The 61,962-nt window shown below is 37.1% G+C and overlaps 2 protein-coding genes across 5 annotated transcripts; one reads left to right on the top strand and one right to left on the bottom strand.

Annotated features, from left to right (window-relative positions):
- The first annotated feature begins 1,293 nt into the window (after window positions 1-1,293).
- Window positions 1,294-22,182, top strand: LOC104112149 (protein LATE ELONGATED HYPOCOTYL). Of its 2 annotated transcripts, none has more exons than XM_018776294.3 (8): window positions 1,294-1,605; window positions 1,752-1,777; window positions 2,022-2,229; window positions 2,514-2,625; window positions 3,129-3,190; window positions 19,695-19,919; window positions 19,998-21,446; window positions 21,527-22,182. In XM_018776294.3, exons 3-8 carry the CDS (start codon window positions 2,191-2,193, stop codon window positions 21,938-21,940), a joined length of 2,301 nt encoding a protein of 766 aa, XP_018631810.1. In that variant the 5' UTR covers window positions 1,294-1,605; window positions 1,752-1,777; window positions 2,022-2,190; the 3' UTR covers window positions 21,941-22,182. The 2 variants fall into 2 exon arrangements, with proteins under 2 accessions (XP_018631810.1, XP_018631811.1); XM_018776295.3 differs by having other exon boundaries at window positions 1,752-1,905.
- Window positions 22,183-24,476: 2,294 nt separating this feature from the next.
- Window positions 24,477-44,301, bottom strand: LOC104112147 (putative pentatricopeptide repeat-containing protein At5g08490). 3 transcript variants are annotated; one of them, XM_070182146.1, is made up of 9 exons: window positions 44,146-44,301; window positions 39,350-42,183; window positions 39,113-39,233; window positions 38,833-39,022; window positions 37,069-38,741; window positions 36,904-36,990; window positions 27,201-27,320; window positions 26,876-26,954; window positions 24,477-25,453 (listed from the first exon to the last, which is right to left on the bottom strand). In XM_070182146.1, the coding sequence occupies exon 2, from the start codon at window positions 42,004-42,006 to the stop codon at window positions 39,448-39,450; it is 2,559 nt and encodes an 852-aa protein (XP_070038247.1). In that variant the 5' UTR covers window positions 42,007-42,183; window positions 44,146-44,301; the 3' UTR covers window positions 24,477-25,453; window positions 26,876-26,954; window positions 27,201-27,320; window positions 36,904-36,990; window positions 37,069-38,741; window positions 38,833-39,022; window positions 39,113-39,233; window positions 39,350-39,447. The 3 variants fall into 3 exon arrangements, with proteins under 3 accessions (XP_070038247.1, XP_070038246.1, XP_070038248.1); XM_070182145.1 differs by having other exon boundaries at window positions 24,477-25,133; window positions 36,904-38,741; XM_070182147.1 differs by having other exon boundaries at window positions 36,904-38,741; window positions 38,833-38,910.
- Between the last annotated feature and the right edge of the window lie 17,661 nt (window positions 44,302-61,962).

Genomic DNA, 61,962 nt, shown 5'->3' with positions numbered 1-61,962 from the left:
CGTTCTCGATTGTTTGTACTGTCTATATTCGACTCCTAAGGTTATAAAAGATTGTGTACACACTGAGTGTTACACTACTCACTATGACAACTATTTTTGATTTGCCATTGAAATTGAAGTCAAACTTTATTGAAGAAAATGGCTTAATTTTGGTAGAAGCTTTATGCGGAGAATGGAAGATTATATCATCTGCATAACTGGGTAATCTAAAGAGATAAAAGTAGATTCAAGACATGTAAAATTAAAAGATCGTAAGTTGTATCTGTATCATTAAACAAAATAAATTCATGATTTTATCGATAATATTCATAGGAAATTTAAGAGGATGACTTTGGAAAGAATAAACAAAAAAGAAGAGAAAGAAAAATAAAAAAGGAGATACAAAAAAGGTAGTTAATTAAAACATGTCCAAAATGGAGAGAAGATTTTTCTGAGTTATTTTTATAGCTTCTAAGTTTCATAGAACGTGGATTAAGATAAATTTGTAGTCAATGCTTGTGAGAGAGAGTACTAAAGCTGATGTATTAATCTAATAAAAAATGTTTTCTTTAGTCATTTTCAAAAAGTTTTTACTTTTCTTTTCTCTACATATTGTGGCTTTGTGTGTGCTTTAAAAAAGTCACTTTGTATATTTCACTTATTATCTTGTGTGCAATACAAAGCATACTGTATATTTTAAAAAATAGTTGAATTTTAGATTTATTTGTTACCAAGAAAAGAAATAGTTGAAAATATAAAATTTAATTTTTTTTTGTTACCAAAATTTGTTGGAAAATTAACATGACAAAATGATGAAAATTGAATTGTGAAGGGATAAAGGAGTGTAATGTAAATTTTGTCGACTATTGCGTTTGAATTTCTTTTTAAAGAGATAAAAATATAAACACCTCCCAAAATCAGTTGCCAAGTGGCATCCTCACAACCACGTACTCAAATGCCAATTTTGACCTTACGAATTTCTGGAGCAGTATCGAACACGCGCTCTTCAAAAATGCCACGCCACATAGCGGGTCCCACAATGATTAGGTGGAGGCACTTTTGCTGCTTTTTTCACGACTCGGCGAGTTAACTCACTCACTCAATCCCGAGTTCAGTCTACCGAGTTTGTGGTTGAGATTACAATTTGTACCTTGATCTCGAAAAAGTGCAAGGTGGGAGCCGTGAGGGATTCTGTACTAACCTCCAACCACTAATATTCTAACACGTGTAATCTCTTTCTCTCTTATTCAGCCATTAGCTCATTCTAGCCTCAAATATATATCCTCTATTTTTTCCATTTTCTAAAAAATAAGTCCAGTAGCAAAAATACTAGTGGCTGAGAATTTTCCTTTGATTTATGAAAAATCAAAAACTTCCTTTGGCTTAAACCTCCTTTCTTCTACAGTTTCTTCAACTTTTCTTCTTCCTACTCTCCACTCTGTTTTTTGCTCCTTTTTTGGGCTAATTCACCAGTTGATTTTACTTTATATTCTTGTTTTCTCGGATCCACCATTGTTATAGATAAACTATGTGTTTTTCATCAACAAATGGTGGATGAGTTTTCACTTTATGCATGACCGGAAAAACATCTAGACTCTTCTTTCAACAACATGGCTTTCTTCGAAGGTACTTCTCAAATCTCTAGGGTTTTTGGATTTGATTCGGCTTTAAAGTTAATTTTGTTGTTTAATTGCTTAGTTAATTTGGTAAGTAGCTAATTGAGTTCACTCTTTTTTCATGTGTTTATTTGTTTTTTATTTGACTTGTTAAAGGTTTAGGCAACATGCGGTTCGTTTTGGTGAGCAATTCTGGATAAGGAATTTTCGTCTATCCTGGTGGACTCTGATTTAATTTGAAGAATTATTTTAGAAAAAATAAAAAATTAATTAGCAGTTATTACTTGCATCTTTTAGAATCTGGAAGAAGGTTTGAGATATTTATGAATTTCGATTAAAGTTATGCTTATAATTGATATGGGGAAACACAGCAGGTGGATTATTATCCAATGTCTTTTTGTTACTGGTTCTACCTCTCTTTTGCAGTAGTGTTACAGTATCAGGTTCTTTTGTACTACACCACCACGGCTAAACTATATTTGCTAGTAACTACTGATGTTGTGGGGAGAATTGGAAGAAGAAGATTTGTTCTGTATCCCCTGTTTGTCCGTGAAGATTTGAAGCAGCGCTAGCTAACTGCGGTCCTCCTATTTTGATGGACTCTTATTCCTCTGGAGAGGAACTTGTTGTTAAGGTCCCTATATTTTGTATATTACTCTACTTTAGTTGATTAGAAGGGGAGCCTTGGAGCAACGGTAAAGTTGTCTCTATGTGTGACCTATAGGTTACTGGTTGGAGCCGTGGAATCAGCCATCGACGCTTACGTCATGTTAGGCTACCTACAACACACTCCCTTGGGGTGCGGACCTTCCCCGGATCCTAATTGAACGCAAGATGCTTCTTGCACTAGGGCTTCCCTTTTAATCTACTTTGGTTGATAGGCTATTTATACAAGTCTGATGGCTTTTTTTATGGCAGACAAGGAAACCTTATACCATCACTAAGCAACGAGAGCGATGGACAGAGGAGGAACACAATAGATTCCTAGAAGCCTTGAAACTCTATGGGCGTGCTTGGCAGCGCATAGAAGGTTAGATATATGTTACTCTTTCATTTTATTAGTTGAATCAAACTGTTAGGCTAAGTATTGATAAGGACTTAAGATATATACACTGACAATGTAATGAATTAACCTATGATAGCAGGTTACTTACAATCTCTGGCTGATTACCCATTAATTCTTATCAAGAGATTACCTGTAATTACTTATTAAGTACCTGATCGTTTAAGTAACTTTTACACCATCCGGACATAGAATTTATACTCTTCTGATAGATATTGTTGTGACAACTACCTATGTAGGTAACTGATTAGTCCATGTATTTGTGAAAAAATGTCTTTGTCTATGCTCCAAGTCAACTTAATCCAGTAACTCATATGATGTTGTTCTTTTATCAACTTACAGCTGAATCCACTGACTATCTCGTTTCAGAAATCGGGGTCAACATTCTATCTGTTATGCATTTATGTATTCTCTTACCTTGAGGCCTTTTTGTGGTTGTTTAGTTATTTTATACTTTTGCTATTGTGCAGAACACATAGGAACAAAAACTGCCGTGCAGATCAGAAGTCATGCGCAAAAATTCTTTACAAAGGTCATTAGCTCCTTTTCACCTTATGCTTATTTTTCTTGATGGTTCCAGGATTTAATTTATTGTGCCTAAAACTTACTTTATAGGCTTAGTTATCACTGTTTTCTGCCAGCTAGTATGTTTTCTTAATAAATAGATATCTTTCTCTGTGAGTCGTGAGTCATATAAATAACATATTTAATTTAATGAATTCCACCCCCCCCCCCCCCCCCCACAACCCCACCCCACCCCTTAATGTGCTTGCTTCATGATTCCAATCATCTCTTTAGGGAGTGACTTGGTTAGTATGTCAGTTAACTGTTTATAAGTTGTGCAACACCTGAGTTAAACTAAACCATTTTGAGAAACTTCTCTGATGAAATGATATTTTATGATTATGTGCTTACTTCTGTCACTGTCACTTGGTTTTCACTCATGACTATGGCAGATTTGTTCTCACCATGGATCACACTTCCTTCGTCCATTTTATACCCAGTATCTTTACGCAACCCTTGAACCAAATAACTCATGGAGTTTTTGATACAGCAGTATATTCTGCTTCAGAGAATGATTGAGCAACAACCTTTTGCTTTTATTGGGGATAGCCAAAAAAATATTCCTCATCCAAGTGCAAATAAAAATTTAAAAGTGTTTTTCATGTTCTTCGGAAACAACCTCTCCACCCTTCCAGGGGTGGTAGGGGTAAGGCTGCGTACATCTTACCCAGACCCCACTTGTGGGAAACTAGTGGGTTTGTTGTTGTTGTTGTTGTTATTGTTGTTGCTTTTCATGTTCTCCTGACTTCCAGCCCATTCTTTGTCTGCATAAACAATCAGGTTCACATCATCCACACTTTAATAAATATTCCATAGTATCCATGAATTTTTGATTGGTTCTTGCATGAATTTGGACAGCAAATTTGCTGCAAATGTTAGGTAAGTTTTTGTAGTATTAGATATAACAACTTGTCTGTCAGTCTTCTACGCTGACGTAACCACATTCTTTTCACATTATTCTTTTATTCCCGTGAGATCTCAGCTGTGTTCCACTTCTCCATCTTGAAATCATAAGGATATTGCTTCATATTTCTATTGGCGAAATCAATATCCTCTCTTTTCTTTGGGACACTTCAATTCCTTGGAAATATAATGAATGAGTCATGTATCTGCCATCTCGTAAGTACTCGTTGTGTCACTTCTACATTCATTCATGAGGCTTGAAATTATTCTGAAACCAATCATCTACATTGATGCAGAGAATAACCACCAAAACCCATTGATAAAGACACAAAAATTGCATTCAGATTTACTTTACTGAAAGCTTTGGTGAGATAATGATTAATCTCATCATATCAAGCTCTAGGAGCTTCTTTTGACCCGTGATTTCCCTTTTCAACTTATAAACTCTATTTTCTTTTGTAGTAAAAAAATTCTCTACTCTTATTCTCTCGTAAAAACCTTGTGGTTGGTCAACATAATCTTTTTAAAAAAAATTCAATATAATTAATTTCTCAAAAACATAGATCTTTTAGGAGATCTAAGATCAAGTTGAAAAGTCTACCATTTCTTTTGAGTAGCAAGAAATCAACAATCGAATAGCTTCCTGCTGCAATAGGTGTAAATGCCAAAGTACCTTGTTTTTCTGTGAATTCTCGTGCTACCAACCTTTTGCTTTATAATCTGCACAGGGTCATTTTAGAGCCTGTTTGGCTTAGCTTAGCTGATCCAAAGTAACTGATATCCCGTGGAATTAGTCGAGGTGTACGCAAGCTGGCCCGGACACCATCGTTATCAAAAAAAAAAAAAAAAAATTCCTATTGTTCTTGACAATGGCGGACGACATTACTACGTAGTGAGAAAAAAATTCTGAAAATGATGACTAAGTGAAGTTAAAAAAAGATTAGGCCTTTTGTTTCAATAAAGGTATTTCATATAAATAACATTAGGGATAAAATAGTAAAAGTCTTGATCAAATTAAAAGTGGTTATAAGCTGAAAAACGGTAAGTTGGGGATGACCAACTTAGGGCTTTTAGTTTTGGTTTTTAGGCACTTGACTTATAAGCACTTTAGGTGTTTATCAAACGCGTATATAAGCCAAAAGGTACTTATAAGCCAGTTTGACTTGCTTATAAGCTTAGCCAAACATCCTTTTAGTCTAACTATATTTTGTAGATCCATTACAACACACTCAATATCTCTTTGTTGAGGTAGATAAATAGCCTCATGTTTTGATTTGGTCAATCATGTGTATCCCCTTGTATCGCCTTTAGTAAGTAATCTTCTTTCACTACTTGTGCCACGTTTCTAGTTTAATTGTTATAAATTTTCAAGACTTATATACTTTACTCTGGCTCTTTTGTTTATCTTGGAGGAAAAGTTAAATTTGTAGTTGGGTTTTCTTCAACTTGGTTGATATTTGAAGTTGAAGGCAATAATGATATTACTTCAACTTTTGCTTCATTGGTTGTATATGGCATGATCTGCACTTTACATCCAATTCCAATTATCATCTTCATGAAAAATGATGTCTTGGTTAAATACATGATTTTTAGTGTCAGCATTAAGCAAGGAATATCTTTAGTTTCATAAAACTATAGTTAACATGAAGGCTGCTTCTTTTTTCATCAAATTTGCTCCTTTTTTATAAGCATAACATAATGCTGTCAACAATTCTAAGATGACGTATTGATGTTGAGAAGAAACGGACCTTGAGCCAAATTTAACCCCAAAAGCTAGCTCAATAGGTGAGAATTACCCAAGATCATATAAGGAGATAACAACCCCTTTTCTCTATCGATGTGGGACACTTAACACCCTCACGCCTAGAATTAGACATTTGGAACATGAACAATATAATATGTGGGCCCAACATTGGGTAAACCAAGAACATAAATGGAACTTGCTCTGATACCATGAGAAGAAATGGACCTTGGGCAATGCAATCCAAAAAGCTAACTTAAGAGGTGATGATTACTTCGAAACCATATAAGAAGACAACAATGAATTTCCTTCATGAATGTGAGGCGCTTAACATAAAGTTTCACGAGGCTAACTAACCGCTGCAGTAAGTTATGTAGCGATTATTTTTCTTATACGACCAACCTAAAATTGTTTGCTAAATTTTATACGGTGATTATTTTTCTCAATGCGGCAAACTAAACGACCCTTATAAACTACTTATACATCTAACAATTCTAATTACTTACATTACTATTTGACATCATTCCCCAAGTGGGTGCATGGATATCATATTTACTTAGCTTGCAACATATATAATTGCGTTCGAGATTAGCAATGGACTAGAGAATTTGAACGAAGGCACAAAGCGTCCTTCATAGCCATCATATCAAAAAGGAAGGAGCAACAAACATCAAAGACTACATGCCTAAAAATATAGTGGGAATCGTATATAGATAATATCCAAGGTGTTTTCTAGTAGAATAAAGAAGGTATTGGACGATTAAGTGTCTAGTTCTCAAAATGCATTTGTTGAAGAAGACAATTTTAGACGAGGCTTTGATGGCAAACAGAATGGTCCTTGAGAAGGCCTATGATCATGTGAACAGGGGGAGTTCATATACTTCATAATGTTGAAGATGTGATTTAGGGATAGGTGATGGAAGTGGATCAAGTTTTATATATAAATGGTCAAAGGTCAAATTTTCGACCCTAGTGAATGGCAACCCATGTGGCTTCTTTGGCAGCCCGAAAGGTTTGTGGCAAGAGGATCCATTATCTCTCATGATATTCATCGAATAATCGAAGCATTGAGTAGAATGATAGGCTGTGATAGGTGGTTATCTAGAGGTTTCTCTGCAGCGGAGGTATTTGATAGTGAAGGTTCCACACCTCTTTTTTGCAGATTAACCAACTAAATTAATGGAGATTCGAGGAAATGTCGTGCCTCGAGATCAATTTTAGGAAGTACGAGATTATTTTGATGGATGAAGCGGACAATATTGATTATATAGTACAGGTGCTTCCAACAAGATCCAAACAACATGAAGTCCGTTGGTTGGTAGAGTTCAAAAAAGGCTAGCATGATTGCAAAAGAGGTGTCAACCGAAGGGGGTTAAGAAGTACTAATAACTAAGAGTAGTCGGTTGAGCATCCCTACTTCATGTCATTGCTTCACGCATTCACAAATAAATCAGAAAGGCTCCAAAAGAATTTCCTTCGGGATTCCAAAAATTGGGGTTTGGAAGTTCCACTTCACCTGTTAGGACATTAGGTTTCCAAAAACATGGGAGATCTTGGGGTGAAAGATCTCTAGATTTTCAATAAGGTTGTATTAGGGAAATGGTTATAGAGATTCAAAATTAAGAAGCACGTTTTATGTGCGGAAGCAACAAAATATGTCGTAGGTGATGTAGAGTGGAGATGTTGGGACTCGTACTCCCGATCAATTACAACATCTCAAGTCTGAAGGAGAAAACAGTCTGACAAACCTAGAGGTTTCAAGAGGGGGAATTCATTGGGATATAAGAGTGAAGAGGAACCTTCTAGACCGGGAAGTATCTGAATTTTAAGGCTTGGTTTAGTGTTCTTAAAAGTCATTGTTTCATAGTAAGAGAATTCCGTTGAAATTTCTGATTAACTTCCGGTGAAAAAAGAGGGGGAATTCATTGGGATATAAGAGTTAAGAGGAACCTTCTAGACTGGGAAGTATCTGAATTCTAAGGCTTGGTTTAGTGTTCTTAAAAGTCATTGTTTCATAGTAAGAGAATTCTGTTGAAATTTCTGATTAACTTCCTGTGAAAAAAGCAAGGCCGAAAAGTTTGATACATGAAGTGATTGCAGCATGCAAATAAGAATTACAATCCGCTTTACAAGTATTTTTCGCTCGCCCTCCATCTCAATTTACCAGAAAGAATATTATACTTCCTTATTTAGAAACAATTTAACTTTAAACTTCACATTTTACCCTTAATGAAATGATTAATAGTCATACGAATTTCTATAGTTTGTTTTAGACCACAAGTTTCAAAAGTGCTTGTTTCTTTCTTTAATATGTGTCCAGTCAAATACCGCCACATAAATTGAAACGGAACGAGTAAGAATATTAGTGAAGAATTGCTACGTCTTTAGGTTTTCAGATAGATCCTTTGATCCCTCAAAACTTGAAACACTGATTGAAGGTGAGACAAACACTTCTCCTGATGTCTGCGTACATCTAAACATCATCAAAGTAGAGAACCATAATCTTCCGGTGAATACATGGTTCATCAAAATCAAAGAAGGTGTTGAGCAGTAGACTGGGCAAATGGCTTAATCAGCACTCATGAAGCCCATCTCTTTTCTTACGTGCATCAGTCTTCCTATCTTATAAACCCAAAATGCCGAGAGGTGTGGGTTCACCAGAGAGAAACTCTTCCTTTTTGCTAGGCTTATCTTCCCTTTTGAAAATAAAGAAAAAGAAAGTCAAGCATACCTTGTTATGAAGGATATCGTTATGTAAAAGTTCACAATGAAACAATCTTCTTGATTTTGGGTAGGGAAATGGAGAAAAGACGAAATGACTTTGACTCTTATTGGTTGGATTATCTGTTTCGCTTAGTCCGGTGAAACTAATAGCGGATACCGCTGTTAGGACTAGGAAAGTGGCAGCATGTTCTAAAGTTGAAAGTTTAAATGTTTTGTTACCTTTTTTATTCCTTTTTACAGTAAAGGTAGATCGAGTTTAATCAGTGGATGAATTGATCCTCTGTGTTGCTTGATGTCTAGTCTTTCAGATCCAGTCATATGAATTTAAGGAGGAAGAAAGGAGATTTTTTGAAGTTAGGTAGGATTATCTATTCTATGGTGTATGAGTCTTTTTTTGTCAGGATAGGGAATCTGGGGAGTATAATTGGATACCTGTCTCAATCTAACAAAATATATCAAGGATAAAATTACTTGTAATGGTTCAACGAAATTCCAAACTCAGGGGATAAGAAATGAAAAACTTTTTTTATCAGGAGTTAACTAATACTTGAATAAGCTTATCAGGAGTACTGAAACCCATTAACTAATCAAAGTCATAATGGTTCTACGAACCAAAGGGATTCTGGAGCCCCCAATCAACAACCTATATTGGATTATTATAAAGGAAATGCAGAAGAGGTTTTGTGGAAGTCATCAATGGAGATGGAAAAAAACTAAAGTTCTTTGAACAAAAGGGAACAACGGCACCAAATGACATGAACATTACAAGTCATTTGAAGCTACAGATACTAACGTAATAACGTAGATAAAATGAACTGAAAAAGAAGATAGTTATAGGGAAAGATGCACCGAGAAAAACTTAGAATGTTCTAGCATTCTTCAAGAACTTGCTGATAGTTTGTAAAACTAGCTAGATAATGTGCTAGATATTTTTATTTCTTGCTAAATTGTAGTTTGACGGAAAAGGAGGAAAGGAACTACACTTTGAATTTAACTTATAAGTTATAAGTTAAACATAATGTCATGAGTCATTGCTAGCGCAAGTGGTAGTTACACCTAAAATTATTATTTAGTAGTCCTTTTCTATGTTACATCTCAAAATTGACTTATAAAAACAGACAAACTTGTTGGGCACTAAAACTAAACTAATCGAGTCTAAGATTTTGGACTTGTTAAGAGAAAAGATGAAATCGAAGAAAAGAAGAGTATATTAAATAGTCATGGTGAGAAAATGGACATTGGAATTAACTTATCCCAAAAGGTAGTTTAAGTGGTGAGGACAATCTTAGACCATATAAGGAGTACAACTCATACATTTAATTGTTGTAAGACTAAAATAGCAGAAACACAGTGTAAGGGAGAACAGATATGTGAAAATGAACATGAATCTGGATTCTCGAATTGATGATCGGGAAAAATATTGGTTAATTCGAAGTTCAAAACTAGGAGACTGGGGGAACTGAGGCTGAAGCATGTCGAGCTAAAAAATTTGATGGATCATCACTGAAGCCCATTAACTAATCAAAGTCATAATGGTTCTACAAACCAAAGGGATGCTGGAGCCCCCAATCAACAACCTATATTGGATTATTATAAAGGAAAATGCATAAGAGGTTTTGTGGAAATCATCAATGGAGATGGAAAAAAAACTAAAGTTCTTTGACTAAAAGGGAACAACGGCACCAAATGACATGAACATTACGAGTCATTTGAAGCTACAGATACTAACGAAATAACGTAGATAAAATGAACTGAAAAAGAAGATAGTTATAGGGAAAGATGCACCGAGAAAAACTTAGAATGTTCTAGCATTCTTCAAGAACTTGCTGATAGTTTGTAAAACTAGCTAGATAATGTACTAGATATTTTTATTTCTTGCTAAATTGTAGTTTGACGGAAAAAGAGGAAAGGAACTACACTTTGAATTTAACTTATAAGTTATAAGTTAAACATAATGTCATGAGTCATTGCTAGCGCAAGTGGTAGTTACACCTAAAATTATTATTTAGTAGTCCTTTTCTATGTTACATCTCAAAATTGACTTATAAAAACAGACAAACTTGTTGGGCACTAAAACTAAACTAATCGAGTCTAAGATTTTGGACTTGTTAAGAGAAAAGATGAAATCGAAGAAAAGAAGAGTATATTAAATAGTCATGGTGAGAAAATGGACATTGGAATTAACTTATCCCAAAAGGTAGTTTAAGTGGTGAGGACAATCTTAGACCATATAAGGAGTACAACTCATACATTTAATTGTTGTAAGACTAAAATAGCAGAAGGGAGAACAGATATGTGAAAATGAACATGAATCTGGATTCTCGAATTGATGATTGGGAAAAATATTGGTTAATTCGAAGTTCAAAACTAGGAGACTGGGGGAACTGAGGCTGAAGCATGTCGAGCTAAAAATTTTGATGGATCATCACTGAAGCCCATTAACTAATCAAAGTCATAATGGTTCTACGAACCAAAGGGATTCTGGAGCCCCCAATCAACAACCTATATTGGATTATTATAAAGGAAATGCAGAAGAGGTTTTGTGGAAGTCATCAATGGAGATGGAAAAAAAACTAAAGTTCTTTGAACAAAAGGGAACAGCGGCGCCAAATGACATGAAAATTACAAGTCATTTGAAGCTACAGATACCAACATAATAACGTAGATAAAATGAACTGAAAAAGAAGATAGTCATAGGGAAAGATACACCGAGAAAAACTAAGAATGTTCTAGTATTCTTCAAGAACTTGCTGATAGTTTGTAAAACTAGCTAAGATAATGTGCTAGATATTTTTATTTCTTGCTAAATTGTAGTTTGACGGAAAAGGAGGAAAGGAAGAACGCTTTGAATTTAACTTATAAGTTATAAGTTAAACATAATGTCATGACTCATTGCTAGCGTAAGTGGTAGTTACACCTAAAATTATTATTTAGTAGTCCTTTTCTACGTTACATCTCAAAATTGACTTATAAAAACAGACAAACTTGTTGGGCACTAAAACTAAACTAATCGAGTCTAAGATTTTGGACTTGTTAAGAGAAAAGATGAAATCGAAGAAAAGAAGAGTATATTAAATAGTCATGGTGAGAAAATGGACATTGGAATTAACTTATCCCAAAAGGTAGTTTAAGTGTTGAGGACAATCTTAGACCATATAAGGAGTACAACTCATACATTTAATTTTTGTAAGACTAAATTAGCAGAAACACAGTGTAAGGGAGAACAAATATGTGAAAATGAACATGAATCTGGATTCTCGAATTGATGATCGGGAAAAATATTGGTTAATTCGAAGTTCAAAACTAGGAGACTGGGGGAACTGAGGCTGAAGCATGTCGAGCTAAAAAATTTGATGGATTATCACTGAAGCCCATTAACTAATCAAAGTCATAATGGTTCTACAAACCAAAGGGATGCTGGAGCCCCCAATCAACAACCTATATTGGATTATTATAAAGGAAATGCAGAAGAGGTTTTGTGGAAGTCATCAATGGAGATGGAAAAAAAACTAAAATTCTTTGAACAAAAGGGAACAACATCACCAAATGACATGAACATTACAAGTCATTTGAAGCTACAGATACCAACATAATAACGTAGATAAAATGAACTGAAAAAGAAGATAGTCATAGGGAAAGATACACCGAGAAAAACTTAGAATGTTCTAGTATTCTTCAAGAACTTGCTGATAGTTTGTAAAACTAGCTAAGATAATGTGCTAGATATTTTTATTTCTTGCTAAATTGTAGTTTGATGGAAAAGGAGGAAAGGAAGAACGCTTTGAATTTAACTTATAAGTTATAAGTTAAACATAATGTCATGAGTCATTGCTAGCGTAAGTGGTAGTTACACCTAAAATTATTATTTAGTAGTCCTTTTCTACGTTACATCTCAAAATTGACTTATAAAAACAGACAAACTTGTTAGGCACTAAAACTAAACTAATCGAGTCTAAGATTTTGGACTTGTTAAGAGAAAAGATGAAATCGAAGAAAAGAAGAGTATATTAAATAGTCATGGTGAGAAAATGGACATTGGAATTAACTTATCCCAAAAGGTAGTTTAAGTGGTGAGGACAATCTTAGACCATATAAGGAGTACAACTCATACATTTAATTGTTGTGAGATTTAGCTCACACCTCATACACTTACACTTGGTGTTAGGACATCTAAAATAGAGTAGCATAACTTGCGTGGACCAACATTAGTAGCCCATCATCAGGATACCTATATCACGACCCAAAACCAGAGGGCTATGACTTGCACCTGAAAACGTAACACCTGTCGGGCTAACCCCATATCCTATATTTCCCATCGTACATCATCATCATCACCATCATAATAAGGGCTTTAAGTTTCTAAAATCAAGACTACATGTTAAGTAATCTTCAAATCACGACACTTATAGTCCAAACATATATGTACTACTGCTACAGAGGTATCATGGAGCTTCTAAGAGATAACAACACACAGTCAGCACAGGGGTCGCAGCATAGAAAATCCGTATAAGTGTGGAGCTCACCAAAATGAAGAGGTAGAGAGTGACATCTCCTAGCCCGTAACACCATCACGAGTGGAACACGTATATGTGGAAAATATACGTCTAGGGAGTGAATACAGAAAGTACTCAGTCTTATCGACCTCCCTTCAAAAGGTGAGACAAGGCTTAAAGAAAAGTTGCATCACATTATAAACTATAACTTCATATATCCATCACTTACAGAAAAACTATATTTAGGTAAAGAACATTTAACATTCCATATTTAACCATGCGCTTTCAACTTCAGAAAACTCATTTGAGACATAGCATATACTCGGTCTTTATAGCAAATCCTAGTTTGCTCACTAGAGCCATACTTTCTCATAATCCACCCATGAGGGCTATACTTTCTTGGGCTATGGATTTTGATACTTCGGCCACGAGGGCCAGTACTCAATTCAATATCACAACGTGGCTCACAAGGCCTTAACATGTATCACATCATTATCTTGAACATAAACACTTCATTATGACTTTTATATCAAGTATGCTACTTGGCCAAAATCATATGCGCCCCCCTAAACTTGTTTGAATTTTCCTCTTAGACACCTTATCTAAGCTATGTTCCAATTGAACACTTCAATCAATTTAGATTTTTACCATTTAAACACTTTTCCCTGACATGACAAAATGAGTATAATACACCTACAATAGGCGCGTGTGATATATTAATTTAGCCTTTTGTTATATATCTTCTCCCTTATGCTATCCCGCTATCACCATCCACTATCATCCCCTACCACCACTGCCGCTGTCGCCACTACCTTCGTTGGAAAAAGCACCGATTACACTTTAACCCAACCCAATTCTCTTGCTCTCTCCTAGTAAAAAAAAACAAAGTAGCTCATTGGAAAAGGAAAATCAGATCTGGGTTTCAAAAAATTTCGGGGAAACTCCATTTTTTCCGGCAGGGTGACACCAATCTAAAGAGAATTCATAGCTTCGATAAGGTTTCTAAGAGGAAAATCCAAACAAGTTTAGGGGGCCACATATGGTTTTAGCCTACGCCACTTTTTGCCTTATTTTTCATAACACAATCAATATTGATTTGTTGACCAATCTTCCATTCATATTTATTTTATTCATAAAACCGAGTGCGTAAGTTTAAAGGTGCTCAAACCATATTTATAGGCATCTTCACAACATAACATGAATACAAACACTACTTCATATGGTGAGACTTGTAGATGTTTGCCCCTACATGTACAATTCCACGTTTAAATCATGCATTTGGGAAGACAACGCCTTTCAGAAAGGTTAGGCCTCCACTTACCTTGATCATTAGCTAGCAAAATAGCTTTACGAACTCAATAAGGTGCTCAACCCGATCAATCTAAATCATCATAGCTTAACCAAGTCATTCATAGCGTATGAAGTCATTTCAACCCCTAATATATGTCTTAAGTTAATTTTCAGCTCAAACCTCCAAAGAAAGACAAATATCCACCATATTCAATCTGCTTATACTCTATTATAGTTAATATATCAAGTTAAAGTGAAGGGATTACATCTTTGTAGTCAAATTTCTAAGTTGGTGTTATTGGTGGTTGGCTTGGAGTTTGAAGATCTAACCAAAAATTATGATTTTTTGTGTTAAGATTAGCTTTAAAATGTTGGGAATAGTATAAAATGGCTAAAGAGATCTTACCCTACAGTGGGAGATAATCCCCGGGTGAAAACCCTAGTTGGAATCGTGTGGGGAGCTTAGGAAAATGAAGGAAATGGAGAATTCACAATTTGGGGGATTTAAATATGTGAGTAAGGTTCTAGGCTTCTGCGATTGCAAAACCTAGAGCTTTATGTTCTCAAAGCTTTTACTTGAGTACGCTACCTGAAGCAAAATATTTTTTAGCAATCACAAGACCCCCTTTGCGCTCACAATGCCTTCTAGAGACCACTCTCTTCTTCTCCACTCCCTTTTGCGATTGCACATACTTCCTTGCGATCACAGAGTTTGGTTAAATGGCCATAACTTCTTATAGGAAAGTTCAAATGACGAACGGTTTAACATTAGAAACTAGAATTTCACAGGCTACAAATTTCTTTCAAAAACCATGTCCAAATTCTTCCTACACTGAGAGTTGTACTCGTTTGACGTCAGGCCTTGTTTTACCAACTCTTCTTGTTCGCAAAGTCCTCCTTTGACTCCCAGACAACTTTATTTCTATCCCAACCTCCTCAAACACACACTTAAGCATTCCACGCATCAAAACAAGTTTCTTCACCTCCCTAACACTGATTTGAGCAGTGTGGGACATAGGATCAAATTATGACTCGGGCGAAATAAAATTCTGGGCATTCCTGGCACTGTCTAGTGCAGTTGGTCACGACAGGCTTCTCTCCTGGGTTGAAGCACTAGTCCAGGCACCCTTCAAGTTGGTCATAATTGGCACCAACCTGGGTCCAAGGCACACCATGGGCTCTCTATGTTTGGTCCCAAGCCACAGTCCCAAGTCGTGGTTTCCGTGTTGATCAACCTACTTCAATATCTGGTTGAACTGTGTAACCACCTCATTTTCGTTGAATATCATTCGTGTATATGATTTTAGGTATCCCAAGTTTTGCAACAAGTCTTACAAGATGGAAAAAGATTGAGTTCCAAGTCAGAAGCCGCAAACGATTGAGGAAACAAAGTTGTGCATATATTGTAATCTGTCTTGTCCAATCAGAAGCCGCAACATTAGAATAGTTTTTTAGCAGTCATTAATACACTTGACCTATGATCCATAATTGCACAGAAGTCATCCAGGGAGCATAGATAATGACTTAATATTGTCTTCTAAATTACAGCAGCAATTATAGGAGAAGAAGACGAGAAAGATTTTCCAAAAGATTGAGTTTTCTATTGTCATTTTCTTTAAAATAAGAACTATTTGAAAAAGGAAACTAAGATAAAAGCTGAAGAAAAAAACAGACATTAGCCTGCTAGAGAAAGAAACAGAGTGACCTCAACACCAAGATGATGGCAAGATTAAGGAACAAAGAAACAACAAGAAGTTGAAAAGAAGGGTCAATAGCTGAAGCATAAAAAGAAAAAAAGAGAGAAAGTGGTGAAGAGAGGAATGTAATCCAAGAAGGTGTTCATTAGGTTTAACTGATGTTTTGAGAGTCTTAAGGATGACAGTTCTCTGGAATGACAGAGGAGCCTATTCAAGTCTGGTTAAGTGATAGCTAGCAAGAGAGGTCGTTGAAGTTGGTGGCACGTGACAGAGTTTCCATCACCAACAAAGTGGTTGAGTTGGCTCGTGCGGTGCACACGTGCTTGTTCAGACAATTGGACGGTTGCTATTTGGGTCACCGGCATTTGGGTTTCTGTTGGTTGGGAGGTGAGACTCGAAATTTTGCTGGTAGTTACTAATTAGAGCATCATATTCCGCTTCTTCACAAATCTCTGATCTGTATCAAATGTCTTTGGATGAAAAGGAAGTTCAATGATGGACAAACACTCTGTCCCTGATACCATTTTAAAAGAGAAGAAAAAGAATAAGAGGTTTTGAGTGAGTGAATTGTTTCATTGTTCCCTCAAGCTATTGAGGATTAAATAGTGTCTATAAGTACTGGAAAACCAATATTTTATCCCTAAAAATTTCCTAATGATGTATTTACAGAGTTTATTGGAAACAGTTTCTCTACCTTCACTAGATAGGGGTAAGGTCTGCGTACACACTACCCTCCTCAGACCGCACATGTGGGAATACACTGGGTTTGTTGTTGTTGTTGTTGTTGTTGTTGTTGTTGTATTTACAGGGTTTAGAAATTTGGCCTCCTTATTTACAGTATAGAGATTTTTTCCAATTTTACATTCTTAATAGAATCATGAAAGTATATAGCTTTGAAGCTAAGTAGTTAAACCTTGTAGTTAAAAGAAAAGCCATAAAGTTACTTTTAGAATTTCCTCTTTTTTTCTGGATGATATAATGAGTTTTATTTAAGGAATGAAGAGAAAACCTTGTAGAAGCATACATTAAAGGAAACATTCATATAGGAATTCATATCTACAAATCAAATCCCAATCATTTACATATTGTGAATACCACACGTACACTAAATTCAACAACGAAGAAGACAACCATCTTTACTAGGACATGACTCCCCTCTCCCTCAAACACTTGATGATTCCTACCGTCCATATGATCTCTTTTTCCACTGCTTGTGCTCCTAAGTTTCAAATGTCCCAGCAATGTCTTAACAATATTAGGCATTATATAATTCACCCCAATAAACTTCAAATTTAAATCTCACTGTTTTGTAGGTAATAGGAGGCGATCCACGCATTCCCTTTATCCTTTTGCACATAAAGAATCACTTGTTCGGAGTCTCTTTTGCTTCATTAAGATTGGAACTTCTGTTATTGATTAGGGATATAGAGCAGGTTGATCATAGCTAGTTCACATTGTCCATCTAGAAAGTAAGAGAGATAATATTAGCAGAAGAAAGAGAAAACTTACCGCGAGAAATGAATTGAAGGGTAAGCAGTTTATGCCAAAACAAATTTGCACTAGTAGATCCTGCATTTCTGATGGATTTCAGAGCAGCAAACAACTAGTGGTTTTTAGTTTGCAGGCCAAATAACATAGGCTGGCCCTCTCTTTTCCACAATGGTTTGCCTTGTCATCAAGTATCGGAAGGCTAAATGAGAAGTAAAGAAGTCAATTATCTTTATATATATGCTTCAGTTCCACTAATAAAATAAAGTTTATGTTGGCAGAGGAGGAAAATTTTAAAATAGGAAAGTGAAATTGGGGGTTGTGGAGGCTGTGTCTAAGATTAATGGAAGGAATAAACTATTTGAAACCTTTAAGAGAAGTAGTATTGTTAGCCAATTGGACAAGTTAGTTACATATTCTTTTAGAGAGGAAAGTTAATGGGTTTGGTTTGGTTGGGGTGGGGGGTTGAATAACTTAGTCCTCTGCTTACCCTTTAGTTTAGTGACACTAAACATACAGTCAAGAGATGTCTGAGACCTCAGCTCTCCAAAGTGGAAATTGAAAAATATCTGTTTGTTTTATTATTTAACCAAATAGCTCCTCCCATCTCTTCTTGGTCTCTATATCCTTGTGGCTCGGAAAGTACCTTAGTTCACTGATAATTTCGAAGTTAGAGCTCAATTTTAGAAGCTACAATTGGATCTTCATCGTCATGTCTACATGTCTTTAATTTCAGACATAAAGACTATCTCCCAACTTGAAACTTCAGCTTTAAGGTTTCAAAATGTGTCATGCCTTCACCGGTAATTGGAGCTCATTTCTCTAGGGAAAGTAAAACTCTTTGATGGCATTGAGTCCCCAACTGGAATTTTCACTGGTCAGTAGATATACTCATATGGGTGAGAGTGACAGATTGGAAAAGAGAGTAGGGAATGACAAGTGGTTGGGGGAAGAGTGGATAAGGGCCTGGGAACGGAATAGGTGAAGGCAGAAAGGGGAGTGACCGGCTGGGGGATTGGGGAAGGGGAAAAGGAATAACTCGTATGTGGTTTGTAATAGGTTGATATTATTGTCTCAATCTTGAAGCCGGTTTCTTCTTTCCTTTTCCTCTTTTTGAGCGGGTTAAATAGGATATGATTGGCATTTGTTTCTAACATCACCGCTAATAACAATTTAATATTGGAAGTTAGTGACTGGTGAGGTTCCTATAATGACAGTCAGAGGGGGGAGGTGTTAAGTATTTTTCAAATTAGAGGGGAGGTCGATTTAGTTGCACTAAACTACAGGAAATCGAAATAGTTGGTCATTTCTTTTTTCCTCACTTTCTGGTTTCTATTTGATTCATTTGAAGCATATAATCTGAATAAAAGAATCTACAAATTAAATAGAGTCAAGGACAATTAGATGAAAATGCTTTTGGGATGCAAACTCTCTTAAAAGGGTGATTTAGAAGTTGCACTTTGTGGACATGATTGAAAGCTTCAAATGAAGACAACAACAAAGAATCAGCTGTATGAGGCATCCTAGTTTTATGACTGCATAATATGCAGATGGTAAGCCCGTTGGTGAGACCTCAATTGGACATCTGATAACAGGTTTACCATCAAGAGTCAATTAAGGACCATAAAACATTTTCACATAGAACTATAAAACTTATGAGATAGTGTTGATACAGAAAGAGAACTATAGACCCGTATTTCTGAAATATATAAATGCTGCTGTGCTGCTTCAGTTTAGGTTTCATTGTGATGAAACAACATCCATGTCAGAGGGTAGAATCTGTGCCTCATTTAAAAAAAAATCATCGTTTCTCCTGCACAATTGAAAATATTATTAAACCTACTTTGCATGGGCAGTTTCAGCACCTTGTGTACCATTCTATTGTCTTTCCATAGAGACACCCAGCTCCTAGCACTCGTTTTACCTTGACAGTTATACCACGTTTTAAGGATTTATATTTTCCAACGGATTGTAGTTTAGATATTTATTTGATAGAATCTTCTGATGAATCAGCTATGCAATTCCAATGATGTAATAATCCTGATTGCTCCTCTTTTCATGTTGAACTTCTCCTATTACCATTCTGGCAAGGAACTAGTCTGTAGGCTGATATTTTGGTTTCATAATCTGATCCAGTTAGAAAAGGAGGCTGTTATAAAGGGAGTCCCAATAAGTCAAGCACTTGACATTGAAATTCCTCCTCCGCGACCTAAAAGGAAACCAAGTAATCCTTATCCTCGTAAGACCAGCGTAGCAGCTCCCTCATCACAGGTGGGAATAAAAGATGGAAAATTATCACCTTTTTCTTCCATCTGTGAGGATAGGAACTTATTTGACCTGGAGAAAGAACCGATTACTGAGGTATGTGTTTCTCTTCATCTTGCATAGCTTTTACTTTGTTTTCCTTGATGGCATAGTTGTTTTCTTGTTCTTTATCAGAAACCTGGTAGAAACGAGAAGCTGGGCAGTGTACAAGAAAACCAGAACAAGAAAAATTGCTCCCAAGGGTTCGCTCTTTTCAAGGAAGGTGCTTCTGCCCCCTCCCTGTCCCCAGGAAAGTCTTTGCAAACACTTGCAGAACCTGCAGGATCATGCACTTTAAATGAGTCTTTGCCTGCCACTAAAGGAGTGATTAACCATGATGTAACAGCTAAATCTTTTCTTACTGTTGGATCCAAAGAGCATCAAAAGTTGAATATACTCGACGCTAAACAGTCCTTTCAAAGTAACAGCTCTTGTAACACCTTCAACGAGGGGAAATCTTGCCAATCGAATGAGAAGTTGGCACAAGATGAGAAAAAAGATCAACCGAGTCAGCCAGATCATTTTGGGAAATTCTCAAGAAATGATATGCAAGTGCCACACCACTATCCAAGACATGTCCCAGTGCATATTCTTGATGGGGCCTTAGGGGTGAGTGGTGCTCAAACAACCCCAGATATGTTTTATCCTGAATCTGTAAGTCACCAGATAGGTGGCGTCCAGGGACTCTCAAATTTGTATACCAACCCTACTTCATCTGCCACATCTGAGCACCATAGTAATGCTGCAATGTCTTCCATTCATCAGTCATTTCCTTGTTTCCACCCTAACTTCACCCCTATTCATGATCCAGATGATTACCGATCGTTTCTTCAACTCTCCTCCACTTTCTCCAGCCTTATATTTTCTGCGTTATTGCAAAACCCAGCAGCACATGCTGCAGCAAGTTTTGCAGCTAGCTTTTGGCCTTATGCAAATATGGAAGCTCCAGTAGATTCTCCAACAGGTAACACTGCAAGCCAGATTAATTCAGCTCCTAGTATGGCAGCAATTGCTACCGCCACTGTAGCAGCTGCAACTGCATGGTGGGCAGCCCATGGGCTCCTACCATTGTGTTCGCCATTTCATAGCAGTTCTACCCGTGTTCCTACATCTGCAACATCAATGCAAGTGGATCCCTGTCAACCTAGTGTAGGCAAGAATGAAGGAAGAGAGGGATCTCATAATTCTCCCCATGCTCAACAAACCGTCCCAGATTGCTCTGAAGCTTTGCAAGAACATCATTCTGCTTCTGAGTTGCCTACTTCGCCATCGTCAGAATCGGAGGAGAGTGAAGGTAGGAAGCTAAAAACTGGGTTAACCGCTAATGATACTGAGCAAGGCGCTGCAGTCACTGAAATTCATGAGCCAAACACAGGAAACGGAAGAAAACAGGTAGACCGTTCTTCCTGTGGTTCCAACACACCTTCAAGTAGTGATTTGGAGACAGATGCTTTGGAGAAGGATGAGAAAGGGAAAGAAGAGCCTCAAGAACCTAATGTTAACCTTCTAGCTGGAGATGCTGGGAATCGGCGTGGTAGGAATTGCATCAGTCCAAATGATTTTTGGAAAGAAGTCTCCGAAGGGGTAATGAGAGCTTATGTTTTTATAAGTCCTTTGGTGTCATTTCTTGCTTTAATGATTGTTGATTCTCAACTTTTCCACAGGGACGGATAGCGTTCCAGGCTCTTTTCACCAGAGAGAAGTTGCCTCAAAGCTTTTCTCCTTCAAATGATCTGAAAAATAAGGGAAAAATCAATCTTGAAAACGTTAAGGAAAAGCCAGACGAGAAAGGTCTAAGTGGATCGCAGTTAGACCTTAATGATCAGGCATCCGATATGTGTTCCAGTCATCAAGCAGTGGAAGATAATGTGTTAGTAATTGGCAACAAAGAAGATGCTGAAAAATGCCTGCCAATAATGGAACTTGGACAAGTAAGGTTGAAAGCTCGTCGTACTGGATTTAAACCTTACAAGAGGTGCTCATTGGAGGCCAAAGATAGCAGGGTGACAAGTTCAAGCTGTCAAGACGAGGAAAAAAGCGCCAAGAGACTTCGCTTGGAAGGAGAAGCTTCTATTTGATGCTTCAATGTGCAATTTTACGAGGGAACCTCTCTTGTTGCATGGAGTGCGCTATCTGTCCTGTCATTATATTTTTCCAGTTATGTTTACCTAGTTATAATGTGCACGAAACTAGTCGTGTAGGTGTGTACCATATACTTTATGTGCTATTTTAATTGAAAGTTATGCAAAGTGACCTTAAAGAACGAACAATGATAGCAAAATGAATGGACCTTGATTGGACCAGTTTCTCTGCAGAAGAATTAACGTGCCAGTCCTCACGTTAACATATTCCATGGGTTGTTCTGCGCTCTTTTTTTGGGTTTTGGGGGTAATTGGCTTTTCCCATTCTTCTTCTTGTCTTCTCTTTCAAATCAATAACTCCCTTTTTTTATTGTAGAAATCATGTAGTTCTTAACTAATCTTTTCTAAAATTAATATTCATCTTTAACAGTAAACCATATGGTTATTAGAGTATTTATCACAATCCGAGGAAAAACTTTTCAAGTATTTTGTAAAGATTTTGCATGCTTCTGATGATTTATAATGGACTAAATATTTGCTGGTCACTTTTCTTCCCTTTCCGTCCTTTTTCTTTGGAAACACAATTTCGTGTACTTAGTACATTGCATGGGTTCACTAGTAGAAAAATTCATGATTTTTATTTTCGTCAAACTTAATATAGAATTCAATAATTCATTCGTCTATCACAAATTTCATCCATATTAATGGATTTGCACAAAATCGTCACAAATGCGTGCATTTCTGGTAATGAAATTTAGAAAGTAATACATTGGTCATATTTCAACGATATCCTACTATGTTTTTTTTTGTTAAACCATTTGATATTCGCAACTTAGTGGACAGGGTGTGCTTCCGCCTGACACTCATATAATTTTTGTCCCCATTTTAAAGTTTTGCAAATATATATCATATGTTAGAACTTTTCCTCCTCCTTCGTTTTTCTTCTTCATTTTAAAGAATGAGTTATGTTTTTGTACAAATGAAGACTCATTATTTATTTATGATTGGAATTAACTGAGTAATGTTCCATTGAACTTATATTGACGATCCCAAATAATTTGAATTGGTTTGGTTGTTGAAAAATTAAAGAACATCAATGTTGGGCTTTGTTGAGTTTGGAAAAAAACTTATTAATGAAGATAAAGTGTTAGTATTTATTTTTGAAGGTTCAAGTTGAATCTGACCACTATAAATTGTTGGGATTTTTATTAGAAGGTTAGATATCAAATTTGGAATTGATTTAGACCACAATGGATTAATTTTGAAGCAAAAACTTGTTAATGAAATTGCAAGTTATGACGATCCGTTAGAACTGGTGAACAATTTTTACCAAAATTGACGATTTGTTATGACTTATCCGGACAGGGCAAGTTTTGCCCGTCTATCATAATTTATATTGATCCGTTAGGATTAGTGAATAATTTTTATTATAACAGTTTATGCTGCAACTATGACAGTCCATCAAGACTTATCTGGTAGGACTTTGTGACAAGGCAAGTTTTGCCAATCCATATAACTTGTTATAGTTCGTCAAAATTTTGCATCCTAGTACTGACCGGCAAGTAATTTTTGCAAAACTTATTTAAACAAGATCAAAACGGGAGAAATTCAAAAATAGTCAGATTTACAAGTGGTAATTGAAAATTAGTCACAGTTTCAAAAACAATCGAAATTTAGCCATCTTTCATGTAAAGATAAATCTGAACGAAAACACTGTTCAAAATCCGGAAAATATTCCAGCATTATATGCTGGAAGTTCATACACGGGTGCTCCAATCTCCAGTAGATTATGCTGGAACTTTTCGTATGTTGGAGTTCCAGCATAATATGCTGGAAGTTCATACACATGTGCATCAATCTCCAGTATATTATACTAGAAATTTCCGTGTTACAGTAAAATACTGATTATTTTTCAATTACCAGTACGAAAACCGACTAGCTCGTGCTATTTTCACAATCAAAACTAAACATTAGCATTAAATGGACCTATTTGTGCACATCACCCCTAGATTCGTACTAGATAGGCCCACTAAAGAAGTAAAATACTCCTAACCAAGAAGTTATTCATTTTCGTAGGACTAAGATTCTGGTTAAGGGTCAACTATCCCATCACACTTGTGGAATTATTTATCAATCACTATTCTGTAATATATTCCAGGAACGATACAATTACGTTTGCACCAATAAAATACAGTCCAACTCCAAAATTAGTTGTTGAACTTTATTCTTGAAACACCATGAGAAACAATTATGTAGACCTTTAGTCTAAGCAATTGTGCTGGATTGGCCTCGCTATTATGAGATCACCGTGCGCATCTCTAATAACAACACTTGCTATACTTAATTATGTTTAAGTTTTACGCAAAATATATTTATACAATCATGTTATTTATCAAATAATTAAATACTTTTCTTAAATGAACACCACTAGGCAATGTGCCTAGGCTAATTTTATTACAAACTCAAAAGTAAATAAGGAACGGCTAGACCATACCTTACATGATCTTTAAAGTTTGAACGTGCAAAAAGTACATAACGAAATAGCAACTTAGAACTTATAAGATGCAAATACAAGATGATAAACTATATAACAAAGGCCAAATTGGCAGTGTAAAGCTCAGCATGTATCCAGTTGAAACCAAATGCAGAAATATCAAACTTTGATGAAATTCTCCCTTGAATAATATCCCAAAGGAACCAAATAACGCATGACCTCCCAATATCATCATCTTCTTACAACTCTTGCACAAATTAATTGACAGTGAGCTTGTCCAAATTAAGCAGTCGCCTAGCGTGTGACTGGAGGTCAAACGCCAAGTTAGCAATGTAATCCGCTAGCTGGTTACCTTCACGCAAGGTATGTTGGAACTGAATTTGTGCGTCCCTCTTCATGTAATTTATTTCATCAATTAAAAGTGCCATACTCCACATGGTAGCCCAGCTCCCTTCGATGATATTCTTCAATAGCAAAAAGAGACGGTCTCAATACTTGTAGGAGTGAAATGAGAATCCCTACAATATTTCAGAGCTTCCACAATTGGCATATCCTCCGCTTGAACATTTTTGCCATCATCAATTATCTTGGCATTCGCATGAACAAGATCCGCCACCAAGTCTCTAAAATAAAACTGAAACAAGCTCAAACCTGGATTATTGCTACATGCCTCATCAGCGTTACACTTGTACCAGCCTGAAGGAAGTGACGTTCAGCTAACTTTTGTGTATTTAACTAGAGGAATGTAAGCATCAAGATGGTGCATTATTTCAGGCCAATTCATAGGGATATTCACCAAATGAGGATAGCGAACAATGAGCAATCTATGCAATGTGGTAGTAACTTCACGAACTAATCTTTTGAAAGAGATCTTGCCTCCATGTTTGATTGTATTGTGTCTCTTCCACATTTCTCACATGAGAATAGAAGGCAGTGCACAAAACAGGGGCTTCAACCACAGGTGAGGCTTGTTGAAGGTGACAACCTGTGAGATCAATTCTCAATTCCAACAAAACCTGAAACATTCTAATTGTCACTGATGTTCACTATTGTATTCCTATTACATAAAACTACTGCCCTACAGCTCTTGCGGACGAAAAGTTTTATTTTCACTTTCATAATCATCATCGACTTTCTCCTAGTGGTGTTTCATAACCAGAACTTTTTTTCCATTCTGCATACACCCAGAGGTTTGTTGCAAGGTCTTTCCTAGAGTCCTATATTTCCTCAAGTTGAAAGGTGTTCAAATTTTTTCCCATCATCAACAGCTCAACATATTAGATGAAGAATGTGTTATAATCAGTCCTAAGAAAATTAAGATTGAGAATTCAATTAAAACAATATCCTTAACAAGAAGAATGAACAAGAGCATATGACTTATAAAAAAACAAATAAAACCACTCACGATCCACTTTGTCTTGATGCTCTTTGCCACTGAGATGTATGCGCGTATTATTCCCAACCTACTTGAGTTTCGCTATTTAGAACACATCATCGGTCATTTAGAAATGCAGATATGATATTCAGTGGTAAGGAGCGCCAAAGGCAAAGTGGACAACAAGTATTGCCATTTGTGTTTTATAATTCATATGCACTTTTACATTTTTCTTATTAAAGTTATTGTTTTAATTAAGTTCCCAAATTCAAAATCTATTTAGGATTGATTATGGCACATCCCTCATCAAATATGTTGAGATGTTGATGGTAAAAAAATAAATTTGAACACCTTTCAACAGCAAACTCTGGGCTGCGCTGAGTGGAAAAGAAGTTTCGGTTATGAAACACCACCAGAGAAAGTCGGTGACGATTATGAAAGTGAAGATGAAACTTCTTGCCCATAGGATTTGTAGTGTAGTAGTTTTATTTCTACTAACTTTACAAATTGTAATAGTACACTGGAGAACATCAGCGACAATTAGAATGTTGCATAAAGTCGCTCAACAATTTCATGCCTTCTACTAAACTCACAATCAGGTTGCAGATTTGGCTCATTTATTAAAGCATTTATAATTGTTGCACCCTCGTATTCATAGACAATTTAAATCACTTAGATCTTTTATTATATAAAGATGCTTTTTCGGTTTTTTTCTGGCACGGATCCTGGAAACTCTCTTAGCTCAACAAGGAGATGGATAAACCCAATCATGCATACACAGATGCATATCAAGGTGGTTGGAGAAGAGACCTGAACAAAATTTATTTCAATCAAGTTGTAGGGAGTACTGGAATCCTACCCACGTCATCTGCCAGACTTAGTGAAGATTGCTTCAAATGAGACTTGAAACAATGAGGTAATTTTTAAAGAACAGATTAATTTAGATGTTGCTCCGTGTCGTAAAATACACCTATAGGCTATAACCACAGGTAATTAACATCAAATACTCTACTTGGCTATTCACTGCACATTTAGAGTAATATAGGAAGATAAACATCTTTACCTGACAGCAAATTTCTGTTCTTAAGATATACGATTCCACTACTCGGTAGCTTTTGTATGTGAAATGCATAGTTTTCAATCTGTAGTCAAATGTTCATTAGGAAATGAGTATTGGGATAGGCTGTAGACACATACAGAGAACTGAGATTCCATCATATGCAAATAGAAATATCACTACTTCTAAGACATATTTTCAATAACTTAAAGAGCTCTTTTAAAACTATAAATAGATGGTAAACTAACATGCCAGCATCATGAATATAGCTCCTCCCAGATTAAGCTTTACCTATATCAAGAGGCCAAAATAAAGTATATTTAAAGGCTACCTTTTGGAGAGGATTCGTAAGTATGATCTTAGCAGAAACAGGGTTCTATCCAAATCCATCTGGTAAAGAGACAGCGAATATATCACCACCATCTTTTGAAAATTTCTCCACTGTTTCTTCCTGAAGGATAAAGATCGAGTAACATCAGAAAATGTTGCCGATTGTGTAGTGTGTACCATGAAAACACATGTAACGTGTAACATAACTAAGAAACTAAAGCATAGATACATTCGCGTATATAGCCGATATACCAGAAGAGATAGATGGAATTTTCATTATCATTGTATCAAACATAAATTGGTATGTCAGAGAAGCTTTTCATTCAGCTTCATGGAATATGACAATCAACAGCTTTTGTACACCATATATGTTTAAGTTAAATACAAATTATAATTCATTAAGTAGTTACAATCATTAAATTCTTTATTTAGATGTGAGCACACAGCTTTTTCATTAGAATTTTTGAAACAGTACAAAGTTTCAAACCTTTGCAACCAAGGGCGTGGCGTAAGGCTGGCAAGGGACCGACCCAGGACCACGGCCCATGTGGGTAGTGAGCCTAAACGGGCTGAACCGTTTAAGACCGGGACCGGGGGAGGTGGGCCTGGCAAGTAGGCCGGTCCTTAGCCTGAGGCCCGCGAGACCGGATCGTTTGGGACCGGGACCGGACCGGTCCTAGCGGTCCTAAACGGCCATAATTTTTAAAAACAAAATCTGTCCATTTGGGCATTTAAAATCTAGCCGTTTCCTCTGCCAAAATAGCCGTTGGCTATTTACAAAATAGTCATTTAACCCCCCAACTTTGTTTTAACCCCAAAGTTTTTATAATTACACTTTTTTCCTATTTTCAACTATAAATACCCCATCATTCTTTCATTTTTCTCACAAAATCATCAATCTTTCTTATATTATGATCCAAAAAAAGATCGGGAAGAATTGGCAAAAATGGTTACTGTTATGTGCTTACCCTATAATTAATATAACATCCTAAATTTTAATATTCAATATTTAATATCGAATATAGCTTATATATACACTTAACATGTATATATATATGTATATATATATATATATATATATATATACTATATTATACTATATGTACATACATCTTATTTATCTTATATACTAGTATACACTTAGTATAATATAGTATGTGTGTATATATATATATATAAGATGTATGTATATAAGATAAATAAGATGTATGTACATATAGTATAATATAGTATATATATATATATATATATATATATACATGTTAAGTGTATTGAATATATATATATATACTAAGTGTATAGTATATATCTTAAGATGTATATATAGTATAGTATAGTATAGTATATATCGAATATAGCTTATATATATACTATACTAAACTATATATGCATCTTAAGATATATATATATATATATATATATATATATATATATATATATATATATATATATATATTATAACGCATTGCTTTGAATATCTCTTAACAATATTTTTGTCTTTAAATTTGAATTATAAAATTTACGTCACAATTCTATAATATAATTTATAAGGAATTGCCTTAGATATTTTTATTACCATTTTTTTTTCTCTAACTTCTATAAAAATTTTAAAAAAAATAGAAAGTATCTGTTGGGCCCACTTAACACGGGACCAGCCCACTTAACCCGGGACCGTTAGTTCGTGATCCCGGTCTCAGGCCGATTCCAACAAGAAGCCCGGGACCACTTAGGACCAGGCCCACAAAGCCCACTTAGGACCAGGCCCGGCCCACATGCCACAATTAGCGTGGCGCAATAGCAATAAAGCGGGTTAAAACATGGGATACCAGGGTTCAAATCCAACAAAGACAAGAAAAACCGATAGGTGATTTCTTCTCATCTGCCCAACCATTGGTTGAGTAAAATTACCCGTTGCAATTGTCGAGGTCCATGCAAACCGGACCAGACACCACAGTTATTAAAAAAAAAGGGCGTTTCAAATCTAACCTTGGTAATGGGGTGAACAAACATCCTATAAGTATTTGGAAAATGCAGGGACGTTTTACAATGACTAAACGAAGTTGAAGCGCCAAAAACATTTTTGTTATTTGCAAGTCACGGACCAAACATTGATTAAGATAGGAAGGGACAAGTTCTGCACATGTCAATTTTAAGGAACACGGCAATGTCAATGCAATAACTTGAAAGACAACCTTAGAGGACTGAGCTTTACTAAATAATTACATTCAGGAGTTTATACTATGTCCGTGATTATTTAAGATTAACAAACTTTGCATGTTTAAGTATGCTAGGTGGAACCAACATCTCCAACCGCACTTTTACCATTGGGCTCTGGCACATTCAAACAAGTGCTAGCTTTGCAGATAAGGAAAAGGCACTTCAGTTTAACATCACCAGCATGGTATTGTGTCCTAGGAAAATTTTCAGACCTCCTGTCTGTGTTACTCAGCCTCATTGTTTGCTTTGGCAAACATGTGTCAATAAGTATGATACAGGCACGGGTACTTCTTATATCCTCCACAATACACTAAGCACTTGATAGGAATTAGACATCCCTGTGTCAGATACATATCTATATATATCTATAAAGGAGGGAATGAAAGAGATGATCCTATTTATCTATTATCTCAATTTTTTAGTCTTTTCCCTCCCATTTTAATACAATAATCAACTTTTACATTTAAATAATTTAAGGTTTTAATTGAAATTCCATAACTACATAAATAGTATTAAATCTAAAAAAAATGACGCTCAGTTACAACTCCTACTAAGAAGGAAATTGACAAAGCAACGGTTTCGACATTTATTGACAACCGTTTCAATTTCTTTATATTTAAAAAATACCTAATTCATCATAATGATTCCATAATGAGGTCTTTCTGTTACAGATTGAAATCTACCGTTACTGCCCAAAAGCAAAAAACAAAGAAGAAAGTGCTTCTCAGGGACCATATATATGTCCCCTGGTCATTGTTATCTTGTGCGTTGGTGATTGAAGAACAAAAATGGTATGAACATTGTAATAGAGGTTTTCAGATTGATCAAGAACCATAAATTTTACAAGCAGTCATGGATATTACTCTTGCTAGGTTTGAGAAACAGGGGTGCAAGTATCTCCTTGATATCCCTAAGGTTTTTAGGTTTTCAGGCTTTTACTTTTTAGTTTAAGCTTCATAAGCAATTATTTTGATGATGCAACAGATCTAAAAGCAAATACTTTCAAACAGAGTATGTTACACACTTTCATTGTATGCTTCAACTTTAGTTCAATGATTTCTATGTTACACACTTTCATTGTATGCTTCAAATTTAGTTGAATTATTCCGTTACTGTTAGTATTCATGTTCTTTTATTTAGAAAAATGAGTATTTTCCATGATAAATTATTGTTTGAGAGATGAGATGGCTTTACTTAGTTTCTATTCTCTCTTTTTTCCTGTTATTTTTCTTCTCTTTCTTGCGTCGGATAAGACCCAAAGTTGCTTTTAGTGAAGCGTATGTACCAGTATTACCTTTATTGCAAAATCCTACATATGGTTGTTTCATATTATTTTCTATCTGTCATATTATATTAACTTGTATTCTAGAGTATATTTTTTATCGTTTGGATTATGCTCGCCCTACAGATCAATTTTTATAGAAACAGTTCTAGAGTGTTAAGATAGTAGAGGAAGAAACAAAATTTTGAGAATTTTGCAAAAATTTGAAGATGAAATGGGAGTTACGTTGTTTGGATAACGTTGTCTCCTTCTAAAAGACTCTACTCTCCATTTTTTACATGGAACTCCATTTAAATGGATGGGGTGTTGAAATTGTAAAAAGTTAAAAGGAGAAAAGAATTGGAGCTGATAGTACTTTTCTTTTTAAAGGTATGTTACTTCGTGAGGAACTTGGTAAAATTTTAAAAATAAATGGTTTCGAAAGAGTAGCTTTTTACTATGAAAACCCATGCTCACCAAGTTTTTACTGTAATGCTTAGTTTGCTCATACCTATATTACATGAAGAGGGTCATTTCCACAATCAGAATGTGAAACTACCACTTTAAGTATTCTCAAGAAATTAAACTAAATCAGTGTTACTAATACTTATATGTATGTATCGGTTCTTGATATAATGAATTGGATATTTATTATTTGTCAATTATTAATAGTTATTATTAGACCAAATACTCCTCTCCTCCCATAAAGAACTTTTCCCTTGAAATAATGTTATACACAATGAGTATTAACTAGGGAACAGTTGAAGAACAAGAAACAAATACTAAAAAAAGGGTACAAAAAAAAAAAAAAAACAATCAAGTAATTGTGCTTGCCTATGATGTGTGCAGATTTATTTTCTTATATTTCTTTCTCTTTTTTATTTCACATATCCTCTTCCTTCTTTTTCCAATAGCGGAAACATTCAAAAATATTTTAAAGAATTAAACTTAATTATGCATAAAATATAAATTAGAGGAATGTATTATTATTTCTGAAAATAATATTATAATTTTTCTTGAAAATTCCTTTTCACTTTTTAGAAACAAAAGAGCTAATTTAATTTGGAAATACATATCAGCTTTACATATATGGTTTGAGGAATGCCCTCATAACCAGCTGTAACAATATGTATGCTGGTTGAAGTATAGAATCGCACTATGGATATCACGGAAAATATTTATTGGTGATTTAACCAACTCTGCAATTAATTTATCTATGTATATGTAAGAAATTATTTATCTCTTCTATCCTAACTACATTTCCAGAAAAAGATCAATTTAATTTATAATTGTATTTTATTACCGCGCGAAGCGCAGATAAATTCACTAGTTCCATGTATATTACCCAACCTGAGTCCAGTAACATATGCTACAGTTTCGTGAAAAGCAATCACAAGTTCCCTGCTGGACAACATGATCGTGCATACAGGACTACACCCATCATACTAAACAACTTATCCAAGTCGTTTGAATTTTCAAATTTTCTGGTCTCCCATCCGCCATAAGATCGATTTCAACTGTAAATCACTCTCCTTCCATTGACTACAAATTCCTCCTCAGCTAAACAAGGTTTTTTTCGTAGTTCTACTACTTGTTCATGTAAACCTATGTTCTGTTCTCCTTCCTGATTTATACCTTCAAATAAGTTCTCCACCACTTACTTACAACAACAACAACCCAGTGTGGAAATAACCCAGTGTATTTCCACAGGTGGGATATGGGGAGGGTAGGATATACGCAGCATTATCCCTACCCTAGAAGGGCAGAGAGACTGTTTCGATAGATCCTCATCTCCACCACTTACTTATCTATAAAATAAAAATAAATAAAATAAGTTCTCCGGCCCTCAAGACTTTGGTATAGTGGTAAGAGTGCGACTTATGATGTATGGATTAGGTGCATGTCACGGGTTCGAGCCCTGACGCAGAAGGGAAGAGTCGTAAAGTCAACTACTAACTTTTGCTAACATATTCTTCATCAACAAAGATATTTTCTGACGAATACTCCTAATATTGTGTTTTAAAAAAAGGTAAACCAACAATGGTATCTAAAATCGGTAAATTACAACTTTGTAGGGGGGAAGAGAGAGAATGCAAATGGAGAGCAAAAGAATTTCATTGAACTCATGCTCCTATAGGAAATGTAACAGCAAACAACTGTTTGGAGTTTGGACCATGGTTCATGGACTCAGGCGCTTCCGATCATATCTCTGGTAATAAATCACTTTTGCCGAATATTATGTATTCACAGTCTCTTCCCACAGTTATTTCTTCCAATGGGTTCCAAACTAAAGCAAAAGGAGTTGCACAAGTTAATCCCCTATCTTCTGTCACTCTAGATTCCGTTCTTTATGTCCATGGTTGTCCTTTTAGTCTTGCATCTGTTAGTCGTTAACTCGAGCCCTCTATTATGGTATATATTTTATTGATGATTCTTTTATCATGTAGGACCGCAGTACGGGACAGACGATTGGCACAGGGCGTGAATCGCAAGGCTTTTACTATCTTAACTCACTCAATCTCTCCACAGCATGTCCAGTTACAGATTCTCCAGACCTTATTCACAGACGTTTAGGACATCCGAGTTTATCCAAGCTTCAGAAGATGGTGTCTAGTTTGTCTATATTAGATTGTGAGTCGTGTCAGCCAGGAAAACATACCCGAGCCACCTTTCCGCGTAGTGCTGAGAGTCATGGAGAGTTTATTTTCTCTTTAGTTCATTCTACTATACGGGGTCCTAGTAGAGTCAGTTTAAGCTTAGAATTTTGTTATTTTATTAGTTTCGTTGATGATTATTCAAAATGTACTTGGCTTATCGTTCTGAGTTATTTTCTATATTTCAGAGCTTTGTGCTGAAATAAAAAATTAGTTTGGCGTTTCTATTCACACTTTTCTCAGTAATAACGCCTTAGATTATTTATCCTCTCAATTTCAGCAATTTGTGACTTTTCAAGAAATTATTCATCAGTTTATATGGGGGTCCTAGTAGAGTCAGTTTAACCTTAGAATTTCGTTATTTTATTAGTTTCGTTGATGATTATTTAAGATGTACTTGGCTTATCGTTCTAAGTTGTTTTCTATATTTCAGAGCTTTGTGCTGAAATAAAAAATTAGTTTGGCGTTTCTATTCACACTTTTCACAGTAATAACACCTTACAATATTTATCCTATCAATTTCAGTAGTTTGTGACTTTTCAAGAAATTATTCATCAGTTTATATGGGGGTCCTAGTAGAGTCAGTTTAACCTTAGAATTTTGTTATTTTGTTAGTTTCGTTGATGATTATCCAAGATGTACTTGGCTTATCGTTCGGAGTTGTTTTCCATATTTCAAAGCTTTGTGCTGAAATAAAAAAATTTATTTGGCGTTTCTATTCACACTTTTCGCAGTAATAACGCCTTAGAATATTTATCCTCTCAATTTCAGCAGTTTGTGACTTTTCAAGAAATTATTCATCAGACATCTTGTCCTTATACCCCTCGATATAATGGGGTTGCAAAGAAAGAATAGGCACCTCATTATGACTGCTTGCACGCTTCTCATTCAGTCCCATGTTTCGCTACGTTTTAGGGGTGATACAGTTCTCACGGCTTGTTACTTGATTAATCGGATGCCTTCATCTTCCATCCAGAATCAAAGTTGTGCATTTAGTATTATTTCCTCAGTTACCCTTATACTCTTTTCCCCCTCGTGTTTTTGGGAGAACATGTTTCGTTCATAACTTAGTCCCCTGAAACTATAAGTTAGCTCCTCGTGCTCTCAAGTGTACCTTGCTTGGTTATTCTCGTGTTAAGAAGGCATATCGTTGCTACTCACCTGATCTACGTAATTACCTTATGTTAGTTGATAGTCACATTTTTTTAGTCTTGTCCTTTCTTTACCTCTTCTGACCATATTGATATATTTGAGGTCTTACCTACACCAACTTTTGAGGAGTCTACTATTACTCTTCCGACATCCCCGTCCACGGACGTCATACCTATACCGACTTTTAACAGGTCTACTATTACTCCTCCGACATCCCAGCCGCAGTATCACCATTCTTGACTTATCGTCGTGACATTGTCATCCGCGTCCAGTATCGTGCCCAACTGATTCGCGTCCTGCACCTGACTTTGCTCCTACTATGGACTTGTCGCCTCCTAGTCCTCTTATAGCACTTTGTAAAGGTAAACAATCCACAATGAAACTAAATCCACATTATGTCGGTTTAAGTTATCATCGTCTCCCATCACCCATTATGCGTTTGTATCATCTTTGTCTTTTGTTTCCATCCCTAAGTCTATAGGTGAAGTATTGTTTCATCCAAGATGGCGACAGGCTATGATTGACGAGATGTCTTCTTTATATGCGAGTGGTACTTGAGAGCTTGTTCCTCTTCCTCAGGTAAATCTACGGTTGGTTGTCATTGAGTTTATGCAGTCAAAGTTGGTCCAGATGGCTAGGTTGATCGACTTAAGGCCCGCCTTGTTGCCAGGGTATACTCAGATATTTAGGCTCGATTACAGTGATATTTTCTCTCTCGTGGCTAAAATAGCATCACTCCGTCTTTTTCTATCCATGGTTGTTGTTCACCATTGGCCTCTCTATCAGTTGGACATTAAGAATATTTTTTTCACGATGACCTTGAGGATGAGTTTTATATGGAGCAACCACCGGTTTTGTTGCGCATGGAGAGTCTAGTGGCCTTGATGTCAACTGAGCCAGTCACTCTATGGTCTAAAACAGTCTCCTCGAGCCTGGTTTGGTAAGTTCAATACAGTTATTCAGGAGTTTGGCATGACTCGTAGTGAAGCTGATCACTCTGTGTTTTATCGGCATTCTGCTTCAAATCTCTACATCTATTTGGTGGTATATGTTGACGATATCATTATTACCTGCAATGATCATGATGGTATTACTAAGTTGAAGCAACATCTTCTTCAGCACTTTCAGACTAAGCTAGCGTTTGGACATAAATGGTTGAAACTTGAAAAACGAGTTTTCAAAGATGAGATAAAAAATGGTTTTTGAAAGTTGAAATTATGTTTGGACATGCATTTTACTTCAAAAGAATTTGAAGTTTTGTGAGTATAAAACTGCAAAAACTACTCTAAAGCTATTTTTGGGATTTGAAGATTTTGTTTTCAAAATTTGCCAAGAACTGGTTAAAATCTATAAACAAACGGATATTTGAAAACAAAATTTGAAAAAAAGCTCCCAAATTCTATGGCCAAGCGAGAGCTAAGGATCTGGGCGGATTAAAGTATTTTCTAGGTATTGAAGTTGCTCAATCTAGGTTAGGTGTTTTGATCTCACAACGGAAGTATGCCTTAGACATTCTTGGGGAGACAAGAATGACAAGGTGTAGACCCGTTGATACTCTTATGGATCTGAACTCTAAACTTTTGTCAGGACATGGGGAGCCACTTAGCGATCCTGCAAGATATATGCGGCTGGTTGGTAAGTTAAATTACCTTATAGTGACTAGACCTGACATTTCCTTTCCACTATTGTAAGTTAGTTTATGGATTCTCCATGTGGTAGTCATTGGGATGCAGTTATCCACATTCTTCGATATATAAAGTCAGCCTAGACAAAGGATTATTGTTCGAGGATCGACGCCATGAGCAGTTTGTTGAATACTCAGATGCTAATTGGGCAGAATCACCTTCTGATAGACGTTCTACATCTGGATATGAGGGGGCATGTTGAAGAGACAATTAAATAAATAAAAGTGTGTTCTTTCTAACAGCTTAAGCTTTTAGACGAGATAGTCACACACTTTAACGCAAACAAAGTGCACCCAAATGCTCTAGAATTAAAAGTTGTTGGGCATTACTCACCTACTGATAATATATTTGGATAAATAATTGGAAGCTGACAGTATCTTCAATAGAAAGCTTTTAAACAGTCCTTTCTAAGTGTACTACCACAACAGGACATAAGCATGTCCACAAAGATTCAACCTATTTGATTCAAAATGAGCAACTCCAGTTGAGTCTTTTATTCCTGCAGTATACTATAGTCCCGATAAACACCCTACTGAAATTATGAGAACAACCAATTATTTCCAATTCGAAGAGCCATACATCCACCACATAATGCCAAACAACATGCTATTTTTAACATAAAATAAACAAGAAAGGAATTTTAATAGAAATCAAAAAGAAAGTCAAAGTTCAAAAAAAAAAAAAAAAAATATCCTAGGTATAGAGCTGAGGCATAAATATACATAATGCGCATACCATCAGTTGAATCTTTTCTCCAGATCTCTGAACCAAAGCAGTCTCAAATTGAAGAATTTCAGGGGCAGCCTTTTCATTCCGCCGTGCCTGCTTCAAGAGCTCTGCATCAGTCGTTGAAACGTGAAAGTAAAGATTTGTTATCATCGTCCATTACTGAGTACCCACATGCTTCACCAGAACTATTTGCTCCCTTTCTCTAGAAACTCTTATCACCCAAGATTCTATATTTTTATTCCTCAGTGAAGATTGAAATTTTACTGGAGTAAAACAAACCTTGAAAGCACACTACACCACAGGAATATTGACGTGTTAAAGCTCGAATTACAATCCAAAAAACATCACAAATAAAAGCAAATAAAACAAAGAAAAGCAATTGACAGTTTCATTCCTCCATCACACTGAAGCTCAACATAAAAAAGATACCAATCTTTGGATGTAAAAATCAAGCAATTATAAGATGAGATTTTCACAGTAAAGATGGGCATTCTCCAGCCAGCTTTTCGTCATCCAAGACCCTGCTTCTTCCTCAGAAAAAATTGCAGCTTTCTAGAGTAGAACAAACTATTAAAGCACACTACAGCTCTGAGGCATGATGTGTTAAAGCTCAAATCGCAATAAAAAAAATAATATTAAGGCAAACAAATAGAAACAGCGGCTGACAATCAGTGGTTTTTTAAATCCCTCCATCATATTGAGGTTCAACATTAGAAGTTGACAAACTTCGCCTAGAAATATCAAATAAAAGATGGCCATTTACACAGTAAAGGCCATACCAAAACAAAGAAAAATTGACAAGATGACTTTACAGAGAATACATTAGAACTGAAACAAATCAAATATCAGGGGTGTAGAATGAGTGGGTTGGGTCAAATTATTTTTGAAATTGTATTGAAAATTTTATTGAAGAACCCAAGAGAGTGCAATGGATAAGTAGTACAACCCCAACAGTATGCATCTTACCACAGTCCACAGCTAACTACATGTGAAAAGAACTAAGGAAATTAACCGTCCTGTCTACTTCTTGTACATCTTCATTTGAAATTAACCGTCCTGTCTACTTCTTGTACATCTTCATTTTAACATCAAAACAAATAAAATATTAGGGGTGTAGAATGGGCTAAAGTATGGGATAGCTCAACCTGCCCAACCTGACCCAAGCGGAATTGCAGTAGCTGAAACCCTGAAGCTACCATTTTGAGGTGAGAGGAAAAGTGACTGGAGATAGGAAAAACAACATCACAAAGGCGAAAACTTAAAGATTACAAGCAACTTCTCTCATGAATAAACTGCTCCTTATTCAAACAAAAGCCAACAAATTTAGGTTTATTTTGTTCTTTTTTATGTCAACAGGTGTAAGCACAAATATAAACACATACACAGAGAATACAATTAAATCTTCCATGACCAGTTAATAAAAGACTCTAAACTATCAAACAGGAATAACAATTCTCTTGTTCTAACATTTGAGAAAAATCTGCTTAAAGCTTTGAACCTCCATGCTCAATGAACTTGAACCGAGTAAACACAAGCTCAAACTAAACTTTTGCACAGAAATTTCAGAACTAATCCAATCGGGTAAATACACGACGTAGTCCTAAAAAGAACTAAGACAAAAAATTAATAAATGAATCCTCACATACAGGTCATCTTTGACTACTATTCATTACCAATAGGTATACCGATGACAAAATTCTTACTAAACTGCTCACTAACAGCATTCAACATGTATGCCAGTAACAAAGAGAAACGGCACCAAATTCACATGAGTTAAATATTTTCCCATTTCAGCTTGTTTGTTTTTTTTCCTGATAAGGCTCCCATGTCAGCTTGTTTGCATTCTGCATTCCGCCACTATTCTCCATTATGTAATTTATTCAAGAAGAAAACTATTAAGAACAGGATAACACTTTTGATAATGAACAGCCGAACCTGAATTAACAGCATTCTCAGAAAACCCAACTTAGAGCTCAGCCTTTTCCAGCACTCAGGAAACCAGACATCATTCAACTGTAGACAAAATGATTAAATAGGTATTTATATTCTCATAAGTCATGAGCTCCGAAACTTGAATTGCCCCATGCTCTTCTCCTTAGGCCACTGGAGCTGGGAATGTGCTGTTCTGGAGTTAAATAAAATCAATGCCAGGAAAAAACAGACAAAGAAAGTCAAATAAATGGTAGCTAATAAAAGTTTTGACTAGATAGCTTACGGCGAGATCAGATTCTCCTTTAAAAGAACGAAAAGAGTATAAATGCCCCACCAGCAAGAAGACACTTGCATGCCAATATAGACGTTGACCTCTCTGGGAAAGAACAGGGTACTGAACTGATCTGCAGTTTGCAATAGTATAAAACGTCAACATAGCTAGCCAAGCTTTGAGAAAAGCTCTATGCATATTCAATGTTAAGGGATGTATATTGGACAATGAAAAGAAATTCTACTATACCAATATCAAAAGCTGCAAGAGAAAGGTGGACCACTTTCTAGCATAATTTGGTGATACAGTATCTCTGTAATACTTCACACAAGTAAAATATTAGGAGGCTATAACTCATACTCATATAGCTCTTTGTTTTGTTCATCTAAGATTCTTAATGTTTCATATATCATTCTTCGCTGTGGGTGAGAATAGTCACCAGCAGCAAACACATTTTTCTTTCGTTCCACTTCAATCCAACTGCAACCAACTGGCTTTTTAAGATCTCTCATTTTCATAGACCTCCTTATCTCTAGGACCCCATCCCATCTAGCATTTGCAGCATACAGATTTGACATGACTACATAATTCCCGATATCATTAGCATTGACTTGAAGCAAGCGATCTGCCACAGCACGGCCTATTTCAACCTCCTGATGGGTTTTACAGGCTCCCAGAAGCGTTCCCCATATATTGGCATCGGCCTTAAAGGGCATCCGGGTCACAAAGGAAAATGCATCTTTGATTCGGCCTCCACGTGCAAGTAGATCCACCACACAGGCATAATGCTCCATGCTAGGTTTGATTTGGTGCGTCTTTTCCATTGAATCAAAGATCTTCAATCCTTCATCCACAAGGCCAGCATGACTACAAGCAGACAGCACCGTAGTTATTATAACATGATCTGGTTTGAAGTCCAGCTCAAGCATATGATAGAATATCCCAAGTGCTTCTTCTCCCATTCCATGCATAGCGTATCCTCCAACCATTGCTGTAAACATAACAAGATCTTTGGCAGGAGATGATTGGAAAAGCTTGTATGCATATCCTAGAGTGGCACATTTTGAATATACATCTATGAGAGCTCCGATGACATAAACATCATCTAGAAAAGACCTAATCACATATGCATGGCCCTGCTTCAGCAGGTTGCTTGAGGCCATTTGAGCACAAACAGGAAGGAGGCTCAAAATGCTCATGGCATCAGGCCTCAGTTTGTGATGCTGTAACTCGGTAAACAGACTTACTGCTTGATCAGGACAATCATTTTCAGCATAAGCTCTAACCATCAAATTCCACGTGGTAAGATCCCTCTCGGTCATCCTCTTGAATATGCTATGGGCATCTTCATGCAAACCATAATTCACAAACCCTGATATAAGCGAGTTGCACGTGATTACATTCTTGTTTCCTGATAAACTCTCAAATATTTTGTTAGCATAGTTTAAATTGCAACACTTTGCATATGCATCAAGTAAGGCATTAGCGAGAGTAGGTTCAGTATCACTTAGCAAGATACCAGATCTTACTGAAAAACCATGTGCTTCTTTGACCTTATCCATTCTGGAAATGTTAGCAAAATAGCGCACCACAGTCAATAATGTGATGGAGTCAGCTCCCATCCCCTCCTCGAACATCCCCTTTAACAAGTTAGTAAATTCTTCGTGAAGTTGGTTTTCTGCTAAGGCATCAAGCATAGTGTTCCATGATATCAAGTCTTTGTTAGAAGTTAATGAAAATGTGTGACATGCTTCTTTGGTGTTTCCACATTTTGCATAAAAGCTTATAAGGGCATTAATCACAGAGGTATCTTGATGGAGGAAACGGTGACGAATTATATAGCCATGGATTTGCTTCCCAATCAATACGTTATTGAGCTGTGGACATGCAGGAAGAATGCTCATAAGAGTAACGGAGTCTGGTCCACTCATCTCCTCCTTAGTGAATTCACGGAAAAAATCCAGTGTCTTCAACCATTCACCATTAGCTGCATATCCAGCAATTATTGAGTTCCAAGATACCAGATCTTTACATTTCATATTCCGGAATAAAGTCTCTGCTCCTTCGAAATTTCCAACCCTCAAGTAGCAGCTCAAAAGAGCATTGATGACGGTAACTTCCAATAGCAGCTCAGTCCGTCGAAAAACATAACAATGTATCTGCCTTCCGAAGTGGTAACCAGCTATCCCTCCTAAGCTAGGACAGATAGGAAGAATATTTGCAATAGTTGCATAATTAGGTAGAATGGAAGCTTTCAACATCAACCTGAACAATTCAAAAGCCCTATCCGTAAGCTTATTCTCGATGAAACCTGCAATCATTGCATTCCATGAAACAACATCTTTGTCAGAAATTCCATGAAAAGTAGCAGCTGCATCTGAAATATCCCCAGATTTTGCATACATGGATAAGAAAGCATTTCCTACCAGCGTTTTACAATCCAATCCGTGCTTTATCGCATAACAATGAACACTTTTTCCAGCACCCAAAGCTCCAGAGCGGGCAAGCACAGGAATAACAATAGCAAGAGTGACAGAACTTGGCTTAGGATAATGGGCTCTTTGCATTGAATTAAACAGCCTTGTCATCTCTGTTTCATGAAACCGCGAACCAGCAAAGCCAGACAACACAATATTCCATGTCACTGTGTCACTGTATTTAATCTGGCTGAAAAGCTTTTGACATTCATCAAGATCTTTACATTTAGCATACATATTAAGCAAAGCTTTTGTAACAAATTGACAAGAATGATGGCCTAACTTAATGACAGAACTGTGCAGAGCTTTCCCCAATATTCTATCTGATATGGCAGCACAAGATTTGAGAACATTTGCCAAGACTTGGTAATCAGCAACCGTTGGATTTTGTATTTTTTGGATAATGCTAGATACTACTTCATTCTTCATGCTAAAAATTCCAGTAGTAATTCTTTAGTCAATGCACATCGACTTTCATAATCCAAATCATACTTTCATTCTTCACGGAATTACTGAATTATTCCCAAGAATCAATTTTAACCCTCCAACTGTACTTCCCCATTGGGCCTGTGACGATTCAATCAATTCAGCGACAAAATTGAAAGTCTGCAGGAAGCACAAACCATAGAGAGACTTGTCAGCAAAACTCTATGTTCATTGACCATGCTGAAATTGGTTTCGGAAGAATCAAGAAAACTAACCGAAGACCATATTAAAGGATATATGTTGTATATATTATATATAAGTGGTTATTAGATAAGCCTTTGGAGTCCAAATGAATCATAAATAGTGTTTGTTGTATATATATATACTGATACTAGGCAATGAAATATCGAAGTGTTCTGCCAATTTTTATCTTCTCAGATAGTTAATTCATGGTATCAGAGCAATCATCAATGTCTATAGAAAACAAAGCCAAGATCTCCTTGATTGATGTCTACTCTCCTTACTATCTTGCTCCTTCCAACAACCCCGGAATGGTGCTAATTCCGAGCACCATGGATGGTGAGAACTACAACGGATGGGCTAGAGCAATGCGGAACGCATTGAGAGCCAAAAATAAGTTGGCGTTTCGTAAGCCTGAGAAACACCCCAGAAGTTCATGCCCGGGAGAAATGCCATTCAATGGTGATGACATGCAGGGGCGGCCCAACCCTAAAGCAAGTGAAACACTTGCTTTAGGCCCCAAATATTTAAGGGCCCCAAAATTACTAGTATTTTTCTATATATAGTAGTATATTATTTATATAATTATCTTTTATTATTGATAAATTTATTTCTTTATTGTCATATTAATTTTTAATAACTCGATTTCTTCCTCTAATTAATATAACTAAAATAGTTTTCTGTCAATCTTATTTTATTTTTTTTACTTAATTATATTTCTCCATTCATTAGTTGGTCACGTAACTATATCTAATAATCTAACTTATTATTTATTTTCCTTACATAAATTATACTCTCTCCGTCCCAATTTGTATGAAAGTATTTGACTGGACATGGATTTTATGAAATAAAGGAAGGCCTTTGAAACTTGTAATCTTAAATAAATCATAGAAGTTTTTGGGTTAGAAATCATCTCATTAATGGTAAAAAGAAAAATCTAAAGTTGAATTGTTACCAAATATAGAAAGTGACTTACTAAAAAAAATGAGTCACTTATGTTTTCTGGGTTCTCCCATTTCAGTTGTGATACAATCAACGTTAAATTCATTTAATTTTCTGTATTTTATAAAACTAAGTTCTCATTTTTTTTAATTCCACATCCTCACTTGTCTAATTTTTTTAAAAACGATGTTCATTAATATATATATATATATATATATATATATTATATATATATATATATATATATATTAAGGCCTCTTATTAAGATTTTGCTTTAGGCCTCCGATGAGGTTGGGCCGACCCTGATGACATGGATATTTAATGCACTCAACAACTCTGTACGAGGAACTCAATGTTGTTACAAGCTAAAGAGCGCTTAAGCCCTGAAACTAGGTGAAGCTCAGGTTATACGCTTCGTCTGGCTTAATTATGCTTTGGTATAGGCATCAAGGTACTAAGGCGTATGCACCTTCAACGATGAGTTTTATTTTTGGGGCTCAATATATATATATATATATATATATATATATATATAAAAATAACTTTCCCATTCTTTTGATCAAATAATCATTGTTTGTATGTATAGTTTCCTTTTCTTGCATTACATATCTATGTTTAAAATATTATACATAAGATTGAGATTTGAGATAAGTACAAGTAGAGTTTAGTTGGTCATTAGATAAGTATTTGAGGCATTGGCAATGAATTAAGGAAGTGTTCTGCCAATTTTTAGCCGTGCTACTCAATTCTGAAGAAATTGTGAGAAAGAGAGAAAAGAAGCTATTTACTTTTACTTCTCGTTGTTCTTTGTGCCATTTAACTATAGTCTTAAAAAATAATAATCTGCAGCTAATTTTTAATCCAGAGCTATACTATAGATATAGAATCAGACATTGCTATGATTTTCTTGATTTCGAATCAATGAAAAGAAAAGAGAGAAGAAAGAGAGAATGAACTTACGGAGAGCAGGAAGGAGTTCGCAGACCCCAGGCGCGAAGCAGTGAAAGCTTCTGTGAAAAATGGAGTCTCTCTAAGTTCAGGGTATCTCGATGAGAAAAAAATTCAAAATAGTCCTTTTAAGTAAGAACATAGAAGTATTTTAGTCCCTTACGTATAGCAATGAACACATAATGTCCATCATGTTTGCAAATGTGGATAAATTGGTCCAATCTTTAACGTAACCCTTAAAATTAAAGGAAAAGCGCATCTTAAGTTAAAATTAACGGACCTGTCTAACTTTTTTTTTTGGGGTAATAAAAGACTTTTTGGAGTAAACGCAACCAAAGAATACATGTTCAGTGTCTTCTTTTTCGATACCACTAATGGTGCAGGTCCCATTAGGGTAGATTTTCCTTCTAGAGAGCATGTGAGTTGCAGGAAGTTTGTTGAGAACGACAGTCCATAGGAAGTATTTTAACTTATTGAGCGTATTGGTTCTCCGGATCCAATCATGGTTGGGCCCTTCATAATTCCCTTGTCCGGAGATGAGCTCATAAGCAGCTTTGGTTGAGAATCTATTATGATTCTTAGAGTTCCAACTAAAGGTATCATTATTTGGGGAGGTTTGCTTAATGTAGGTACTATCAATCCCGGTGATCACTTCCCCTGGAAGGACAAGGGACATGTTGGTAAGGTTATAGGTCCCATTTTTCAAAGATAGAATTTAGGGTTTGGTCCATTTTCTAATGCGTGAGGGGCCCCTGGATATAGTCTCCGCGGGGACCTAACTGATTAACCCAATTATCATGCCATAGTTTTATAGATTTCCCATCTCCTACTAGCCATTTGGTGGCCGGCTTACAGATGGTAGATCCTTTTTTGATATTTTTTCAAATATGGGAGCCTAAGTTTTTGTTGACACTATTAATTCGCAGATGATTTTTTTTATATAATTTTTATGCAAGATATTTGCTCATAGGGAATCTTTTCCTTTTCTACATCTCCAAGCCTGTCTGGAAAGAGATATTTTTCCAATATGTTATGTGGAGGCCAAGGCCACCCTGATATTTAGGTCTCGTGATAATGTCCCAACTAACTATGTGGCATTTTCTCCTTTCCTCATTGGTTCCCTATAAGAAGTTTCTTTGGATAATATCAATATTATTTAGGGTAGCCTTGGGGGGTTATAGATTTGCCAACTTGGTTTGGAATGGCATCTAGGGTTTATTTTATAAGGGTTGTGCAATGCTAAGAAACTTAGTTTTCCATCATTTAAGTCTGCTATTCATTCGGTCTATTATAAATTGGAAGTCATTTTTGGAAGGTCTAGTGTTGATCATTAAGAATCCTAGGTACTTGCCGAGGTTGTTGGCAGATTTCATTGATAGCTTGTTGCTATAGAGGTTCTTAAAACCATGAGTGATATTATTAGAGAATAAGATTCTAAACTTATTAAAGTTTATATATTGCCCAGATATGGTGCAAAATTTATCAAGCGTATCAGTAAGGGAGTTACATCTTTTTTGGTTAACCTCCATAAGAAGGATGAAGTCGTCTGCAAAGAAGAGATGTGATATAGGTGGTCCTTTAGCATTGATTCTAATGGGATACCATCTGCAACAGTCACTTTCATGGTCAATGAGTCGGGATAACATTTTCGTGCAGATGATGAAAAAATAGGGGATAAAGGATCCCCTTGTCTAATTCCTCTTGTTGGTTTAAAGAATTATGTTCTAGACCCATTGACAAGAATAGAGGTGTTTGTGGTGGAAATGTAAGCCATGATGAGGTCAATAAGGTCCTTAGGAAAATTTAGGGAGATTAAGAAAAATCTAATAAAGGACCATTCAATTTTATCAAAGGCTTTCTCTAAGTCTATTTTAATCATCATTTTAGACTTTTTCCCTTTTTAAGGCTTTTAAGATGAAGAATGGATTAGTGCACAATAATTGCATTGTCAGTTGCCCTTCTATGTTTAATAAAGCTAGTTTGAGTGGAGTGGATAATGTTAGTAAGATAGGATTTTATCCTATTAACTATAATTTTGGTGATAACTTTGTACGCAGTGTTACAAAGCTAATAGGTCTATATTACATGATGGTCTCCGCATTTTGGCATTATGGTATCAGGCAAATGTAGGTTTATTCATATTTTCAGGCATATATTTAGAAATAAAAAATCCTTACAAAAATTAACCAGATGCTTACTAGTCTCCTCCCAATATCTTTGATTAAAAAAAAGGGTATAGACCATCAGGTCCCGGGGCTTTAAAAGGTTTGAAGGAAAAAATGACATTCTTAATTTCTTTTTCAGAGGGGGTGCCAATTAATACTTTGTGCTCAATATCATTAATGGTGACATTACAGGACATGTATATGTTATTCATGTAGGATAAACACATGCTCTGTAAAGTGTAGATTGAGATAGAAGTTATTAATGATAGCCTTTATATCTTTTTGGTCATGAATCCAGTTACTACATTCATCTTTTAGACTAAGAATTCTATTCTTTCTTCTTATTTGTAAAGTAGTTATCTGGAAGAACTTGGTGCTTGCATTCCCTTCTTGGATCCATTGAATTCTAGATTTAAGCTTCCAAAATTCCTCTTCTAATTTCATGATGCTATTATATTCCTCAATAAGGTCATTTCCTAGGTTAATAAGGAAATTACTAGTAGTATATTTGGGGGAGTTTTGAATGCCTTGTAGTATAGAAATAATGGAATTCTTCTTTTTTTAAAATATTACCAAAAGTACTATTGTTCCATTCCTTAACCCTATTTGTAAAATTTTCGATAGTATTAAGAATGTCGAATTGATGATCTCATATCTCTTTGACTAAGCTTTGGAAACTAGGATGTGATATCCACATAGACACAATTCTAAAAATATTTTTACTAGTGTTAATAGATTTATATAGGTCTAACTTAATTGGGCAGTGGTCGGAATGGGTCCTAATAAGGTGTTTGACACTCGCATCTTGGAATAGCTTAATCTATTTCGCATTTGCTAAACATCTATCTAATCTCTCCATAATAAGCGTTTTGCAATACTTTCCTTTATTGGTCCAAGTATATTTTGGTCCTTTGAATCCTAGGTCCATGAGTTGACAATAGTTTAGGTAGATATTAAAGTGAGTAAGTATGTTTTTATTGACATGAAGCCCTCCAAACTTTTTCGAAGCACGTGTGACTTCGTTAAAATCTCCTACTACTAACCAATGGCCTTTAAAATTTCCTGCTATAATTTTAAGGGTTTTTCAAAGAATAAGTCTTTTCTCTAATAGATTGCTAGCATAAATTACTGAAATAAGCCAAGAATTATTTGAATTGTTTTCCTTTACCATGGCATGGATCTCCTGGTCAGTGCCACTAATCTGGTCTACTAGTGTATTTCCATTATTCCACATGAGAGCCATACCACCTGAGTTTTCATGTGATGGAATCTGGATTAAGCTAGAAAAACCAAAGTCATGGACTAGGTTATGATGATCTTCGAGCTTGGTTTCCAACAAGGCTATGACATTAGGTCGATGATAATCTAGCATTGATCGGAAAGCTCTTCTAAAATCAGCATTACTTGCACCCCTACAATTCCAGATGATGATATTCATACTAATATTCTGGGTTGAGGACGTCCTCCTCTAGGTTTGTTGGAGAACTGTGTTGACTTATGTTGTCTTCTTGTTTCATCCAATATTGCATGAATAGTTTTGGAACCATCACTACTACATATTGGTAAATTCCCCGCGGGTTTAACTTCCTTATAGTGACGGAACATTTCCTCAAATCCACGGGACAACTTAAGATGAATCTTTTTTCTCTTCTTGACTTGAACACCAGTGTTTTGAGTATCTCAACACTCCATGCTCTACTATTCTTTCTGTTGGCACTTCTTCCTCTACTTCATCCTCTTCTATCCTTGCTTGATTTTGATTCTACTAGGGAGTTGGAATGGGCATTGGGACAGTCTGTATCTCTGTTGCTGCTGGTACATTGTTGTTGACATTGTGTGGTAAAGGAGTATGCATGATTTGTGCATGGTTCAATGGGTGTGCATGGTTGTTTGATGGATTTTGTGTGTGTTTATTAGGTGTTGTAAGGTGTTTTGGTACATTGTAGTTGGGGCTGGTGGGTTCTGAGGATTGGGGAAGAGTGGCATTGTAATGACCCAATCGATTATTTTAACTTTTAGAACCATGTTCCCCGAAATAAAATTTTTCGTATGTGCTTTTACTAATTTATGACTTGCAGGGACAGTTGGTTCGGGATTTGGAAGTGTTCGGGTTGAAATTAGAACACTTAGTTCTTTAATTTGGCTTTAAAAGGCCAAGTTTGACTTCGGTCAACATTTTGAGAAAACGACCCCGGAATCGAGATTTGACAGTTCCAATAGGTTCGTATGATGATTTTGAACTTGGGCGTATGTTCGAATCGGGTTTTGGACAACCCGAGAGCGTTTCATCGCTTAATAGTAAAAATTAACTATTTAAAGGTTTAAGGTTCTTTAAATTTGGTTTGGAGTAGGGTGTGGAGTAATTGAGGTCCATTTAGAATTCAGAGTATGGTAATAGTTCCGTATAGTGATTTAAGACTTGCACGCAAAATTTGGTGTCATTCCGAGTAGTTTAAGTATGTTTCGGCGCGTTCGGAGTAAGTTTGAAAATTTTGAAAATTTCAAGTTAAATCAATTTGGTTTGAGGTATGATTCTTAGTTTTGATGTTGTTTTACACATTCTGAGGGTTTAAGCGAGTCCGTTTTATGATTTCAAACTTTTTGGTATATTTGGACGGGGCCTCAGGTATTAACCGGATGAGGGTCGGGCCAATTGTGGACTTGGGAGAAAAGCTGAAGCTTTCTGCTTCTCGTATAATCGCACCTGCGCAAGGACAGTCGCAGGTGCGAGCCATGAGTCGCAGGTGCGAAGAAGAGGAGGGGTCGCTGGGCACCGCAGATACAAGAAAGGAACCGTACCTGCGAAGGCGCAGGTGCGAAGGTAAGAAGCGCAGGTGCAGAGGAAGGCGCAGGTGCGGCGTAACGACCGCAGAAGCGGTCTCGCAGAAGCGAGCCGCTGACCGTAGGTGCGGGCGAAACCGGCTAAGGGGAAAGCCGCATCTGCGAGCCGCTGACCGCAGATGCGGGCGAAGCCGACTAAGGGGAAAGCCGCATCTGCGAGGCCATTTTCGCAGATGCGGAGCCGCAGAAGCAGCTTGGGAGCCGTAGAAGTGAAAGGTTTGTTTGACAGAACCCTTAAAGAACGGGAAAACAGCCATTTTTGCCCATTTCTCTCCATTCTTAGGCGATTTAGGAGCTTTTTGAGAGGGGATTTCAACTAGCAACTTGAAGGTATTAATTCTACACACTTTGAGTTAAATACATAGATTATGGGTAGATTATAGTCTATAAATTGTGGAAATCAAGGGTTTAGGGGGAAAACCTATATTTGTATAAAAGAGAGATTTTAACCACGAAAATGGTTATGAAATTGGATGAAAATTGTATATTTGAGTTCTTGAGATTATGGGTAACATTTTCCTCCGAAAATTTTCGGAATCCGGGTACATGAGCCCGGGATGAATTTTAGAAATTTTACCATTTTGGGTTGGGTAATTAATTTAATAGTCTAATTTCGAATTATTGAGCATGTATTAATTAATTTATATAACTTTTGAATAGTTTCGGATTTTTCGGCATTGAATTGAGATTTTAACGCGACATTTTGACCGGGAAGTTAACTTTGAGACAAGGTAAGTCTCTTGTCTAACCTTGTAAGAGGGTATTTACCCCATAGGTGATTTAAATTAATAATTATTGTAAATTATAGGGGATACGTACGCACGAAGTGACGAGAGTCCGTACGTAGTTACTAATTATGTTATGTCCGGGTAGTTTAGGACTCAAATCATGAATTACTTTTGATAATTGCATCTTTTATTTTATTAAATTACTGGGATTATATTGTGAATTGTTAGAAGAAATAGTAAAAGACTAAATTTACGTACACTTGAATTTTTGTACGAATTATTTGACTGTTAATAGAAATTGTATATCCTTATATGTTAGCCTTATAATAATGACTTCTCATTCCGGAGGTTCATAAGAAAATGTCCTCCTTTCTTGTGGAGCGGGCCGAACGCCTCGGCAGTATAGATGCATCTATGGATCATGCCACACGTCCCTCGGTAGTGTACACGACACTCTGGATTGGACCGAACGACCTCGGCAGGAATCGTGCCTAATAATAATAATTACATGATACTTTGATGTTTTATTACAGCTTGTGAAACAAATGGATAAATTGGAAATTTTTGAAATTTGAGAATAATTAATTATGCCCGTTAAGGAAATTATTGTTGTTCATACAAATCATATTTGATTAAATGTTTCTAATATTTAATATTATTGACCTATAGTGAGTGTCAAAGTCGATCTCTCGTCACTACTTCTTCGAGATTATGCTTGATACTTACTCGGTACGTGTTATTTACGTACTCATGCTACGCTTGCTGCACTTTTTGCGTATGACCTGAGACAGGTGCTATAGGTGGACCTACCGGCGTGTACCCTCGTTACCTAGAGGCTTAGTGGTGAGCTGCCCTTTTTGAGCCGTTCTGCAGCAACTGGTGCCTCTTCTTGTATTTGTATTTTGTCTATTTTATTTCAGACAGTATTTAGAAATTTTTGTATAATCTACTAGATACTCGTACACTTGTGACACCAGGTCTTGGCACACACACTAGAAAAATTTTGGATTTAATTATTTTTCTTGGATTTTAATTTATCAGATCTTTCATATTTTCTTAATTGTTGCAAGTACGAAGAGTTTTATTACTCGGATAATTTTCAAAGAAAATGAATACACGTTTAAATCACTAGGTGGCTTGCCTAGCTGTGATATTGGGCGCCATCATAACTTATAGTTGAAATTGAGTCGTGACAACATGGTATCAGAGCACTAGGTTCACGTAGGTCTCACAAGTTTTGAGCAGACCTATTAGAGTCTTGCGGATCAGTACGGAGACGTCTGTACTTATCTTCGAGAGGCTATAGGGTGTTAGGAAACTACCTTTCTTCATCTCCCATCGTGCAGTTGATGTATTACTAAATATCTTTCTCTTATTCTCTCACAGATAGTGAGAACGCGCTCAAACGAGATTCCAGACCAGGGAAGAGCTACTCTCCCAGTTGTTAGAGGCCGAGGCAAGGCTCGAGCCCATGGTAGGGGACGAGGATGTTCCAGGGTTATTCCAATTATGGCACTAGTGGATCCAGTGGAGGATCCTGTTATCGAGGAGCAGGGCGAAGTGCCCGCAGCCGAGCCATATCCGGTGGATTTCACATCCACACCGGGATTTCAGGAAATCATGGGTCGTATGCTGCGGTTCATGGACACTATGACTCACGTCGGTTTATTTCCGACAGACCAAGCCACATCTCAGGTGGGCGGGGGAGCACAAACCCCTACCACTGAGGCACATGGGCAGGCAGGCACTGTATATCAGGCCCAGGGTGCACTACTCGTGAGAGGAGCTCAACCAGTGAAAGCAGCTACGCCTGAGCCCAGACCAGTTGCGGTCGGCGAGCCGTAGAAGCTATTGGATAGATGGACCAGGCTACACCCTCTTGTCTTTAGGGGTGAGCTACATGAGGATCTCCAGGACTTCATTGATTTTTGCATGGACAGACTGCACAACATGAGGATATTGGAGTCCCATGGGGTAGACTTTGCTACCTTTCATCTGGAGGGCAGGGCCCGTAGGTGGTGGCAGTCCTATCTTCTGGGTAGACTAGCAGATTCTCCTCCCATGACTTGGGATAGGTTCACCCATATTTTCCTGGATAGGTATATTCCACCCTCCCAGAGGGAAGAGTTGCGGTTTCAGTTTGAGCAGCTCCAGCAGGGTCAAATGTCAGTGACCGACTATGAGGTAAGGTTTTCTGAGTTATCTCGCCATGCACTTATGATACTCCCTACTGATGCAGAGAGAGTACAGAGGTTCGTTGTGGGTCTACATACTGGCATTCATGCCACTATGGCCCGAGAGGATGAGATGAGGACTTCTTATAAGCTGGTTGTGGAGATAGCCCGAAGGATTGAGGGTGTGCGTCATCGTAGCCGAGAGCAGGTTATGAGAGATAAGCGGTTCAGATATTCTAGAGAGTTAAGAGGTGCTCCGTCTGGGGGTAGAGGTCAGTTCGTGAGAGGGCAGTCCAGAAGGCCCTCATATCCAACACCACCGCCTCCTCGAGGTGCCCCAGTGCAACCTTATTTCAGTGCTATGACAGAAAGTTCTTATCGCCCACCAGCTATTCAGGGTTCTTCCAGTGGGTATTCAGGTCACCAGGGCCAGACTTCCAATCAGCAGCCCATCACACCAAGAGGTTGTTACGAGTGCAGGGATTTCAGTCACATGCGGAGATTCTGCCCCAGGCTTCGGGGTAGACTAGTGCAGCAGGGTCAGTAGCCTATGATTACCGCACCAGTAGCTCCACCAGCCGTCTGACCACCCAGAGGTAGAGGGCAGGTGGGTAGGGGTTGTCCTAGAGGTAGAGGCCAGCCAGTTGGCGCTCCAGCTCAGTTATATGCTTTTCCGGCTAGATCAGATGCAGAGGTATCAGATGCCGTGATCACAGATATTATTTTTATTTGCGACAAAGATGCATCTGTATTATTTGATCCAGGGTCTACATATTCCTACGTGTCATCTATATTTGCTTATTTCCTGGGTGTTTATCGTGAGTCCTTGAGTACTCCTGTTTATATGTCCACTCTTGTGGGCGATTCTGTTGTTGTGGATCAGATCTATCGGTCCTGTATTGTTATATTTTGTGGTAATGTGACTAGAGCAGATCTTCTGCCGCTTGATATGACCGACTTTGAGATCATCCTGGGCATGAACTGGCTATCCCCATATCATGCCATCCTAGATTGCCATGCTAAGATTGTTATTTTGGTGATACTAGAGTTACCTAGGTTGGAGTAGAAGGGTTCATCTGTCAGCGTATCCAATCAAGTTATTTCCTTTCTAAAAGCTTGACACATGGTCGAGAAGGGTTGTTTGGATTATCTAGCCTATGTTCGGGATGCTACTGCAGAGACTCTGACTATTGATTTAGTGCATGTAGTTCTGGAGTTCTCCGATGTATTTCTTTCAGTTCTTCCAGGCATGCCACCAGATCGTGATATTGATTTCTGTATTGACTTGGCTCCAGATACCCAGCCTATATCTATCCCACCATATCACATGGCTCCAAAAAGAATTGAAGGAATTGAAAGAACAGCTTGAGGAGTTACTAGCCAAGGGGTTCGTCAGACCAAGTGTATCGCCTTGGGGTGCACCGGTATTATTTGTAAAGAAGAAGGATAGAACGATGTGAATGTGTATTGATTATCACCAATTGAACAAAGTCACAATTAAGAACAAGTACTTGTTGCCACGTATTGATGATCTATTTGACCAGTTGTAGGGTGCTAGGGTGTTCTCTAAGATCGACTTGAGGTCGAGGTACCATCAGTTGAAGATTCGGGATTCGGATGTTCCGAAGATTGCTTTTCGGACTAGATATGGTCATTATGAATTTCTGGTGATGTCTTTCGGTTTGACTAATGCCCCGGCGACATTTATGGATTTGATGAATAGGGTATTCGGGCCATATATTGATTCGTTTGTCATTGTCTTTATTGATGACATTTTGATTTACTCGCGCAGTAAGGAAGAGCACGAGCAGCATATGAGAGTGGTGCTTTAGACACTACGGGAACAAAAGCTATATGCTAAGTTCTCCAAATATGAGTTTTGGCTAAATTCTGTAGCATTCTTGGGGCATATTGTATCAGGCGAGGGCATTAAAGTTGATCCAAAAAAGATTGAGGCAGTTCAGAATTGGCATCGTCCCACTTCGGCGACTGAGATTAGGAGTTTCCTAGGTTTAGCAGGTTATTATCGTCGGTTCGTGGAAGGCTTTTCATCTATTGCAGCACCTTTAACCAAATTAACCCAGAAGGGTGCTCCGTTCCGATGGTCCGATGATTGTGAGGTGAGCTTTCAGAAGCTCAAGACAGCATTGACTACATCACCAGTGTTAGTGTTGCCTTCCGGTTCGGGGATGTATACAGTGTATTGTGACGCTTCACGCGTTGGTTTGTGTTGTGTATTAATGCATGAGGGGCGAGTTATTGCATATGCCTCACGTCAGCTGAAACCCCACGAGAAGAATTACCTGGTACATGATCTTGAGTTAGCTGCAATTGTTTACACTCTTAAGATTTGGAGGCATTATCTTTATGGGGTGTTTTGTGAAGTTTACATTGATCATCGTAGTTTACAGCATTTGTTCAAGCAGAGGGACCTAAATTTGAGACAGTGCGGATGGCTTGAGTTACTAAAAGATTATGATATTACTATCCTGTATTATCCGGGCAAAGCAAATGTAGTTGCAGACGCCTTTAGTAGAAAGACGGAGAGTATGGATAGTTTGGCTTTCATTTCAGCAGAGGAGAGGCCATTAGCTTTGGATATTCAGTCCTTGGCTAACAGACTTGTGAGGTTGGATATTTCAGAGCCCAGTCAAGTTCTTGCATGTGTTGTGGCCCAGTCTTCACTATTTGAGCAAATCAAGGCTCGTCAATATAATGATCCACACTTAATGATTCTTCGAGAAACGGTACTACGAGGTGGTGCCAAGGAAGTTACTATTGGCGTGGATGGTGTTCTGCGACTCCAGGATCATCTATGTGTTCCTAATGTGGATGGACTGAGGAAAAAGATTCTAGAGGAGGCACAAAGTTCTCGATATTCTATTCATCCAGGTGCCACGAAAATGTATCGTGACCTGAGGCAGCATTATTGTGGCGGAGGATGAAGAAGGACATAGTTGAGTATGTAGCTAGGTGTCTAAATTGCCAGCAAGTTAAATATGAGCACCAGAGGCCAGGTGGTCTACTTCAGCAGATGACTATACCGGAATAGAAATGGGAATGCATTACTATGAACTTTGTAGTTGGGTTACCGCAGACGTTGCGGAAGTTTGATGTGGTTTGGGTCATCGTCGACAGGTTGACCAAGTCGGCACACTTCATTCCGGTCGTGACTACGTACACTTTAGAGATATTGGGTCAGATTTATATTCAGGAGATAGTTCGGTTGCACGGTGTGCCAATTTCCATCATATCAGATAGAGGCCCTCAATTTACTTCACATTTCTGGAGAGCAGTACAGAGCGAATTGGGGACCCGTGTAGAGCTTAGCACAGCCTTTCATCCACAGACCGACGGGCACTCGGAGCAAACAGTTCACATTTTGGAGGATATGCTCAGGGCATGTGTGATTGACTTTGGAGGTCAGTGGGATCGTTTCTTACCTTTGGCCGAGTTTGCTTATAACAACAGTTACCAATCCAGCATCGAGATGGCTCTATTTGAGGTTTTATATGGTTGACGATGTCATTCGCCCATCGGATGGTTTGAGCCTGGTGAGGCTAGGTTATATGGTACTGATTTGGTGAAGGATGCCTTGGAAAATGTAAGGTTAATTCAGGAGCGACTTCGTACAGCACAGTCCAGACATAAGAGTTTCGCGGATCAGAAAACGTGTGATTTGTCATTTATGGTAGGTGAAAAATTTTTCTTGAAGGTTTCGCCGATGAAGGGAATCATGAGATTTAGGGAAAAGGGCAAGTTGAACCCAAGGTTTATAGGCCCATTCGAGGTGTTAAGACGAGTTAGGGAGGTTGCTTACGAGCTTGCTTTGCCTCCCAATCTATCAGGAGTTCATCCGATTTTCTATGTATCAATACTCCGGAAGTATCATGCCGACCTATCACATGTGTTAGACTTCAGCACAATTAAGCTAGATAAGAGCTTGGGTTATGAAGAGGAGCCAATTGCCATTGTTGATAGACATGTTCGCCAGTTGAGGTCCAAGAAGGTTACTGCGGTAAAAGTCTAGTGGAGGGGCCAACCAGTCGAGGAAGCGACTTGGGAGGCCGAGGAGGACATACAAAGTAGATATCCACACTTATTCAGCACTCCAGGTATAATTCTAAACCCGTTCGAGGATGAACGTTTGTTTAAGAAGTGGAGAATATAATGACCCAATCGGTCATTTTAACTTTTAAAACCCTGTTCCCCTAAATAAAACTCCCCGTATGTGCTTTTACTAATTTATGACTTGCGGGGATGGTTGGTCCGGGATTTGAAAGTGTTCGGGTTGAAATCAGAACACTTAGTTCTTTAATTTGGCTTTAAAAGGCCAAGTTTGACTTCGGTCAATATTTTGAGAAAATGACCCCAAAATCGGGATTTGATAGTTCCAATAGGTTCGTATGATGATTTTGGACTTGGACGTATGTTCGAATCGGGTTTTGGAAAACCCGGGAGCGTTTCATCGCTTAATAGTAAAAATTAACTATTTAAAGGTTTAAGGTTCTTTAAATTTGGTTTGGAGCAGGTTGTGGAATAATTGAGGTCCGTTTGGAATTTCGAGTATGGAAATAGCTCCATATAGTGATTTAAGACTTGCACGTAAAATTTAATGTCACTCTGAGTAGTTTAAGTATGTTTCGGCGCGTTCGGAGTAAGTTTGAAAAATTTAAAAATTTTAAGTTGAATCAATTTGGTTTAAGGTATGATTCTTAGTTTTGATGTTGTTTTACACGTTCCGAGGATTCGAGCGAGTCTGTTTTATGATTTCAAACTTGTTGGTATGTTCGGACGGGGCCCCAGGGGCCTCGAGCGTTAAGAGGACGAGGCTCGGGCCAATTGTGGACTTGGGAGAAAAGCTGAAGCTTTCTACTTCTGGTACGATCGCACATGCGCAAGGGCAGTCGCAGGTGCGAGCCACGAGCCGCAGGTGCAAAGAAGAGGAGGGGACGCTGGGCACTGCAGATGCGAGAAAGGAACCACACCTGCGAAGGGAAGAAGCGTTGGTGCGAAGAAAGGCACAGGTGTGGCGTAACGACCGCAGAAGCGGTCTCGCAAAAGCGAGCCGCTGACCGCAGGTGCGCGCGAAGCCGGCTAAGGGGAAAGCCGCATCTGCGAGCTGCTGACCGCAGGTGCGGGCGAAGCTGGCTAAGGGGAAAGCCGTATCTGCGAGGCCATTTCCGCAGATGCGGAGCCGCATAAGCAGCTTAGGAGCCGCAGAAGCGAAAAGGTTGTTTGGCAGAACCCTTAAAGAACGGGAAAACAGCCATTTTTGCCCATTTCTCTCCATTCTTGAGCGAATTTGGAGCTTTTTGAGAGGAGATTTCAACTAGCAACTTGAAGGTATTAATTCTACACACTTTGAGTTAAATACATAAATTATGGGTAGATTATAACCTGTAAATTGCGGAAATCAAGGGTTTAGGGAAAAACCTAAATTTGTATTAAAATGAGATTTTAACCACGAAAATGGTTATGGAATTGGATGTAAATTGTATATTTGAGTTATTGAGATTATGGGTAACATTTTCCTCTGAATATTTCCGGAATCCGGGCACATGGGCCCGGGGTGAATTTTAAAAAATTTACCATTTTGGGTTGGGTAATTAATTTAGTAGTCTAATTTCGAATTATTGAGCATGTATTAATTATTTTCTATAACTTTTGGATAGTTTAGGATTTTTCGGCATCGAATTGAGATCTTAACGCGATATTTTTGACTGGGAAGTGGAATTTGAGACAAGGTAAGTCTCTTGTCTAACCTTGTAAGAGAAAATTTACCCCATAGGTATTTTAAATTAATAATTATTATAAATTGTGGGGGCTACGTACGCACGAAGTGACGAGAGTCCGTACGTAGCTACTAATTATGCTATGTTCGGGTAGTTTAGGACTCAAATCATGAATTACTTGTGATAATTGCATCTTTTATTTTATTAAATTACTGGGATTATGTTGTGAATTGTTAGAAGAAATAGTAAAAGACTGAATTTATGTATACTTGAATTTTTGTACGAATTATTTGATTGTTAATAGAAATTATACATCCTTATATGTTAACCTTATAATAATGACTTCTCATTCCGGAGGTTCATAAGAAAATGTCCCCCTTTCTTGTGGAGCGAGCAGAACGTCTCGGTAGTATAGATGCATCTATGGATCATGCCGCACGTCCCTCGGCAGTGTACACGACACTCTGGATCGGGCCGAACGACCTCGGAAGGAATCATGCCTAATAATAATAATTACACGATACTTTGATATTTTATTACAGTTTGTGAAGTAAATTGATAAATTGGAAATTATTAAAATTTGAGAATAATTAATTCTGCCCGTTAAGGAAATAATTGTTGTTCATATAAATCATGTTTGATTAAATGTTTCTAATTTTTAATATTATTAACCCATAATGAGTGTCAAAGTCGACCTCTCGTCACTACTTCTTCGAGATTAGGCTCGATACTTACTGGGTACACGTTGTTTAAGTACTTATGCTACGTTTTCTGTACTTTTTGTGTAGGACGTGAGACAGGTGCTATAGGTGGACCTACTGGTGCGCACCCACGTTACCTAGAGAGGATTAGTGATGATCCGCCCTTTTTGAGTCATTCTGCAACAACTAGTGCCTTTTCTTGTATTTGTGTTCTGTCTATTTTATTTCAGACAGTATTTAGAAATTTTTGTATAATCTATTAGATGCTCATACACTTGTGACACTAGGTCTTGGCACACACACTAGTAAAAATTTGGATTTAATTATTTTTCTTGGATTTTAATTTATCAGATCTTTCATATTTTCTTAATTGTTGCAAGTACGTAGAGTTTTATTACTCGAATAATTTTTAAAGAAAATGAATACACGTTTAAATCACTAGTTGGCTTGCCTAGCTGTGATGTTGGGCGCCATCACGACTTATAGGTGAAATTGGGTCGTGACAGACATCTGCCAGTTGAACAAGTTGGAGGGAGCTTGGGCAAATGTGTTTGGGTAGCCCCATGTCTGATGACTCCATGGAGATGGGTGTATCCTTGGGTTTAGGTATATGGGGAAGGATTTTGGGTGGTGGTGTGAGATGTAGAACCATGGTAGATTTATGATGTTACTCATGCCTAGCTGGAAACCCTCCCAAACTATTTGTGCCAGGTAACTCGGGTCCTCGATCTGTACTATAATGTCCTGTCCATTGAGTTGGAAACTTATGCTCAAAGCATGCCCCATTAGTCCGTGATCCAACCATGATTGTGGAACATAATTTTGTTGAATGGGAATCGCCAAGTAGACTAGAGAAGGTTGAGTTGCATTCACTAGGGAACCTCCCTTATTGTGTTGTGTGCATGCTGATTCTCCCTTATCCACACATTCTTTCTTGCTCTGTGCATTCTCTTGTTCTGATTGTAGTGAGAGTCTTGGCATCTTGGTTTGTTAGTGTAGTATATTGGTTTTTCTCAGTTAGGTCGTTTGAGTGATCCAGCCCAAGTGAGCAAGTATTTGAATCATTTTTGTTTATGGTACTATGTTTATAAGGTGTTCGTTAGTCTAATGATCCTTGCTTTGGTGGTTGAGTTTCTTTGATTAATTACTTGATGGTGACTAATTTTTGAATCTTTGTCCCCTTGTTCTATAATAAGAAGGTTAGTCAGGATACTATATTTGTTGTTTAGGAAAAGTGTATTCGATGAGTGGGACGAAGTCTTATCCCCCATAAGTGCAACAGTGGATTCCCCAAAGCTGGAGATTATTTCAATGTCCATAGAGGTTGTTTGGCATCTTTTCTATTGCTTTCAAGACTAGGCCTGCTCAGAGGAGAGTTAATGCGAGGGGATCATTAATTTGCCATATGATTGACTCTTTAAGGCTAGCATGATTTCTAGATTGTAAGGTATTTACTATCTCCAATTGTGTAAAGGTGTGTTTTTTGAATTATTGATGTGCAAATTTTGATTGTCTTCTGGGCAAAGTCGGATCTTTGGTTATTAGGATTGTTAGGGTCACTTCTTGTTGGTGCTATTACAAGATTAACTATGTTAGATTTAAGTTTTGAGTAGATTGGTTATGGTTTAAGGACTGGGTTGTTTATTATCCGTTGGATATTTGTGGTGTGATTGGGTAATGTTAGGCTTTGGTTTGTATTCTTGCCTTGTGTTGGGCGAGACTATCAAGCCTTTCTCCGTCTGATTAGTCATTCCTACCATTGATGTGTTTGTGCTTCTTTTTCCCCATGGATGGTGGTAGTGGTGGTGTAGTTTGAGCTCCCCAAGTTTAGTTTTAGCTTCTTTTTTTGTGAGACTATTGCCCATTGATCTAATTTGTTCGCGAGGGTGTTCATATCATTAGTTGAGTTAGATGGCTCATCGTTACTTGAGTACACTACCTGGGAATTTTGTGTCAGACATGATTTTTAGTTATGCCCTAATCATCCACAGCTCGTACACAATATGTTAAAACCTTCATATGTAACCATTTGGATGTGCCTACCAGTTATGACATGGATTTTCAAGGGGGTCTAGATGGGTACTAACACACAAAGTCTAACATATTTACCCCTTAACGCTGATGATGTGCTAGCGACAATACAGATTGGGCATCCTAATTTGTTCCCCATCCGTTGAAGGATATCAAAATCGTAGAACTCAATGGGTAGTTCCGGTAGTCTTGCCCATATAGCTGAGTATGTTAGTGAGGACTTGGATGCAACAAACTTTGGTTCCCATCTTCTTACTCTCAAGAATTGGTTTCCTATGAACCATGACCCCTCATGAAAACCTGTCTAATTAACATTGACCATAGTTAACCCGAAATTCTCATAAACATTTTTCTTTAATGTAGAAGCTAGGAACCCTAATCAACCCCAAGTATTTCATCAATGGGTTATTGAATTCGCTATCTCTCGTGAGGCATCATATTTGAACATTACCATAGATGCGACAATATCATATTATGTCACTCTCACAAAATAGCCAAATTCAAATTGTTTTTGAACCCTTAATTGACAAAGGTGATATCATACTATCATCATGTACACACGAGATGCATATATATCGGTGGATCAGTTTAAGATTGGACGGACCAGCATTTGCATGCACTTGCTTTTAGGCTCTTGAGAAGTTGTGATTATCTCCAAATAGAAGTACAGATCAAGCTCCTCTCCATTTTTCCCAAGTTCTAGCCTAGATTAGGGACACATGGCATAGGTTAAAATTAATGGCTAAGATTAATTAACTAAAATAAATCCCTAACCATGATTTAGATATTCAATAACTTGTCCATAAAAAAATATATTAAAACTTTTCTCTCTCTTCGTATTTTTCTTCTTCCAATTTTACTGAACTCTCATATTCATGAACTGGTTCACATGAGAAAACCCAGTTCCAAGGAAGCTGGCTTATCAAATGAAGGATATAAAATTATGACATAGATAGTTTACACTCTGTGAATTTAACCAATGCTATATTGCTTCTAGGAATAGATATCGCTTCTTCCACTACATGAAAATGCCACTGTAGAAGGCCGAAAGATGGGCAAGTTTCATGACATTTTCTTCACAAATTTTGTTAGTCTGGACTAATTGTATAGCAATGAGTTTTATAAAATCCGAGTTGCTAAAGTTAGTGATGAATTATTACAAAAACGTGAATCAAAGATTTAATAAGAATATATATGAATAAGATGATCATAGTTTTCTTATGATTAAGGCACCTTCTTATTAAAAATATTGAAGTGCCGTATGGTATCTAATTCTAAAGAGAGTGTTAAAAGAAAAAATGAAATTAAATGATTAACTCAGGGGAAAAAAGAATTGGAAGATAAATTTTATTAATTCAAGTAAATGAAAAAGACTGATACGGTTGAGGGAAAAAAAGGAAGAGAGAGAAAAGTTTTAATAAATTTATTTATGGATAAGTTATTAATTATCTGAA

The sequence above is a fragment of the Nicotiana tomentosiformis genome, chromosome 8 (genome assembly GCF_000390325.3).
Source record: "Nicotiana tomentosiformis chromosome 8, ASM39032v3, whole genome shotgun sequence".
In the NCBI taxonomy this organism is placed as follows: Eukaryota; Viridiplantae; Streptophyta; class Magnoliopsida; order Solanales; family Solanaceae; genus Nicotiana; species Nicotiana tomentosiformis.
Note: the sequence above shows the minus strand (reverse complement) of the source record. Positions and strands in the feature narration are given on the sequence as shown.

Excerpts from the sequence above, each read along its gene's own strand:
- LOC104112149 (XM_018776294.3), top strand. The coding sequence starts at position 2,191 with ATGGACTCTTATTCCTCTGGAGAGGAACTTGTTGTTAAG. Across the intron at positions 2,230-2,513 it reads GAGAGGAACTTGTTGTTAAG|ACAAGGAAACCTTATACCAT; the intron begins GTCCCTATATTT and ends TTTTTATGGCAG. Across the intron at positions 2,626-3,128 it reads TGCTTGGCAGCGCATAGAAG|AACACATAGGAACAAAAACT; the intron begins GTTAGATATATG and ends GCTATTGTGCAG.
- LOC104112147 (XM_070182145.1), bottom strand. The coding sequence starts at position 42,006 with ATGAAGAATGAAGTAGTATCTAGCATTATCCAAAAAATACAAAATCCA.